Below are 72089 nucleotides of genomic sequence, written 5' to 3' on the forward strand. Positions count from 1 at the left end.
ATTGGTGTTGGTTTCTTATAGTTGCACATATCCCATTGCTTTGGCCTATATCTGAAATAATAGGCATCGTTTTGAATTTGTTAGTTCACATATTATGTGGTTCATTTTATTTTTTCATGCCTCTACAGAGGATGTATAGGTCACCGAATTCAGTTCTCAACAAGGCTAGGACCCAGCTGCTTAACAAGCAGCGAATGTTATCTGAGGTGGTTTTTTCCTTTATGAAAAATACGTAAATGCTTCCTTACACACCTGCAACTAGTATTCTGAGAACTTGGTTTGGTTGGGTTTTGTAGTACACATTATATTTTTTTATCTCATCTAAGATAGGATGTGTTGATGTACTTGATTTTCACCATATTCAGCCTTTAAAACATGGTTAGGATTTGTAGTTCTAGTTACCATTTATATTTGTCCTTTTACTTCTTTCCTCTTTCCTTCTTTCTATTCATCTCGTGGAGGTGCAGGGCCTGCACGGGGGGTGGGGGAGCTCGTGCCAGCTTTTGATTTGGATTGCTGAATTTGCCTGGACAAGTTGCATTCCCTGGAAATCCTAGCTTGAATCAAGTCTATGGATAACTGAGGGCTTTTAAAGTTGGTCATATATTAGTGGAATTTAAAGTCCAATATATCCAATTGATAGAAATTTGAGGCAGAATCTAAATGGACTTGATTTGGATTGGTGTTATTATCTGTTTCAGTACTGAAGGAGGACTAATGTTTAAGGTATGGATATCTATATATTAAAAAAAATGCTCTCAACCAGTTCGCATATGATTAATCAAGTACAACCTACCGCATTCAGAGAGCACATCCTTATTTTTATTTTTTTTTTAGAATTGGATGATGACAAAATCTGTGTGTTTGAGCATGATGAATCTGTGTATGTCACATTAGCCCGCGTGCATGGCGAACCTGAAACGAGTTGTTCAATTTCCATGGAAAGGATTTATTATATTTAAGATTTGCCATCTCATTTGTCATATTGTTTAAGATTGCAAGCCCGGTTTGTGATGGTAAGAAGTATATACAGCAGGTGTTGGCATGTTTACTCACACTGCAACCGAATATGCTCATAATTTATGATCTTAATGCCTTGTTCATTAATCTCATTTTCTGGCGTACGTACAGGGTAGAAATCTTGGCCACTTTGCAGTCAACGTGGGTGATGAAGAGGTTTAAAAGGCAAAGATGTTGCAACATTAATTTTATTACTTGATTTAATCCTAAATCACATGGATGCTACATCCCAACAGAAATTTGTGTACGCGGTGGAACTAAATTCATCAGATTTGTATACTGTAAGCTTGTACAATAGTTTTCGAACATTATTCTTTTGAGGCACTAATTGAGATCTCATACATAAAGCAACATGTTATTTGGGGATTATGAAAAGAATAATGATAGGGTTACTATTCTATTATTATTCATTTACTACTCTTTTTATATTTGATTTTTTTTTTAATTTTTAATTGTACTTAATTAGTAAGGAAGTGATTATTAGTAAAATTATATATTTTTTTTAATTTTTTCTTAGTGATTAGGAATGTTAAAAAAATACTTAAAAATGATAAAAAAAAAATACTTAAAATACATTTGAGTACTAGATGGATAGTAATAGAATAGTAAGCGTATTACTATCCCTATGAAAAAGCTTTGGTGGTTTGAGCTGGTTGAATATATTAGGCCTGGATTGAATGGCAAAAGCCTCATAAGGTATCCTCTCCTCTCAATATTCAAATAACATAAATATAAATATTTTTTTAATTTTTAATTTTCATTCCTTTAATCTAGTCATTACAATTTTTTCAATCTTTTAAACAAAACACATAAAATAATTTAATTTTATAAAATTTTAAAACAAAAATTATATTTAGATAATATTTGAACTTTTTATTTTTTTTATTTAAAATTTTCTCTCTTCTTTTTAAATTTTTTATAAAAAATATTAATTCAAACTATTTTATCATTCACAAATTATTTTATTAAGATTCCACACTATCAACAAGGCCTTATTCTTTATATGGGTTGCATGTGGTGTACGTAGCTAGCTAATTGGGTCCATTAAAGTAAATAGACTAGAAATTTGTTTCCGCATTGAAATTAGAGTACCATTGCATATAGTCAAATATTGGGCAATTATTTTTTAAAAAAATGAGATTTATTATTAAAAAATTAATTTTTTTTCATGTTATCTCTATATTTACTCACTTTTTTTAAAGAGATTATACGGCATTTGTGTACTCCACGAGTATAAATCTCATTTTTCTTGAAATTAATTGGTATACAAATAATGTGAAATTTTGTTTCCCATATCTGGACTATTAATTATTCTTTACATAAACACTTCCGAGAAATAATAGATCCCTATCGCTATACAAACAATATTTCTCTATGCATCAAATTATCACTACGTAAGTAAAAAATAATAAAATACAATTTTTAATTATTTGATGTCAAATCGGAAACGATGTAAGTACCGAAAGAAAAATATTTCTCAAAATTAAAAATTAGGACTAGCCGATTATAGTACGTATCTGCACATTTCATTCATTTTATAAGGTTCGTGTAGGCCATGCATTATTGTGTGACAGAATAATTGGGAATGGGGAGTAGCTGGGATTTTTCATTCTTCACTTTAAACTATTCAAGAAGTCCTTGTGCCGGTCGTTATAACAGGTGCTTGTTACGAACTACTCTTTTTATGGTATCAAAACGCATTCAATTTAAGAGACATATACGCTGGAATTGGACTAAAGAAGTTGAGGGTACCAGATCCTCCTGTGAAGGGTAGGTGGGGTCCTGGGGCTGTTCTCTTGTGAGGCACACTGCCCGGTAGGTTTTGGGAGTGGCAAGTTTGAGCGAAGAGCAGTCAAACTCAAAGCATTGGGAATCCAAACCTGAAACCCCTAATGGCTAATGCTCTCCTGAATTGCTTTGGAATACAACGCAAGAATCAAGATTAATTGGCAGGCACTTTTGTTGATCGAATGAGATATGGCATGGGAGTTAAGTGTGTGTAGCCTGTAGGTGGTATGTTTGTTAGGTATAACCCTTTAATTTGTCAGTAATTTTTTAAGGCACCAAGGTCAAGCATGCATGTTAATTGGTTACCCTCCACCTTTATGTTCTCTTCCAGGCATCATTATATCGGTTTAATTTCTTACTTTCCAGTTTCAGAATTCTATAACTTCAGTTTAATTTCAGAATTCCAGGTTCACCCAACTCCAGATCGTGTATGTTTAGTATTTGAGTTTTTTTCCCATTTTCTCATGCAAGTTTTATTGGTGGGCGCGAGACAATATATATAAACAAATACATATATATATATATATATATATATATTTACAAGCTTATTTATTGACACATCAAACACAGCTAGCCAAGGTAATCTGCTTAATTTAGGAAGCCCTTTAATGGTTTTGATCTACTAAGCAGGCCTAATTAATACACTGGTTAGATTGGTGGTGTTCAAATGGTGGATCAAGGAAAAATTTGTAGAGGGTGAGACGTACTCGTGTCATATTGAGGGGAACCATAAAACATGAACCACAATGCAGATAGCAATTCTATTACGAATTAATGCACCAATTAGATAGCATTAATTGAATTCAAATTGTGGTTTTGGATTTGGAAAAACACCCTTGATCGAAGCAACTATTATTATATATACACCTGATCAAGAATTCTAGTCATGAATTTGTATACTGATACCATGCATGCATGCATGCTTTCATTGCTTTGAACCCCAATAATATTATACGTACGTACGTACAGTGATCGTAGTATTTAAGAGAGGCTATAATATATCCAAGTGAGAGGCTACATACAGCAGCAAAGAATTTAGGGCAATCCGGGGTAACTATTTGCAGACTTTATTGTACCGGCCACGCTAGCTGCTACGTACGTTCGTGCAGCACATGTTATCAATGGGGGCACCTAATCTTGAATGTTTGGAATAAATGCGAGTTCCAGATCATTGTATTATGGGGAGGGAACAACAACATGCATAGACCATATATAATTCCACCTTTTTCTTCTGATTCTTGGATTAAATCTCTCGCAGAGAGTTGAGGATAATAATCATGTGGTGGTGGGCGCAGACGCGCGTATCCAGCTAGAACTTCTGTGCAGTCCAGGAGTTGCATGGGGCTAGCTTGCATTAAAATAATATTAACTACGAATGCTCAATTTTAACTATTTCCCATGCATGCATTAACAAGATCCTGATCATGGCTGGTGTGGATGGACCATGTCACGTTAAATGCATGCACTATTGAAATTTCAGCATGTGCAATTAATTTCTCTATTTCTGGTCCGCACTACTAACTTGATCGGTGCAAACATGACCAGCATGTACTCGCTAAGTAATTGGGTACTTCGTGTAAGTACTGTAACGTGTTAATGAATTAGAATCTCATCAACATGATTAATTTTAACTGTAAGAGTTAATTAGCAGGAAAACAAAATGGTAAACAAATGGCCGAGGGGTAGAAAAAAGCTGTGGAATTATTGGCAGATTTGATCTGGGCGGGCCAACTGATCATCATGATATCTGCATTGCTGCATGCACTTGGAGTACTCATCCTCATTAGCATTTAATAGATCTTGAGCAATACAGATGTTTGTGAAAAGGTTTCAATGAAAACCGTGTTTTGAATATATTGATTTTCGAATACAATGACCTCTGTACAGTAATGAATATTTATAGATAGACTTCATAACAGAATACAATGCCTTGACCATTCATCACATGACATGTAGTAGCCTAGTCACCATTTTTCATAACAAGAAGATTCTGTAGAAATATTCTCCAAGCTTCTGGAATGTGCCTCTGGTTTACGGTGTTCCTCTGGTTTGCAGAGTGGTGATGCTACTGCCTTGATATCCCCCCGCGATTCAACCAGCACCGTTGTGAGAGTGAGGCTTGATCGAAGAAGATTAAACCGAGCAGCAGATAGAGGTTTTGTCAGGATGTCCGCAATTTGATCTTTACTTGAAACAAATGAAACTTGGAGAGATTTTGTTGCAACTCTTTCACGTACAAAGTGGTAATCTAGCTCAACATGTTTTGTCCTGGAATGCATGGTTGGATTCATGGATAGGTATGTAGCACCTATGTTGTCGCACCAAAGTGTGGGAGGCTCAGAAAGCATAATGCCGAGTTCTCTCAAAAGTGACTGCAACCAAAGAACCTCACAAGCAGTGTTAGCAACAGATTTATACTCAGCTTCCGTAGAAGATCGAGCAATTGTGGGTTATTTCTTGGAACCCCATGAAACTAAATGATTTCCAAAATAGATACAGAAACCTCCAGTGAATCTCCTATCATCAGGGCACCCGGCCCAGTCAGCATCAGTAAAAGCAGTCAATTTAGAGGAAGAAGTAGGAGAAAAGCATAAACCAAGATGAGGAGTGTGATTAAGATAAAGATTCGTTTAACAGCAGTCCAGTGAGGAAGACGTGGACAGTGCATGTATTGACAGACACGATTCACAGCAAAGGAAATATCTGGACGAGTAAATGTAAGGTACTGAAGACTACCTACAACACTCCGATACCACTGAGGATCTTCAAAGGTACAACCATCTAAGGTTGTAAGCTTCTCTAAACAGGACATAGGCGTAGATACTGACTTAGAGTTGGACATATTTGTCCTTTTTAATAAGTCAGTAATATATTTGGATTGAGACAGAAAAATACTAGTAGATGTTCTGTGAACTTGAATGCCAAGAAAGTAATGTAAAAGACCAAGATTTTTAATAGGAAAGTAAGCACCCAGAGCAATGATAAACTCATAAATAAGCATTGAATTAGACCCAGTTACAATGATATCATCGACATATATCAAGATATAAATGTAATCAGACTTGTTACGCATGATAAACAAAGATGAATCTGCACTAGAACACTGAAAACCCAGAGAAAGCAATCTATCACTAAGTTTAGCAAACCAAGCTCTAGGAGCTTGTTTTAAACCATAAATAGACTTTCTCAACTTACGGACATGAAGAGGAAAATCAGAGTTCACAAATCCGGGCGGTTGTTTCATATATACCGCTTCTTCAAGATCCCCGTGGAGGAAGGCATTCTGTATATCCAGTTGGTGAAGAGCCTAGTTCGACGAGACTGCCAAAGAGAGGAGAAGCCGAATAGTAGTGGGTTTTACTACTGGACTAAACGTTTCAGAGTAATCTATACCCTATTGTTGATAAAACCCTTGAGCCACAAGCCATGCCTTACGCCTCTCAATGGTCCCATCAGCACAACGTTTAGTCTTTAAGACCCATTTTGAACCGAGAAGATTATAGGAGGATGATGGTGGTACAAGATCCCAAGTTTGGTTGAGAAGAAGAGCATGTATTTCGGAGGCCATGCAGAACGCCATTCTTGATGTTTGGAAGCTTCTGTATATGAGGAAAGTTCCTTAGGAACAGAAACACACAAGAGCTTAGAAGACGAAGGGAGAGAAGTGTGAAAGGCAGTCAGTTTGGAAGGAGGTCAGGGAATGGTCTCATCCGTGCGCTGTCTTGGACAGAGGATATTTTTCTGAGCTCGTGTGACCATAGTGTGTGTGCGAAGAGGTGATGAAGAAGATGAAAAATTACCTGGAGAAAGGTGTTCCTCTGGTTGTGTAGTGAAGGTGGCAACAGGAAGAGAACTTTCGAGAGATGAGGTAGAGGATGGGGTATCTGTTTTTGTGGAATGAGAGGACCGAACCCTAGATGATGTGTGTATGGGGCTCGTGTGTGGGCTTGGAGGAGAAGAGAATGAGATGAGGCTCGTATGTGGGCTTTGAGAAGAAGGAGATGAGATGAGGCTCGTATGTGGGCATTGAGAAGAAGGAGATATGTCTAAAGTGTAGCCAGGGGTGGGAATGGGCTGACTTAATGTGGAAATAAATTGTGGTAAGTGATTTGAAAGAGAAGGCTGAACCGTAGGCAGTATGTGTGAGAAGGGAAACTTAGACTCATCAAAGATGACGTCTCTGGAGATAAAATTCCAGGCCGATGGAATATGATAACAAATATACCCTTTGTGATCGGGGCTGTAGCCCATGAATACACATTCCTTAGATCGATAGTCCAATTTGTGATGATTAAAGGGCCTTAAATTTGGCCAGCATGAACATCCAAAGACTTTTAGAAATGTGTAATCAGGAACATGACCCATTAAGAGTTCATAAGGGGATTTGTTTTGAAGAACTAGAGTAGGCATACGATTAATTAAGTAAGTAGCGGTTTGAAAAGCTTCGGCCCAATAAATGTGAGGAACTGAAGCATGAGAGAGTAAAGACAAACCCGTCTCAATAATGTGACGGTGATGGTGTTCCACACTCTCATTTTGTTGATGAGAATATGGACAAGTGAGTCTGTGAGAGATGCTAAGAGAACGAAAAATGGGTTGGAGAGGTCTAAATTCACCTCCTCCATCAGTTTGAATGGAAACAATATTTTTGGAGAAAGTATTGTGCACAAGTTGAAGAAAAGCAAGAACCAAGGTGGTGACATTTGATTTTAATTGCATAGGAAATAACCATATGAATTTAGAGTAATCATCTACGATTGAAAGATAATAACGAGATCCTTTTGTAGATAGTATTCAAGCTGGACCCCATACATAAAAAAAAAAAAAAAAAAAAAAAAGTAATTGAAAAGATGAAGATGATCGGGTTGGAGAGGGAGGGTGAGGTTGAGTGTGAGCCTTGGCAGAGGAACAAGTTGGACAGTGCTGAATCACAGTAGATGAGCTGAGTGGTAGATTGTGCTGTCGAAGTATGAGGGAGGTAGTGCGGGGAGAGGGATGTCCTAACCGAGAATGCCAGAGTTGTGCTGATGTTCTAAGACCAAGAAAAGCATGTGGAAAAGCTGTGGAAGACTTGGAACTGGGCTCTGCATCCGTCCGAAAAACATATAAACCATCCTCAACGTGGCCCTGAAAAAGAACCTCCCAGGTGCATGAATCCTTCACAAAGAACAGAGAAGAGTGAAATTCAAAAAAGACTCTATTATCATGACAGAATTGACGCACTGAAAGGAGATTGCATGAAATAGCTAGAACATGTAAAAGATTTTTTAAGAGAAAATTTTCATTCCAATGTTGTGTATGGGTAAAGAAGAACCATCACCAACGTTCACTTGCTCAAGGCCCTGATAAGTAGTCGTATCCAGATTAAGATTCTGAAAATCAGATGTAAAATGGTGAGAAGCAGCTGAGTCAGGAAACCATGTGTTTGGCTGTAAGGCAGCGGATTGGAGAGAGGTATTGTTCGCAGTAAAAGAAACTGGTGGTGGTGTTTGGTAAGCTTGATCAAAACGATGATAACAAGTGGCTGATGTGTGACCAGCTTTAAGACAAACTTGGCAGACGGCTTTGGGAGTGAAAGATGGATGTGAAGATCTCGGAGCAGGAAGTAAACCCCTACCATTGTTTCGAGCATGACCACGACCTCGTGAGGGATTGTAACGCCCACGACTAGGAAATGGCGAGTTCATGAGCTTGGTGGTATTGTTGGCAGAAAGAAGAGTACCAGATAATAGCGATTGGGTTTGATGTGCAAGCCGAGATTCATAGTTTAAGAGGTAGCTAAAAATCTGGTGAGGGGAGAGATCATCTGGTCGAGTGGTAAGAGAGGTCACAAGAGATTCATACTCAGTACCAAGACCGGCAAGAACGTAAATAGCAGGTTCAGAGTCATTCAAAGGGTATCCTGCGGCACTTAAGGTGGAGGCTAGAGATCTGATTTTGTTGTAATAATCAGTCACAGATTCGGGTCCTTTCTTAATAGTGGCTAATTGAAACTTGGTGTGGATGAGATGAGCGGAAGACTTGGCAGCAAATAGATTTTACAGAGTCGTCCAAACCTCACATGAGGTAGAACAATCTAGCACCTGAGCCAACACCGAATCGGAGAGAGGAATTAATGGTGGAGACAATTAATTTGTCTTGAAGCCGCCACTTATCATGAGCAGGATTCAACTTGTCATTTACGGTAGCAGGAGGTTGAGGAAAGGAGCCATCAACATAGGGAAAGAGTTGATGTCCTTCTAGGAAGGGAACAAGTTGGGCTTTCCATAAAAGAAAGTTTTCAATAGTAAGTTTAATATTAATGAAATGTGAAGCTGAGTTGAGGGGATTGATAGAAGTATCTGTAGAAGGAGCCATGGATAGCAGGAAAAAAAAAAAGGAGGAAAGTTCGGATGTTGGTCCTTCGCGGCTCTCTGATACCATAATAGATCTTGAGCAATACAGATGTTTGTGAAAAGGTTTCAATGAAAATCGTGTTTTGAATATACTGATTTTTGAATACAATGACTTCTGTACAGTAATGAATATTTATAGACAACTTCATAACAGAATACAATACCTTGACCATTCATCACATGACACGTAGTAGCCTAGTCACCCTTTTTCATAACAAGAAGATTCTGTAGAAATATTCTCCAAGCTTCTAGAATGTGCCTCTGGTTTACGGTGTTCCTCTGGTTTGCAAAGTGGTGATGCTACTGCCTTGATAGAATTGACTGATCATCAAGAATGAAATCGATAAAAATAAAACATGTTGGGGCCACCGGTGAGAAAAATTCTAGGCGACCCTAACCACAGTTTCCTCGATCTCATGATTATTTGTCCTTGAATGATTGCATGAAGAACAATTTGTCCTAACCACATGCAATTTCCTAACCAACAGTTGCATGTATTTAATTTGTTTCAGTCATTTGACGAGAAAACATCATTTTTGGGATCTGGCAAATGTAATTAGCAGAAAAAGGAGAAAAAAAAAAAACCCAACATTTTACATACATCATCTCAAATGGGATGATCAACATATATATATATATATATATATAATTGCCATATCTTTATAACCATGAGAACTTTGATTCATTCTGCCTGCATTTTTTATCTGTTTTCTTCTAAGAAAACTTTAGTAGGGGTATGCATGCATCATGAATGGGTAATCATGCATATTGTACATTGGCAATGGACTAATTTAATTTGTTTAATTATCATTTTGTGATGAATGTAAGTAGTTTTATTTTATAGTTTATGCAGATGCTTACAAGAAGAGATCGAGTAATGTTATAGACATGCAAATTCGACTGTTGCAGCATAATGTACAATATTGATCAACGTCCTTTCCAACAATAATATTGTCTAGCTTGTCCCACCGCGCACAGCTCAAGCTAGGTAGAAGACATAATGAACGTTGACAAACATGAGTAGCTAGCTGACGAGGGATAAAGGGAATTATAAGTGATCATCTAACAAACTTCGATATATCCTTAAACTTCGATCATCTAACAAAATTTCTGCATTCATGTCTTGGTTAATGTTTAAACTACCAAGACATGATGAATGCAGAAACTTTTTTCAAAAACAAAAAACAAGTGAAAATTAATGGAGAAGATTATATATATATAATTACATATATAAAAACCGTTGGATTTGGATATGCTTTCAGACACTCACAGTCATACATATATACATATATATATCAATATATATATATATATATATATATATATAGACAGACTTCTCGTTAACGGGACCAGAAAATTATATAAGTACGAAGATAATAGAGACATACATATATAGCTAGGTTAGGTAGCTGGTATATGATCAGTTCAATTCGGTTTTAACGTAAAATTAGAAGACCTAAAGATTATTGTCGGTACTTTGACGATCAGTAGCATAAAATTACAAGAAATATATTTGCAATCGTAGAGTGCATAAGTCTTATACAATTAATCTTTTAAAAAAAAATAAATAAATTATACAAAATTTACATGAAAAGAAAAATTTTTATTAATAATAGACCTAACTTTTTTTTAAAAACGATTACACAACATGAGTACTTATGCAATGATCTACAACTATTTATAGCATTATTCTAAAATTATATACACACAGCGGATGGTCATTCCAAACTCCAGTAGTACTACTGATAAATGAGTCGTGCAGCACTGCATGGCTTATAACTAATCGATCGATCGACACGTACGTCATTTGGTTGGGAGTGCCCCTAGCTGGCCCCCAACGATCTTGATCTCTCATGATCTAAAGTACTCCAAGTTGTTCACATGACTTTTGACGGTCGATTATCAATAGGAATTTATGAAAACATTTAATTAATATCTTAATAATGAAATTTATTTCATTTCAGAATAATATATAACCAATCAGTCAGAGCTTTTCATGAACAAAATTTGAAAAAAAATAAATCAATTATTAAACTAAAATGTTGCTCAGTATATACTTCATGTCAAGTTCGAACTCGATCGAGTGCTAGTACTGCTCCTCATATTTGAATATAAATTAAACAGCAAATTTTGAACTAGCTACTTAATTAATTTTGATACTCAATTCTACTTAAATAACGATTATATATGGTCCTACCTTCATCTATTAATATAATATAATATAGTTATAACAATTATATTATAAGCATATGAATAATAATACTAATTAATTTACAAGATCAGCTTCACACATATATCTTATTTGTTGACTCGTTGATGGGTAGATAACATATATAGACCACCTTGTAATATCCCTAGCTAGACGTTGAGGGGGAAAATATATAGGAAATTAATTATATGGATCCCCCAGCGAGGATCCCGCTCATTGTCCCCGCTCACGTTTTTTTATTTTTTTTAGTTTTATTTTTTATTTTTATTTTACTTAATTATTAAGAAAATATTGTTTAATAATATTATGAATTTTTTTTCTTTTTTAAAAAATATTTAAAAGTGTTAAAAAAATGATGTGAAAAAAATGGGAGTGAGACAATGAGCGGGATCCCTAGCATTATCCAAATATATATAGTTGTGTTAAAATTCAGATTAATTGCACGACTTACTAATTGGCAAATCTTTCTACATATATATATATATATTTATGAAAAATGCTTCACGCAATTGCCTTGGGGAACCCCCGCGGCATCGTGTCCAATGTGGCAAAGCAACGACATCGTTTGCACTCTGTCTTCATTCCCATTTTGCCCCCATCCCCACGAATGATACTCTTCACTCTACCTTCGTTTCTTCTTCTTTTACATCTACACGAAGCCCCATCGTCTTCCACGAAGTCGCCGCCCCATGAAGTCGAAGCCCGACGCAGTCCAATCTTCGTCTTCTCCACAATCAGTCATCATGTTCTCCATGAACCCATGAACCCAAGGACCCATGGAACCCACACGAACACTCGAAGTCACTGTCTTTGTCTTCTCCACCACTTCTCTTGTTCCTGTGTCTCCAGTCTTTTATTTCTCTTTTTTTAGTCCTTTTTTTTGTTGGGTGGAATCTTTTGTAATTGTTAGGGTAAATCAAGAGGTCAATGTCTATTAATATTTATGTAGTGTAAATTTTCTACCCTACCTCCCAAAGAAATGCTCCCTTCGTCTTTTCACAGAAGAATACCAATGACCTTAGTTCAAGATTAAGAATCAGCAAATGAAGAAACTCCTCAAAAAAAATGAAGAAACCCCATTAAAAAAAAAAATTAGGACCTGCACTTACAAGATGGTTTACGATGTGAAAAATGATGCTTAGGAGGAGATGCCAGAAGGCATGCAAGCAGGATGGAGAGGACCAGTGGCAGCCATGGATGAGGAGGTGATGTACACTTTGGATGAGGCCAAAGGTGCTCTGAGAAAGTACATTCCAGAGAGGGACGTGTGAGACAACATATGGGAGTCCAAGAGTTTTTTATTTTTTTGGTGAATTTTGGACTCAAGCAACGAGTTTCAATTGGTTTCAGTCGACTTTTCAATTTTTTTTTTAATTTTTGACAGATGCTGACATCATGGTTACACAACGATTCCACACACTGGTTGCACGTAGCAATGTTTTATATATATATATATATATATATATATGATAATGAAGTTTATGGAACAGTACCACACATCATGTCCTGGATCTCCTATTATGTATCAGTACCGATGGAGAAAATAATTAAGACTTACATCGTTATTAATCTTCATAGATCGGGAAAAACTTATATTTTAAATATTTGGAGTAACTTGAATTAATGGTGCTATTAAGTTGGAGCAGCCCAAAACTTGGATCGAGGATAAACAGACTCATGATCACTACTACTTGTGAGGTCAATATGTGATGTACGTCAATAGAATTGGATAATAATAAAATTAATAATGATGAGGTTTGTAGGCAGCTTGTAGTTGTACGTAGCAATAGATAGCATTACTTCATTTATTTCATGATAGGTAACAAGTTGGTTTAAACAAATAATGAAGTTAAGAGTAATACAATATACTACACTTTCATCTTATTTTGATCGTACTAAATAGTATATGGCACATTTATCATTATTAAATGATAAAAAAATATGCAATAAATGATCATTTAATGATGATAAATATGTCACATCATACTTAATGAGATGAAAGTAAAATAGTAGTATAGTGTCTAGAATTTTCTTAAAGTTAATCAGGATAAGGCATGATGATCACAGATCAATATATATGACAAGAGAATTACAAGTGTTAAATAGATAAATCTCGTATAAATTCTTTTATAAAAAAAAATAATTTTATTTCATCTCATCTAATCATTATAATTTTTTTAAATTTTTACAAAAAATAAAATAAATAATTTAATTTTTTTAAATTTTAAAATAAAAGACAATATTAAAAAATATATTTTAATAATATTTTATTTAATTTTTAACTTTCATCTATCTAATTTCACCTCGCATTGTAAAACCAAACGACGTTATTGCATGTGGGTTGGATTTTGGATCTTTTGATGTACGCTGTCTAATGCATGTGCGATTGATCTAAAAAGCTGTTGTCCTACAACTTCCTTTTACTACTTTTGGACTAACGCTAGCGGTTAAAGTAAGGACATTCAATTGGATTCATTATTTTTATCTTTAAAATTTAATCAAAAGTACATATCTTTTATAAATTCAAAACTTCTCTATTTATAACCCTATATTAGATTAGTTATTAGATTCATCAAAATAATAATATAATATTATTTTGTTAATAATAATATTTTTTATTTATTTTTTTCATATTTTACAATTACACTAACTATATATTAATTAATAATTTAATTTTATACTTAAATTATTATTTTCCAACTTAAATATATTGTGACTCAAAATTGAGAAATAATAATTTAAGTAAATAAAATAATAGTTATAGAGTGTGAATAGTGAGTCTTCAAATTTGAAGATAAAGAAAAATGTACTGTAGCTAAAAGCTTGACATTTGAGCATATAGTGAATTCAATACCAAGATTTTAAAGCTAAAATTATCAAATTTTAAAGATTGGATTCATTTGATGAGTCCAATACTAGTGCTCTAAACAAGCGTTTCATAGTTGGTACACTTTTTTAATAGGTGTATAAAGTATTTTTTATATATATAAATGAGTAATGATACACATATAACTATTTTTATAATTTTTTTACAATCATGTTTTAAAATGATAGTATTTGTATAAAATAATGTTATTTTTATAATTTATTTTATTAAAATACTTCTCATTTAAGACATAATTATAAAAAAATTATAAAAAATAGTTATACATATATAATTTTCCAGTATAAATCTCGTCTGTCAATTCCTTGTTATTTTTTAGATGGACAATACTAGAGCTACTGCTTGGGGCTCTGATGGCACTAATATGTGTTTTTTAATGTGTTTTTTTTAAACACTTTTAAATATTTAAAAAAAATAAATTTAAAACATTATTAAAAAACATTTTCTTAATAAAAAAGTAAAAAAAAATTATTAAAAAATACTTCATTAATCACGAAGTAAAATAAAAAAATTACTTCGTGATTAATGAAGTATTTTTTTTAATGATATTATAAATTTTATTTTATTTTTTTAAAATATTTAAAATTTTTAAAAAAATCTATATAAAAAAAAACTTAAAAAAAACACATAAAAAACATCACATGCTAGAGCATTATTCTTTTCTTCTTTTCGTGATTATCTTAAAAAGAAAACACTAGTATGTTACCTAAACTTGACTGTTCTTTTTGATCACTTGACAAAATTTTTTTTTTTTTTTTACTTAGTGATTAAAGAAGTGTTTTTAAGTATATTAATATAATTTTTTTATTTTTTAAAAATATTTAAATGTATTAAAAAATATAAAATAAAAAAAATAATAATAAAAAAAAAAAAAAAGAAGAGAAAAGATACTGGACGGCACGCCCAACAGTAAATATTAAGCAGAATAGCATTGCTTTATCTTAAAATTTGACGCCACCGTCTGGATCGTACCTCACTAAATTCCCAACTCTCTCCAATCACATGAGACCAAGTTACACCTCACGCCTCATGGGTACGACCCCATGTACGGCGTTCACCTGACACTAACAATGACAAAACGTCTTCCAATTGGACCGTGTCAACACGCTCCAAGTACTCGCGTATTACCTGCCGCTCCCCTAACAGTTCGGGCCCTGAAAACAAAAGCAATCAGTCAAACATTATAATCTTCCAGATAATTTATAAAGTTATTCATACCTTAGAACTAATTTATTATTATTTTATTATTTAATTATTTTTTTCTCTTTGAATCTGTATTAAAATTTTCAAAACATCACGTTGTTGCATAAAATAAAAGAAAACAAATTAAATTAATTAAAGCAATCATATAATTTAATTAAATAAAACTTAATTTTATAAAAATTGAAATTTTTTCTCTTTAAGTTAATTTTTATAAAATTAAATTTATTTTAAATTAATTTACATAATTATATTGATTGATTAAATTTATTTTTTTAAAATTATACAAAATTATCATATTCTTAAATTTTTAATATAGCTTAATTAAGAAAAGAAAAACAAAATAATAAAATAATAATAAATGTATCATTACCCATTTATATATAAACGCGCTCTCTCGACCACATCGAACCCCAAAACAAAAAACTCCTACAGTCTCGCCACATCAAAAGACAACGCAGAATCAATATCTAAAACCGCTAAAAATTCTCACATCTTTTGCTAAATTATAGCTCCCCGTCTCCATTTCCACTTCTCCCTCTACTTCTTCCTTTTGGTCATGGCGGTAAACAGCGTGTTCTCTCTCCAAATCATGGATTTAGCAGTTTTATGGATCTCTCCTATGTCTTAGGTTTTCTGTTTGACGTAGAGAGAGAGAGAGAGGAAATGAGGGAGTTAAAAGTGGATGATGATTCCATCTCTGGCCTCCTTTGTCAAGAAAGTGAGACTTGTTTGGATGACGAGCTGGTAGAGGACACGTTCATTAACTTTACAACTTACGATGACTGTGAAGATGAGTACATGGACACGTTGTTTGAAAGAGAAATCTGTTATGGGTTCAAAAGAAATGAATCCTTGGTTTTTGGAAACTGGATCAAACGTGCTCGCTTGGAAACTATCACATGGATTCTCAAAGTTAGTCTCACCTCCATTTCCTTTGTATTTTCATTTCGCTAGATTAAACTTTAACAGTACCATTGTAATTCGGGTTGATTTGTCTGTCTTTATACGCGGATCCAGATCAGAGCAGCATTCGGATTTAGTTTCCAAACAGTTCATATGTCTATGACATACTTCGATAGATTCCTTTCAAGGCGGTCCATCTCTGTAAGTTTTATTTTCTTTTTCGATACAGTGGACGGACTGCGTTTTGTTTCAACGCAATCCATATATCAATAATGAATTTTTAATCTTTTTCAGAGTGAAAAATTGTGGGCTATTAGATTACTTTCAGTGGCGTGTCTTTCTTTGGCTGCGAAGATGGAGGAGGTAAAAGTTCCAGTGTTATCAGAGTATCTGTTAGAGGATTATAACTTTGACAGCAAAGTCATTCAGAGAATGGAGCTTCTGGTATTGAGCACATTGGAATGGCGGATGTGCTCAATCACTCCTTTTGCTTTTCTTTATTTCTTCCTCACGAAGTTGTGCGATATTGAGTCTCCACCAAGCAATATGGTGTCTAGAACTGTGGAGATCATGTTAGCTCTAATGAGAGGTACATCATGAACATTTATATATGCTAGAATTCATATTATTGTTCTAATTTTGTTATATGATTATATATAAATCATGTAGTATTGATATAAGTTCTTCAATCTAGAGGTCAATTTAACGGGTCATCGACCATCTGCAATAGCTGCTGCATCCGCCTTGTTGGCTTTGGATGATAGATTAACAAGAAGAGCATTGGAGATGAAGATGAATTCCATTTCCCATCGTAGATTTCTTGAAATTGTGAGTCCCTTGTACGGATATCTGTATCTATATTTTATTTTAGAACTTATTTTTCTCATATAGTTTAATAAAAAAAAAATGAGGAAGTAGATTCCTGTTAATGGGTTTTGGACTTTGTGTTGGCCTTTTCTGTCACAGGATGAGGTGTATTCATGCTATGATATGATGCGAAGATTAGATATGGAGAATCTTAAAATTCCAAAGGTTGTAAATTCGCCTAATCTTTCGCCGACGACCCAATTGAGGCCTATTGGCCGTGTTGTAGAAAATTCTTCGGTTACTACCAATAAAAGAAGAAGGCTTACATTCAGTGCCTGTGATCAAAGTTGCGGCATACCTGATCATGATCAACTCTGCTAGAGAAATTTGACTGTTAGAGGTTTCCAAACATTTATAATTTTGGTTTTTTTAATGATGATCATTGGTCTTCTGAACTTTCTTTAATCATTACTTGATGCCCATGATTTGGGATTTTGCCTGAATCTCCCTTACGAACAAGGGAAGAGAGAAACAGTGTAGAAAAAGAGAGAGCAAAAAGCAAAGCTCTGGGCTACATATAAAAGCTGATCCACTGTGTAAGAGGGGGGGGGGGGGGGGGGGGGGGGGGGGGGGGGGGGGGGGGGGGGGGGGGGGGGGGGGGGTTGTGGGTGGAGGGGGGGAACTGGGGGAATGTGTGTGGGGGGGGCAGGCTGCGTGTAAAACACTAGAGTGTTAATTCATTTTTGTTCATCTTTTCTTTTTTGTTTCTGATCAATTCTCTCTTGGTTCTTCTTTGTGGGTCTGCAATGCCTGTTGCGAGCGGCCTTTTGGTGGGATGCTTTGTTGGTGTTTTGAAAAGGCTGAAAGCAAGGTAGACTGAGGGAGAAAGAGGGTCAAGGAGCTGTTTAGGCTGTGTTTGGGCAGTGGATTCTACTATTTAGTATTTTTTCATTATTTTTTATTACTATTTCATATTTCATCGTTACTTTTTTATTATTTTTTTATTAATATTTACAAATCATCCGACTTCACTGCACAAACAAATATGAAGAATGTGATTAGATTTGTTTGAATGTTTGGGGCACCGCTCTTTTTTCTGGTTAAGATCATCTGGGTTGAGGGGACGTGAAACTCGAGACATTGTTTGTGGAATCAATAGAAAATTAGAAATGCCTCTCTTCGTTGATTAAACTCGGGACACTGTCGGCTAAATTTTTCGCAGCCAGCTGAGTGTCGATATTATTAGCTCTGCTCTTACATCATAAAAAAAATAAATTCTTATAATCTTTTTTCTTTGGAGAGAGTGACTACTAACCAGATTAATGTTGTGTTTAATTGTTAAACACTCAACTTATCTCAAATAAATTATTGATTAGATCTATTAATTTTTCAATTTTTCATAAAAAAAATTAAACGCATCTCAACTTATTTCATGTATTTCAAATTAAACTCATCTCAATAGAATTAAAATATTATTATTTATAATTTGTAATACTCCATATGATATGAATAAGGGTAGGTAATTTATGGGATCTCACACTGTTTGGGAAAAAAAAGTTCTTGCTCTTTATAAGATTCTAATGAGATTCCAATTGTATCATTCACTAATCCTTTTAGAGTATAGGCCATATAGTTTGGACCTTCCATCAGGACGTTACAAATGATATTAGAGCTTATCTCAACCAGAAATGTGAGACTTGAGTCATATCACCTACAATGGACAAGCTCGACGAAGACGTCGGGAATTTAATGGAGGTAGATTGTGTGATATGAATAAGGATAGGTAGTGTATGAGATTCCACATTGCTTGAGAATGAGAAGTTATTGCTCTTTATAAAGTTCTAATGAGGTTCCAATTATATCATTAACTAGATCTTTTAGAATATAGGTCATGTGGTTTGGGTCTTCTATTGGGACGTTACACAATTCATCTCAACATTCAAATGAAACTATTCTCATCTCAAACATCTAAAAAGTTAAAGCCGCTCGGTTAGAAAAAATGATAGTTGTAGTCGTGAGTACACAAGCGTTACGCAATTATTTTGAAAAAAAGTTAATAAATACATGATCCACATAAAAAAAATTAATTTTTTTAATAGTAGTTTTCTTTTTTTTAAAATGACTACACACGACATTTACACACTATAACTGCATGTACCGTTACTCCACGGTTAGACCCCAAAGAAATGCATTCATTATATGTTTTAACGAACAATGTTGAGAAATTTGGTTTCTGCTATGAAGATAAAGCTTGCATATGCACCGAAGAAAAAGATAGGATGCGGAGGAACACAAATTTATAGAAAATAAGATAGGATGGAATGATGGAATATGCAGCATTGTATGAAGTAAAAATGAATAGCAAAACAGAGAAGGAGAACGACAAAAAACAAAAAGAAAAAAAAAAAAAAGTTCTTTTCTCTGGTATGATCTTTGGCTGAAACCCAAAGATGTGGGCAGATCAGGTTGACGTTCGGAGGGATAGTTTAAGGGCGAGACAAGATCGATACTGTTCGGTCAAAACTGGAAAAAAGTACTTGGTGCTTTGGCTGACATTGTTATCTGCACCAGCTGTGCATTCTTTGCTGGCAAGAAAATGGCATCTTGACTAGTGCTAAAAATTAAACTCAAAATCATACGGTCTAGATCTCTGCCCTATATATCATAAGCTTTTGCCCTATCTCTGTTTTCTATCTGACGAGACGTGGCTGGTACAGAGTAAGGTGTTCGTGATTGCATTGATGCCATTGACATGATGAACCATCGCTCTGCTCCTTGCATGTGTAGCGGTTGAAGTACGACATTAATACCCACGCTATATTTACCATTGGTCGTTGTCAAGTGAAGTTCCTAATCCTAATGCCAACTTAATGAAATACGTTCATAAATCTTGCTGGGGAAGTTGTTTTACATCAACATCCAACCTAAGAGCACCAGCATTGCTTGTCAAATTTTGCCTCATTTTTATTAAAATGGTCTATATTAGAGTAGTTAAAATTTCAATACTTTATTTGTGAACTACAATAAAATCAAACTATTCTTTAAATTTGGAGTTCTACTGTTCATCTCTAAAATATTTTTTTAGTCTAAAACTATTCTCCAAGTTTTACTGTTCTATAGTTTCTACAGTTCTACTATTCAGTTCCCATTTTTCTTTTTATTTTTCTCTTTCTTTAGTTGGAGTGTATTTATTAAATAATTAGATTGAGAAAAAAAATAGTTGAAAAATAATAATTTTAAATAAAAATTAAATTATTAATTAATATTTAAAATGTATTTGTAAAATATAAAAAAAAATTATTATTATTAAAATATATATATTATATTATTATTTTGATTTTAGAATGAATAATCTAATATAGATTAATATCTTCAATAATTTTGATTTTAGTTAAAATCTCAATTTTTATTCAAATTTTAGACTTAGGGCAAGTTTGGGGGGTAAGATGAGAATTTTGTGTTTTGTTTGAGAATTTAAAATATTGTGTTTTAATATTATATTGTATTAAGATTTGAAAAAGGTGAATTGAAATTTGAAAAAATTGAATTGTTTATTATATTTTGTATGAGAATTTGAAAAATATGTAATGATGAGATGAAAATTTTGTACCTCATCCCATCTCCAAACCTGCCTACATTGGCAAAAAAAAAAATATTATGCCAAATTTTAATAAACTAAGTAATTCGGCGCATAGGAGATATTATATCAAGTCATATCAACGTTAAAAATAATAATAATAAAACTGGCCGATAATAAACTACACACCGACCCTACATAATACATATGGCTGCCTTGCTTTGCGTTTCTACTCGGAACAGGTACACGCATGCAGCTGGACTCTGAGACTTTTTTGACACTGCACTCTCCAATCCTGTCCACGACATAAATAAGGTTCCCAACCGAGAGAGAGAAATTAATTTCTTGCATTGAATCGAGAACTATATATAGATGAGTATTAGATGGTTAAATTTATCCTCGTTGTCGGTTTGTTTTAATTTGTCTTTATGTATTTATTACCTAGGACGTTCTCATCTCAGTTTGCTTTATACATTGTAACTTTTAAAATTTTAGGACCCCTTTGATAGTAAGATTAGGGGTGATCTCGGTCTGGTCTTGAGTCATTTTGTAAACTGGACCGGACCTATTCGGTTTATGAATTATTCATCCTAGACCAGACTGAGTCACGTATAGGACTGATCCTGTCCAGTCCAGGATCCATCCAGTCGGTCTGGACATGTCTAAAATGGGTCATTCAGCTCATCTAAATCTTTTTTTTTTTTTTTTGCTCAATTTCAATTATTTTCAACCCACTTCAAATTTTGTACAATTTTTTTAGCTAAAACTACTAAAAAAAACTTGATCTTGAAAAATACAATGATAAAAAAACACTAATCTATATAAAAAACTAAAAAAACCAAAAAAAATAATAATAATACAAAAGATTACAAATTACAAATTATAATCCAAAACTTAACAACTTAAGTACTCAACATATAAAGGGTATTTTACAGAGTTGTGAAAGACCAAAATATTATAACAAAGTTGAAAGTTCGCATCAACAAAACTGGTTAGTGATATTCTAGCAAGTTCTTAAAGAGGACTAGAGGAGTGACGTTTATATCTGCTTAACTACTGGAACTCAAGTTCCCATGTAAGAAATTTCTGCAACTAAATTTATGTAATAAAGCAAAAGTACCAAGGACCCAAAATTAAAAGTCCCAAAAATCAAATTGAAATTATCTCATATGCTTTGGTTTGATTATGTAATAACAGAATAAAATCTTGTCAATAAAATCTTCATTTCCACCTCTTTCTACTTCTTTCATCGTATGCATCTACTTATAATATAACATATATATTTGACCACAGAGACTAGAGAGAAGAAATTAAATTAGTCCTAATTAACATATATAGTCCGATTGATCATTTATCCAAATAAATTAGTCCTTAGCATGGTAGGCTAGAATCTAGATGCATATATAGATACAAAACTGGTTAGTGATATGAGAGCCTAGCTTACCAACAATCTTCTCACCTCTTTATTCTTTAATCAACATTAGATGTAGGACCAGTAGGCATTGAATTTGACGTTTCCACAAAATCAGCAAAGTTTGGGTCCCCAACAAGTTATATCCATAAAAATTTAAAACAAAACAAGTTAAATAAAATTACATAACATGGAAGATAAAACAAAATAAACCACAAAAGATATCAAAGGTAATTTTATTACATACCCATATCCAGCTGTTTCTCAAATTCCTCCACTTTATCCATTAAAGTCCTAAGGCTTATTGAAGTAGAAGAAGGACGAAGCCAGTTTTGTGCACATATGAGACCCTCAACACTCATTGGATTTAAACTACTTCGGAAAAGGTCAAGTACACGACCCACAGTGCTAAATGTAGATTCAGAACAATGTTTTGAATACCGTACCAGATGACGTACAGGTTAAGACACTGGAACGAAATATTTCGGTACCAGTATCGTTTCGTGTACCATTTCAAGATAGTCGATATATGAATAAATTATATATATAAATATATATAAATTATATTCCAAAATAATAGTTTATATATGAATAAATTATATATAAATACATATATATATATAAATTACAGTGCTAAATGTAGATTCAGAACAATGTTTTGAATACCGTACCAGATGACGTACAGGTTAAGACACTGGAACGAAATATTTCGGTACCAGTATCGTTTCGTGTACCATTTCAAGATAGTCGATATATGAATAAATTATATATATAAATATATATAAATTATATTCCAAAATAATAGTTTATATATGAATAAATTATATATAAATACATATATATATATAAATTATAAATAGCCTATATCACATTTTGTAGCGAGGATTAAGAAGAACACTAACATATAACAACATATTCTGATTTTTCAAGTTCTCTCAATACTTGTCAAACTTTATCTTCATATTTGTGGTTATTAATCCCACCACGGGGTTTCGTTCTTCACACTCCATAATAATGGTATCTTTAATAATAACCAACTCCGGGTAAAAAATATTACAAGTTACATATTCACCCCCTGAGAATTTGAAAGTTGCATCATGAAATAATGCAATGAACCTCACAAACAACTGCACCTTCGCCTAATCGGATGCATTGAGAGGCCCTAACTTCTTTGACTTTCTCGTATTCACCACATGGTCTATATTTTCATCATCGACATCGTCATCATTGTCATCTCTAATACTACTAAGGAAGCACAAATCTTCTTCCTCCAAACGATCAAAAGCCTTTTTAAATTTTAAATCCCTCTCCAACATAAGATAGGTAGAGTTTCACCTAGTCGATACATCTAGGTAAACTTGGCTTCTAGATTGAATCTCTTACAACTCCACACATTTCTGAAATGCACTCCACCTTTAAGGGGAGGATTTAACATACTTCACAACACTCCTCACCTTCGCAATAGACTCATCATACTCTTTTAACCCCTCACAAACGATTAAGTTCAAAATGTGGGCACAACATCGAACATGCAAGAATTCATCTTCCAAGATCGTGTCTCTCCTATACTTTGTTTTTTTTTTTCAAATAAGAAACAACTCCATTATTAGAACTTGCATTATCAAGTGTGAGTGCAAATATTTTTGGTCACCCCTAATCATGCAAACACATCTTTATGCCCTTACCAAGGGTATCACCCTCGTGATTTTCAACCAAACAAAAGGAAAGAATCTTCTTGTGTAACTTCCAGTCATCATCAATAAAGTGTGTTGTAGACATATATAGTTTAGGTTTTGCACGGATGTCCATGTATCCGTAGTGAGAGAAACTCGCTGCCCTCGAAGAGCATTTCTCAACTTTTATTTTTCTTTCAAAAACAAATTAAAGCAATCATTGGCAACCGTCATACGGGATGGAATCCCTACTCACTTAGGGCAAACCACAAGCATAAACTTCCTGAAACCCTCCCCGTCAACATGCCTAAATGGCAACTCATCAAGAATAATCATCTCTACTAAGGCTTGTCGGCAAGCCTCAACACTAAATGCAATAGGCACAAGTCCCCCACTACCATTACCACTTCCTCCCTCCACCTTCCAACCTAGAGTCGTCTGGGATTTATCCGTCTTCTTAAATAGACATTTCTTACATTGGTGCTCAATGTGATACTTCATGTTTTTCGTACCATTGGTCTTCATATCACATGCATACAAAGCACCACAATAATTACATGCAGCCCTAGGTTTACTTGGATCACTTTTTGGTATTTTTGTAAAGTGATCCCAAACAAAAGACCTAACTCTACCTCTTTGCAACCCACCAACTGATAGATCACTTACATTGGATGGGGGTGGGGGTGGAGGCATGTTTGGTGTTGACTCTTGCACATCATTTGTAGAAGACTCCATCTATAAAAAAAAAAGTCAGGACAAACAAGATAAAAGGACAAAAAAATTAGAAAACAAACATTAATATGTCTCAAATCAAGCTGATTGCGTTCTTACTATAAAATATTGCATTCCCATCGAAACATTATATTAATTAATTAGCACACACAAGGGTAATTAATTCACTAACATTTAAAAAAAAACAGGCCTTGACAGATCATTCTCAAAACCCCAAAAATCCCAAATGTCAAGATTTCCAAAAGGGCATGTCAAACCGACAAGCATATAACATTCTCAACAATGTCAACAAGAACTTGTTATTGCTATAAACAAATGCATCTTTTCAGAATCTAGAATGATATTAAAAACACTCCCAAATGATATTAATGGAAGGAACCTGAAAGGTTCACACAAATTAATAAATGATAATATATATTTCATAAATGAGTTTGATTTTAAAAAATTTATTGTAAATAAATATGATACAACTAAACATGTGATCTAGGATTCATCATTTGCACATTTACACTTACCCCCAAAAAAATCATTTGCACATTCACAGCAAGATCATAATGACTGGACAAATTAATCTGGGATTCTTTCATTTTTCTACAAATTAATGCATCTCAACTATATATATATATGAGTATATATATGTATGTGTATATATATATATGAGTTATATTTTCTGTGTGTAAAAAAATACACTGTGTATAAAAAATTAATGCATTGATTCTCAATACAACGTCACAGAATTACACTGGGCCACATCCCAATTCCAAAATACATTAGAAACCAATAACCACAAACTGAGAAAAGGACCAACAATGGCAACAAACAACAGCGAAAAAAAACCAAAATCAATACCATAAAAATTCAAAAGATTAAAAACGAGAGAGAGAGAGTACCAATCGATGAAAAGACGCGACAGAGGAAGGTGTCCGAGGGGCTGGAGGAGAGGGGGATGCGACAGAGAGGGGCTACGGTTTTTGCAAAATCACCTTTCGGAAAAGAGGGGGGCGAACTGGGAAAGTAAGGGGGAGAAGGGAACTAAAACTAATGTTGAAACAGCGCTGTTTGGATTGAAATTGGACCCAAACGGCGCCGTTTCAACAAACAGTTTATTTAAAAAAAAAAAAACTGAGTTGCGTGAATGACATTGTTTCACGCAACTCAGTTTCAAAATTCTCTCCCTCCTGGACTTAAACGGCGCCGTTTAAGTCCTGTTTTATACTAAACGGTGCCGTTTTGGCTTCTTGGCAAATGAGGTATTTCCCCCTCCCCTCCTGAACTTAAACGGGACTGCTTATTGTTTAGTATTGTTTTATAATTTATTATTTTATACTAAATTTGCTTTATACTAAATATTTGCTTAATTTGCTTTATACTAAATAACTATAGATTATACCAATATTAATAATGATACTAATACTATATATTATATAATAATACATTAATACTAATTATACTATAGAATTATAGTGATTAGTTATTATGAATCATGATTAATATAACTATATAATAGACTAATAATATTAGTATTAGACTATTAGTAATATAGTATAGCTATATATTAGTAATATACCAATGTTAGTTATGGTGATTTAGTATAAGTTATAACTATATTAGTATAAGTATAACTATTAACTATAGTCTTAGTCTATATTGGACTATTAGTATTATTATTTTTTTATATCATATTAAAGTCTAGACTATTAATATAATATTTGTATTAGTATAAATATTAGTATTACTATAAAATTATAAATATTACTATTAGTATAAAATTATAAATATTAGTATTAGTTAATAATTACTTAATGGTGAGTTAATGATAAGATTAGGTTAATTGGTTAAATAAAAATTATATAATTAATATATATAAATTATATATATTTTTTTTTAATTCAGTCCGGTCCGGTCCGAAAAACCACTGGACCGGACCGAATTCATTCGGTCCTATGAAATTCAGACTGGACCGAACCGCTCCCGGTTCGGTCCGGTCGGTTTTTCCAGTACGGACCACCTGATTCTCACCCCTAAGTAAAATAAGATCAGATGAGATAATTTTAGATAAATTAAATAAAATATTATTTTTTAAAATTATTATTATTTTAATATTTGAAAAAATTGAATTATTTATTATATTTTATATGAAAATTTAAAAAAGTTATAATGATGAGATAAGATAAGATAAGAGTTTCTGTATCCAAACGGGACCTAATAATTACCATTTTTTTTTTCTTAGCTATACCTACCAACTTCATTTCCTTCTCAGACTTGCATCTACTTAATTGGTGATGTTTTCTCATCACAGGGTCAACTGGGTTGACTAACTTCTCCCAGTAATCAAGGTAATCAATTGCCTCAATAAGACAATTACTTTGCAAAAGTGGAATTGCTTTAAGCACTTCCTTTTACCTGTTCAAGAGGCAAGAGTAAACTATAATCATCCGCTTTGTGCCCCTTCGACATGGCTATGTTATAGGATCTCCTTTCTTTGGCCATCATAAATTCCTTGATTCAAAAAGGCCAAGCAATGTAGACAGATAGGGAATGAGATCATCTCCATTTCACTTGAAATAAATAGCATCCATTTAGTGCAAAACATGGGCTATCATCTGTCAGCCAAGATTATAAGAGATGAATCGTCAATATAATTGCTGATGACATTGTAATACAACTGCATCATGATCGGGCAAATGCTTTGAGTTATATCACAAAATTCGGAGGTTAAGAAGTCTAACGTGTAATAGAAACTCTCCCCCAAAATGTTGAAACGGCCATCTTGAGTCGTGGGTTTGTTGTAATTTTTCCTATGCCTTTCAAATTTCACAGTTCGAAAACCCAGATCAGTTTTGAATTATACCAAAGATGTATAATGGTGTAGTAACCAAATTATGTATCCAGTTTGCTGATCTCAATTTGATCCCACAGGAATCATCTTTAGGGCGGCCGCTATTGGCATCCCAAGGAATCCGAGGAAAACACTAATGAACCACTGCCACAGGCTGAGAGGAGTTGTGTTCGCAAATGCACCGAGGAACTCGATGATGATGATTTGAAAGATGACAGTGAAAGTAAGCACAGCCACAAAGACATAGTTCTCCATTATACCTTTGAAGACGTTTACTTTTTCCATCTCCCTAGAGCTGATCTCATTGAAAACCTGAAGAAGACATCAGCATTCCAGGCTAAGTTCCATAGTCCAAGTAAGTTCAAGATTGCAGCTCTCACGAGTAGGGATAAAAGAGTGGTATTAGTTTAAGTCATACTTATAATCATGGCAGCCAACTATTAATTAGATCAATGTTGCAACCAGACATTTATATAAACTAGACAAGTCCATCACTATCAAATCACATTAGAAGTTTCATACATAAATTAAATTCAGTCTTCCATTAGATTAAGTATCTGCCTAAAAAAAATTATAGATGAAGAATCTATCACAATGGCATGTATGGAGGGAATACTGAGTCACCAACAGTATGCTCTTATTATTATTTGCTATAATAGTAGTAAGTATCATGCATTAATAATGAACCTAGTAAATAAACTTACCTCACAAATATTAGCAACAATCTAATGTTTATATATGTATGTATTTATCTTGACATGTATTCACATACAGCTCTAGATGTCAAAGCAAAAAATTTCTAAATCAGATTAGAGTGATCCTTCCGATGAATTCAAAATTACCTGACAAAAGACGAACGAGTTGAAAATGATCGTATTCAATACTAAATCTGAATATGGGCCATCAAGATTAAAAGCTGCTTTTCCTCTGGTCTGAAGAAACCAAATTATGACAAACTGATACAGAGACTGCCCTAAGATATTCCTCCACATCACATTACTGATAAAGTTTCCTTTCCTGCCAACTGGTGCTCTTTTCATCAAGTCATCATTTGGGGGCTCTGTGGCTAATGCAAGTGCTCCAAGGGTGTCCATGATCATGTTGACCCATAGAAGCTGCACAGCCGTCAGGGGAGTGTTTCCTGAGAGCACATGCCACGAGGAGAAAGAGTGAATGTGAGAGAATATTACAGGAAGTGGCTTATTGTAAAGTGGTAATGGTACGGGAAAGAGAATATGAGGATCTGCTCACCGGTCAAACAGGCAGAAGAAAAGTTGACAATTAGGGCAACAACATTAACTGTTAGCTGAAACTGAACAAATTTTTGAATGTTTATGTACACAGAACGTCCCCATTTTGCCACAGTAACAATTGTGGAGAAGTTGTCATCCAAGATGATGACATCAGCACTCTCTTTAGCCACCTGAGAATTTGCATACAATTTTCATGACATAAGTTTTCAAGTAAGCAGATTTGAAAATGCCAAGTTACTAGTCCACAAGATACAGAACAAACTACAATCTCAACTATTAAGGGCACCTAATCAGCAGACAATTAGTCCATACGAAAATTTCCTATAGGTTCTAAAGGTGAAAGATGAGGCATCTAGGCCTCCAAATACAGAAGGAGAAGCCTCATGGTCTGAGTTTTAAGCCTCAAATCCTCCATGCTTAAAATGTTAAAATGAAAGGTAGTATAACAGCCAACCATTATCCTAATCTCTTGTACATGGTTTATTTTTTAAAATATGACAGCTTATCATGCCAAAAGTTACAAGAAAGAATTCACAACATTATTAAGCACAATAAGAAAGTGTAATTAAGATTCAACATTCTAATGTTCATATGAAATCCCACCTACAACTTGATGCCTTGGACTCAAGGTCTTCTTTAAAAACATATATAGAGCAGCCCATGAAAAATATGCTCCAAGTCTTGTAGTGCACCAGAAAATAATGACTTCGACATCCCCAATCTCCCTTCCCCCCCCCCCCCCCCCCCCCCCCCCCCGCCCCCCCAAAAAAAAAAAAAAAAAGCATAGACAAACCTTGTGTCTAAACATGATTAGCAGTGATAAACATGTACAATCCTATCCGTTTTTCTCCTTTTTATTTTTTGCATGGAAGAATTTAATTCCCTTTCTATTCCCTAGCATACAAGGAAGAAATGAGCAAAGTTGGCACAATTATAATTCAACAGTTGAAAATTTAAGAAAAAGTTATATCTCAGGTAAAACTAAAGAAGTTGGACATAATTTTTTGAAGTCGAGTCTCGCATCACAGCTATGAGGGGTGGGAGAATATATATTTTCAGGCAAGACTACAGTAACAGTGTTTAGGCAACACCTCAGTTCCAGCAATGCCCATTGCTAGTCCAATATCTGCTTCATGGAGAGCTGGGGCATCATTGGTACCATCACCAGTCACTGCAACAACTTCTTCAAAAGTTGTTCGTAAGTGTTTTACAAGGGTATGCTTATCAAGTGGTGAAGATCGAGCCATGACCTGCATGCAAAGAAAAATTAGATTTTCTGTAGCAGACAACTTTCTGCTTACTGTAAAGAGCTAGATTTCAGCTCAAGAGCACTCCATATATTGACAAAACAATGTCATTAAGCACATAAATCACCTGAAGTTTTGGAATAATCTCGTGCAATTCCTCTTCACTTTTCTCACGGAATTCTGGGCCTTCAATTGCTATACCCTCACTGGTTAAAATTCCACATTCTCGAGCAATTGCCTTTGCAGTGTGTATGTTGTCTCCGGTAACCATCCGAACAATTATACCAGCTGATCTACAAATTGCAACAGACTCTCTGACACCTGGGCGAACTGGATCTTTAATTCCAACAATTCCTATGCATGTGTACCCTTTTATTGGTATAGGACTTTCAACAGAAATTTCATTTCCAATTTCCATATAAGCAAGGCATAGAGTTCGAAGAGCTTCACTAGCAAATCGCTCAATTGTATCCTTTAAATGATTAATGGATGCCTCATTAAGTGGAACAACTTCACCATTCGAGTCTATGACTTTGTCACATGCGGCTAGAATTATCTCAGAAGCGCCTTTACAGTGCACCCGGAAACCACCATTTGGGAGTTCTAGTACTACTCCCATTCGCTTCTTAACAGAATTGAAAGGCTCAACTTTCACAATGTTCAATGTGTGACGTTCTGATTGAAAATCCCCACCAAGCAATAGCCCAAATTCCAAAAGAGCAGTGTCAGTTGGCGTTCCCAGTATCTCAATTTTTTCGTTTTCATTTTTAACAATTTCTCCTCCAGTGTTGTTAAATATTGATTGAAGTAGAATACTCAAAGCAGAACCAGGAATTTCAGAGCCAAAACTAAAAGTCTCCTTAGAGCGCCCTACTTCCTTGATTTTCCCACAAATACAAGCTTTCACAACAGTCATATGGTTAGTAGTTAGAGTCCCAGTCTTGTCACTACAGATACATGTAGCAGATCCCATTGTCTCGCAAGCAGCTAAATGACGGACAAGTGCCTTATCTTTCATCATTTTCTTCATGGCAAAAGCAAGACTTAGCGTCACAGCCAAAGGCAGTCCTTCAGGAACAGCAACCACCACGATTGTAACAGCAATTGCAAAGGATTCCAAAATTTTCATTGCATCATCTCCAGACCAGATCCAGTGGGACCCTTCTTGCAGCTTGTGGCTGATCAGGTCTTGCATCATAACAGAAAACGTAACAACAGCAAAAAATAGGCCTATTTTACCAATAATGGTTGCTACACCATTAAGTTTGACCTGCAATGGGGTCTCATCATCTCCTCCTTCACAGAGAGTAGCCATCAGTTTACCCCACTGAGTTCTCATTCCAACAGTAGTCACGAGCATCTTGCATGATCCATCCTGAACTTTAGTTCCTGACATGAGAAAAGGATTACCAGAATGGACATTAACTGGTTCACTCTCTCCTGTTAAACTGGATTCATTTATTAACACTGAGAACCCAGAAACAAAAAGTCCATCTGCCGGGACCAGATCTCCAATGGCAAGATGAACAATATCACCGGGAAGAAGATCATATATTGATATCTTTTGTCTTAATCCATTTCTGGTAACCTGAACTGCGATTTTTTTCTTCTCCCTGTCCAAATCCTTGAACTGCAGGGATTGTTTATAATCACTTGTGGCGGTGACAAGTACAACAAGCAAAATGCTGGCAACAATTCCAAGGCCATCATGGGCACCCCTCGGCCATCCTTCCATAATTATGCCAACAAGAAGAGAGACAAAAGCACAAACAACAAGAATCAAAAGGGTTGTATCTTGAAGGGCTTCCCACACAAAGATCCAAAAACCTCGTGGTGGGCTTTCATTAAATTTATTAATTCCATAAATCTCTTTTCTTTGATTCAGCAATTGCTCAGAAGTTGGAATGCCAATGTTGACTGAAGTTGCAAGCTTGTTTGCAATACCCTCAACCTCACCATGTAGTTTTAGTTTTTTCACATCGCGGCCTTCGGCAATGGATGCCAATTCATCAGCACATATTTTGAAGCCTGCAGTTTTTACTTCCTCTGGCACAGTGTATTCACTGGACAAAGTTAGACCTACAGGAATTGACGTTGGAGTCAACATGATGAAGTATAACCATAATACAAGTTTTAACTTGAGCAGCTTAAGATTCTTACCATTGATAAATTGAAGAGCAGCTTGTGAAACCAAAACTGCAACTCTGAACTTCTCCTACAATGTTCAACACCAAGGGAAGAGATGTAAAGTTAGAAAAGATATATCATGAAAGCCAGAATGTGTAAGGAAATTATTAGTTGAGTAGGCTACAATTTAGTTACTTTAAGAAAATTCAATTTCGTTATCATTATCCAGCAATTGAACCAGAATCACATTAATATCGAACCAGAATCCACTTCTCCCTCGGTATGCTCCTCAACAAATCCGATTAATGCATCGCCAATGTTCAATCCAGCAGAATATATGGATCTACATGAATATTTTCATGACAGTGTAGACAGGTTCCCATTAAAAAGAACCGTCCAAGTAAAATTATGAAAAGCCCAGGTTCGGAGGCACCTAGGTGGTCAAAGCTCGTCGGTTTTCCATACAGATCCTCAACACAGCAGAATTTGGAGTCTAAGCAACTAGTATCAAAATTAGTGGCAAATCTTTACGTTATATGACTAGAATATCCAGTTCGAAAAACTCCACAGAACAGGGATTGCAACCTGATTGGAGCGACGGATGGCCTCAGCCTCGAAGCGCTTGGAGAGATTAGCAGTGAATCGGAACCTCCGTTTAGGATTCTTCACAAGCCAGCAGAGCTTCCTCCATCTCTGAAGCGCCTCCTCCGACGAGTTCTTGGGCTTCACATCGCCAAAGTTCTCGTTCAAGTAGTTCTCCATCTCGGATCCTCCTCCCTTCAGCAAGCAAAAGCAAGAAAGGATGTATATGCAGAAACCCTAGCTTTTATCTAACTAATTCTAGCCAGTTGAAAGAAAAGGACGCTTCGGGAAGAATAAGGAATAGCGTCGGTATCAGACAAAAAGGAATTGTATTCCAAGATAAAAGTATTCGGCATCACTCTCTGCCATGACCACAAGGTTTTGATTTGAAATTTCAAAGTATTCTCTGCTGAAATACTGTATATGAGAGCTTGTCCACACGAAGGTCAAACTATATGATAAAGTGACGATTTTTTTTTATTTTTTTATTTTTTGAAAACTCAAGATCGTGCAAACCAAATAAAAATCAGTGTGTATGGGTTAAGATCTGATTTTAAAAAGAAATCAAATTAGTTTCAACTCGAAGACGATGATGCAAATCGTTTTACACGAAGTTTGTGAAGGCAATTTCATTAGAACAAATCATAGCACCAATATCTCCATGGTCAGGGGCTTCATTTCCTATCCAAATATCCATCTACCCTAGAAAAGAAAGAGACACAGCAATGAAAGAAACGATGAGCCAGTTGCCAAAGTTGAAGTCCCAAGAGAATTGGAGTAAAGAAATAATATAGTAACAGATCTCTATCTGTTACGTTACGTTGTGAGATAATTTTTATCGTAAAATAGATTTATTTTATTACATGAAATTTCATTAATTTATAAATTTATTTTTATAATATTTTTGTTTAGATAAATCACTTTATTTCTCAAAAATGCTTACCGGGATTTTAGTGTATGATCGGTGAAAGAACAATGTGGATGAATGTAGTAGCATCGTTCCATATTTAAAAGTCAACTCCAATTCAAAAAAAAGTCAACTACAGTTTGCAACATGTCAGAACAGTGGCGCATATAAAAACAAAAACAGTACCGAGATCCACTCGGTGCACTTCAAAGACCATTATAAAGGATCACATGGGATGAACTGGCACCATCGTGTTTACTGTTGCATATATAATGCAAATGGGTGCGGCTACTATGCCGCCCATCTTCACCGCTGAGTTTAAAAGTTTTTTTTTTATTTTATATTTTTTTAATATATTTAAATATTTTAAAAAAATAAAAAACAATACATTAATATATTTAAAATCACTTCCTTAATCACTAAATAAAAAATAAAAAATTTAACTAGCAGTCTAATAGAATAGATAAAATGGAGAGGTAAAGTAATTTTTTCATAATGCAAATTACTTTTCACCCTCGGGTTTTGCTGACCAAATTAGTTTGTGTCCAAAAGTTCAGGTATCTTCGATCAAATTTCCGAATTAGGTATAAAGGTTGGTTAAATTATTATTATTTTTTTATTTTTCATCCCACGTTGAAGATGACCTTTGAGGAAAAAAAAAAAAAAAAAAAAGAGAGAAACTAACAATTAAAAATGTTTTTCCGAAAGCTATATTTCCTTTTATATTTACGAGAAATTATATATATAAACCTCAAATGTCAAATGCCCATCAGATTATAAATAAATTGTCGTTTCGCGCAAGTCTTTTATAAAAAAAAAAATGGATTCATTATGGAAAAATGTGAAAAACTCACTTTCCTGATACCGTATATATTTTTACAAAAAGATTTATACAAAATTTATACATTTAGAATTTATAACTAGTATTACTCTATATTTATTGAACAAGCGTAACAAAAGTGGATCTTGAATGAGGTTAGTACTTTTATACTGCACTGGCATCATTTTGCCAATGCTCTTATTTGGAATAATATTGGTAAAATAAAAAATAGATTTAATAGAGCAAAAGAATGTGCCGGCTTATAATTTCGTTTATCCATCGTTAAAATAGCCATTAATAAGAAAAATAAAGCTATTATTACATTTTGATATTTCTTTTATCCATCATTAATAAGTATTTTTCTTCTATCGCACAATTTTGTATATAATTATTTAATAAACTATATTATAAATCCCTTTGACTTTTATTTTAACTTGGATGTCTTTGATTTATTAAAAAAAAATACTATTTTACTATGATATTGTGAACTAGTTATAATTCTATGAATTCTTGAGAGTTTCAACCAATCACTCTTAGCAAAACAGTGCTGGATGATCCTTTCTAATCATTCTTTGTTGGCAGCTAGAGTTTTAAAGGAGAAGTATTTCAAGACATCTGACTTCTTGTTGTCAAAGTTGGGTTCTAGACCGTCACTTATTTGGAGAAGTTTATGAGGTTCCCTTGAGCTATTAAATGAGGGCTTGATTTGGAGAGTGGGCAATGGACAATGTATTAGCATATGGGGGGATAGTAGGATTCCAAAGGCCTCTACTTTTTGCATTCAATCTCCAGTGCAGAAACTGAATAGATCCTCAAAAGTGATGGAGCTTATAGATGAGGAGAATAAATGTTGAAAGGAAGTTCTAGTTAGGAAGATCTTTGTTAAAGAAGAGGCTGAGATAATTTGCTCCATTCCCATTAATTTTATTGGTCTCCAAGATAAAAGGATTTGGGCTCACACCTAGAATGGACTCTTCTCAATCAAAAGCGCTTATCATCTAGAGATGGCAAGGAAGCAGAGACATAAAGGGGAGTCATCAAGAGCCTTTGAGAAGGATGAAGCATAGAAGATGCTCTGGAGATTGAAGATTCCGGGTGTAGTGAAAACTTTCCTATGGAAGGCTATTAATGACAGCCTTCCCAACAAAGAAAAATCTGTTCCAAATGAGAATTGGGGAGTCTAATCTATGTCCTATATGCTGTTTGGAGGTGGAAACGGTGAGCTATGTCCTATAGAGTTGTGGGGCAGCCTCGGATGTGTGGCCTGAATTTGCAGGGTCCATTCATAAATAGTCCTACAAAGATGAGGAGTTTGCATATACTTGGGAGAACCTATTAAATTCTATTCCAGTTGAGGAGTTGGAAGCTGTTGCAGTTACTTTGAGGAGCTTGTGGATGTGCATAAACAAATTTATTTTTGAGCACTCATTTGCTAGTCCAAAAATGCTGGTGTAATCTGCAAGAAGGATGGTAGAGGAATTTAAGGAAGCTCAATGCAAGCCATTAAGAGCAGAGGAGTCTAGGAGGGAAAAGAGAGACCAAACCAGATGACGGGCTCCAGGAGACAGTTGTGTGAAGTTGAACTGGGATGCTGCTATGGACCTGAAAGAAAATCGAATGGGAGCTGGTTTGATAGTCAGAGATTCCAAAGGGGATGTGCAAGTTGCTCTCCGCATGAGTAGATGAGCAGTTTCTCATCCAGTGATAGCAAAAATTATGACTTTGTGGAGAGCGGTGGAGCTTTACTTGGAGCTAAGTATTTCAAATGTGATTTTTGAAGGGGATGCCCATGTAGTGACAAAGGCAGTGAGTAGTGGGGAGGAGGATTGTTCGTGGTATGGAAGGTTAGTAAAAGATGTCAGAAGCTGTTTCAAAACAAGGAATGGGTGGAAGATTCAGCATGTCTTTAGAGAGGGGAACAAAGTGGCTCATGGTTTGGCGAAACTCTTTCCAAGGTAGATGAATTTGTTTGGATTGAGGAATGTCCAATGGAAGTATATAGAGAATGCTTATACGATAAACTCTGTAAAGATATTTATACTTGATGAATGAGAATATACAACACATTTTAGAGTAAAAAAAAAATTATATGAGTTCTGCTATACATAAGTCGGTGTGTTAGCACTTAGCATACCATTTATAGCGAGATCTATTATAATTTTAAATCAAATTAAAACGCCAATAATTTTTTAGCATAATTGATATGAAAATTTTCAATGTGCTAGGTGCGTAAAACATAAAGCTTCTAAATATATTTTCTTTAATTCTATTATTATTTCTCTTATAGAGGTCATAAAAGCACGCATAATAGCCCGGAATAGTTTTCTTTTCTTGAAAAGATTAATCCGAAATTATTGGAGAGAGAAAAGGTTGGTTGAAAAATAAATAAGATTTCATTTTCACCCCATACCATGTGTGTCGGTGACTCCGACTATAAAACGGGCGGTCTGAGCTGCTGTTGGTTATGCAAATTGAAATACTTTGGGTCTCGAATGGTTTTTTTTTTTTTACTTAGTGATTAAGAAAATATTATTTTTAATGATGTTATGAATTTTTTATTTTTTAAATGTTTATGATGATTAAAAAAATACATAAAAAAAGTGAAATACACTATTCAAGACACTTTTTCGATGGTTGTAGCAAGATTCAATTTGCAATCGCTAGCAACTACTATCGATGGCCACACTTAGTTTCATTTATTTTCACAAATCATCTGATCTCATTATTATAATTTTTTTAAATTTTCATATAAAATAATATTTAATAATATTTTATTTATCTATTAACTTTAATCTAATCCTCTCTCATTTGTATAAATAAACGAGGCTTGAAAAAGCCACGTCCTGGGCCAGTTCAATTTGTTTTAAGGCTACCAGCCCAAATTATCCTCCTAATATAAAACTGGCCACATTAACATCACAATGCCAAAAAACCAATGCCTTTGTCGTTACAGCCAGCCTGAAAAAGCTCGCTTCTAGGATCCATTTTTATTCAAAAATTAATACGAGACATGATGCCGTAAATCTGTATAGCACGAAATGGACTTCTTACGTCGTCAGATCCCGTGTCTAGTCGCGGCCCATTTGAAATTCACGAAACCGGAAGGAGCCCGGAGATCCTATTAGGATTAGGTGGATGGGCCAGTCTTATTTGTTTTATGTATCACACGATCCAGGTTGTAAAGTAGACCCATCTTAATTGTATAGGTTCACGTTTAGGTTCCGTTTAAATATAGTATCTCATCTCATCTCATAATTATAATTTTTTAAAATTTTTACATAAAATATAATAAATAATTCAATTTTTTCAAATCTCAAAACAATAATAATAATAATAAATAATATTCTAACAATATTTTATTCAATTCTCAACTTTCATCTAAACCACATGACCTTAGTGTATATTTTGGTAGCGACAACAAGTTGAGCATGAAAGGAACTCAAAACATTCGTTTCTTTTAAGACAAGTAAATTACCCTTTTTTTAATGGTCAACTTATGTGCAATGCAAGCGTTGGCAAAAAGAAAAAGGAAAAAATGATAAACACACAATATTCTTTGTAATATTTTTCACAATCATATTTTAAAATGAAGAGTATTATTATAAAATATTGTATAAAAATAACATCATTTTATATAATATATTATGAAAATTATTGTGAAGAGTATTGTGTGTCTATCCTTGTTCAAGAGAAAAGGGGAAAAATGATGACAAAACAAAGGATTAAAAAGTTTTCAACGATAACTATGACAGAAATCAAAAGATTGGAATGACAGGGTTCTATATATATATATGAACAGATGCTTAAAAGAGTGCATCCGGATTGCCAGCAAGTGGTTGATCATGGTATTGATGGGGGGAAAACCCCACCACCATCGGAGAAAATATGGGGGACATTACGTTAATGCACGCGTGCAGGCGCAGTCTAATCACATCCATATGCCTTTGCAATTTACTTGATTGACTCTCTGTCCTGTCTTCTTATCCTTCTGCGTGTCTTTCTTTTTTTTACTCATTTCAGCTCCTTTTCGCGAATCACACAGTACAATCTGTGTTGGGAGTTTACTAAAAAAAAATATAAAGTCTTATTTTCCCCCCAAATAAGTTACGTGTAACGTTCAACTGAGAGGACGCACTCGCTGTAGTGTGTACCCCAGTAGGAGGAGTATGGTGGATAACTTCGTCATGCAAGGTCCCCTGCCATGTGTGATTGCTTCACAACAATCACGGCCTGGCTATCACTGGACGGGACAGTTTCAACTGTAGTTAAATTGTGGGTTTTGAAAACAAAACCTTATCTTCATCACCTTATTCTCTCCTCTTTATTACTTTGAAATCAAGTACCACACATGGACATGTTTTATGTCTTGATCAAAGCAATCGCCCATCGACAAAGTCTCTTTTTTCTTTTTTTTTAAACAAAACTTTATTAAACATAATAAAGTAATAGACAAAAGTCCAAATATACGAGACATATATAAAAGCACGATCTATAGATGTTAGTTTAGCAATACAACGAAGTCGTGAAAAGATGATCATAAAATTCAAATCAACAACTTAATTGAGATTTTTTGCTAAAACTATATATTGCACTTTCCATACTATCATTAATCACTCTACAAAAAACCCTTGATAAATTACAATCCCAAACTTCTAGAAACATGTTATATACGTTCTTATACGTTCAAGAATTGACTACTAAAAATGTATCTATATCACGTCACCAATTTTCCCAGTCAGATTTCTAAGTGGGAATGTATATTAATATAGATCATATTTTATGATTTAAGGATGCAATTTATTAATGTTGATAGTTTTGGGTGCATATCTTACATGCAAGAAAAATTGATAATTTGATTATCTGAGTAAAAATAAAATGTGCATTTGAAAAAACAAAAGAAAGAAAAAAAAAATGTCAAAATACATGCATGAGACCCCAACACGGCCACGCTGAAGTGGGAGGTGCAGTTTCTAGGCGCATGCATATGAAAGGAGAACCTAGCTAGATAGCTAGGCTGACTTTTCTCATTTATTTATTTATAGTGCATTGGATTGGATGTACTACTCTTTTGAAAATCTCCCACGCCCATCATTTGAGATCACATCGTCTAATCTAATGTTTGTCTTAGCACACGAGACATGACCATGCATCCAGTCTGACAATCTATAAAACATTTTTCGACACACGTGCACTTGCTAGCTCGCCCTCGGGCAAAACTAAAGTTCTAATCCTAATTATAATAAAATTTCCCTAAAGATCTTTTCTTGGTAAACAAGTAAAGTATATCATGATTAATCATATCATGTTTCCTAATGGCCCACGCATTGAGGGGAAAACCTCGATCAAAAGTTAGAAATTGAAATTAATAGGTTGAATTAATCTGCATTGTATCTGTCAAAGTTTACTAATGTATCAACGAACTCAAACCCTGCTCAATGGATATTACTTGTTGGAGTTACCAATATGATACAGTTGATCTCACGCCAACATCCGACCGTCAATCGTGACATGCAGAAATGAGATTACTTGGATCATGTCCGACAGGCTACAGCTTGCCGACAAGAGTCAGTGCAGGAGAGTGCTGATGCCTGAGGCAGCTGGGTCATATACGTGTCAAATTAATACTTCTACGCGCACTATCCTTTTACGAGCGGCCAGCAAGAGGCTAGGGAGAGATACTTGCCGTCATGCCGTGGATCGATGGCCTTAATAGGCATGCATGTGAGCCTCCGATCGAGCTAGGTGATCTGGCCCTAATCTGGATGATAGTTTCCATCACTGTTACCAACTTACCACAGCGCTCCCTTAATTGCGTCGTTTACCTTTCATCGATCGAGCCTCAAAGCGGTTTTAAGTGATCTTTTTGCCGCTTTGATCATCTGTCTATGCATAAAACCCTAATTAGGTTTTATAATTTGTTTGTATTGATAGCTTTTTTCTTTTATTAATCGGTATATATGTCCTGCCATGTCCCATAATTTTCATTTTGCCAAGCATGACCCCTAATAATGTTACAGATCAGTTTGTTGCTTTCAGCTTTGTTAGATTGCTTGTTTTACCAGCTGGGGTCAATGTTCAGATCATTGATATATATATATATATATATATATATGTCCAAAGCAATCATATAATTAATCACTTTAATTAAGAGAGAATTATATGTATTAGAGTAATTTATTTTCTGTATGCATGAATATCTATTCGTGTTAAAAAAAAAAAAAAAAAAAACACAAAGAAGTGGGCTTAGTTTTTAGTCTCTGTCTCAACTAATATTCGAAAAGTTAGGATATGCTTGCCAGTTTAAAAGTTTTCTAAAGAATGATGAGCACAATTAATAATAATAATGACTCATAAAACCAATTACAACTCTATGTAATATGTACAGGTCGATCTCCACAAGGTAATTGTACGAATCGTATGTAAATTAGCTTTGTAGAAGACTCTCTCTCTCTCTCTCTCTCTCTCTCTCTCTCTCTCTCTCTCTCTAATGTTTTCAGAATGATCAATATGCCAGTAGTACTACTGCTGGGCAGAGGCCAGGCGTGGCGCTAATTATGACAGCTTATCGGCAAACTGTGAAGATCCCATGCATCTTCTTCACACGCTTTTTTAATTTTCACTCGTTAATGGAACCTAAACAAAGTTGGGTACGGCCGTTTGGTTTGATCATTTTCACGCTGTTTAATTTGATGATACTTATTCTATGGCCAGTCTAGTTATATTGGTCTGTACAAGCTGTGCTTTAAACATTAATTTCCTAGGCTTTCACCATAAATATTGTCTGGAAACAATTCGAAGGAGCCGATTATAAAGTCATTCTTCAATATATAAAGTCATGAGATCATCAGCTCGAAGGCCATGATTGTCAACATAGTATGCATAAAGAAGTGGTGCAAGTACTAGGGTTTATGCGCGTGTATACTTTATATGATCATAATTCCTTTATAAGGTCAATTTTGTAAACTGATCGAAAGATAATTAGGAGCAGATCGAAAATATGATATATATTATAAGTGTGACATACATGCATGCATAATTGTCGTATATCTAATTAATGAGGTTAATTTTCACTAGATTTTTTTATTTGTGTATGGTACTTGCAGATCATATCTATAATTTGTACGTGCCATACATAAAAACTTGCAAGCTGGCAATTACCTGCATCATTGATCCTCCTATTCATAATTAAAACGGTCACTTGAGAATGAAATTTACATAATTCATGTCCTAATATTAGAAAGAACATTTAGGGCATGATTGAGTAATGAGATGATATGAAAATTCTTTAAATAGTAGTGAAATGGTTTGAGTTAGAATGTTTAATTTGGTTTTGCGAAAACAGAAAAAATGTTGAATACAAATAGAGTAATGCTAGATACAATTTTAAGATATGCAAGTGTTGCATACGATTCGTTTGAAAAAGTTAAAATTTGAAATTGTAAAGTATTTATATTTGACTTATGTTTAGGAAAGAAATTATGAAATTTTTTAGATGAGATTCATCTAAGTGCCCAAATATAGTCTTAGACGTCGTTTGAGGAATGAGATGAGATGAGAAATCTGTTAATAATAGTGACATAGTTTGTGAATAATAGTAAAATTGTTTGAGTTAAGATGTCTTACTCGGTTTTGAAAAATGGGAAAAAAAAGTTGAATAAAGATATTATAATATAAAAATATTGTTATGATATAATTTTTTAATTAATTAATTTTTGTTTTGAAATTTGAAAAAATTGAATTGTTTTTTTATGTTTTGTTTGGAAGTTTGAGAAAGTTATAATAATTATTTATGTACTAATGATTAGATGAAAAAGTTAAACATTTGAAATTGAAAAATATTTTTATGTTTGAGTGATATTTGGAAAGGCATGCACAAAGATGATATTAACAAAAAAAAAAAAAAAAAAAGAACAAAATACTAATACTTTCGACTAGATCATGGATTGTTCTATTCAAGTGATCAAATAGAGTTTATACTCCACAAAAGCCTTTTGTATAAGTTCTGTTGTTTCGTACGTAGCCTCATTTTAAAAAAAAGGAAAAATTAAGAAAGAAAGACACTGATCAAGATCAAAGCATATATATACATGTATACCCTATGCACTTCGTAATACTGATTAATAAAAACATAAATAACGCTACTCCTGAACTTAAGCATGCATTCATTTGTTCTAGTGCCTTTAACAAAAATTAAAGGTAAAAGCTAGCTATGGACTAGAGAGAGAGAGAGAGAGAGAGAGAGAGAGAGAGAGAGAGAGAGAGAGAGAGGCAGGCATGGCCAATCTTTGTCAAAGATGGGGGGGAACTTAATTCCAAAAGAGATGATCAGGAGCGATGTCGGGGATGTCAATCCTGTGGCCAATGATTTGGATGCGACAACAAGAAAAAGATGGGCCATGCAAATATATTTTTTTGAGCTGAAGGCTACCCCCCAATATTTGAACCTGATTCTTCTCCTGACCCTACTCACTACTGCTCAATCAGATCATGGGGATTCCATATTATATATATATGTGTGTGTGTGTGTGGAATGTTAACACCGAGCCACAGTCTCGAGCATCGCCAACAGCAACATGATGATCATCGACTGCTTGAATAGAATATCAGCATGATTTCTTGCCTTTGAACCTGAGATATTGCATGGCGCCGATCCTTGGATCCCTGATCTTAAGATTCTTGCGATTATCATTTGTGTTACATGCTGCATGTGATATGTGATTCATGGATCATCATCTTCTGCGTCAGCTTTGCTATTATATTATAGCCAAAGCTGGGTTAGCACCATCATCCGGCCACTGCATGGCCTCCTTTTCTTTTTTATCTTTTTGGACAAGACGAATCATCCACTTCATACTAGCTTATCAAATAATTAATCAACTTTCTTTTTGTTTTCGAAGAGAAATAGCATGATGAGTACTTATATATCATGCCTTAGGCATACTTTTATGGTGTTTTCAACGTCATTAGTTTCTTTATTAATTATATTGAATATTCGTTCACACTTCACATATCTAGCATGGTAGTAGTACTGTCTACTGAGCTTCCAAAATAAACAATACAAATCGAGAAGTATATACAACTCTTTTCGTAACCGATGATCTTGAAAAATAGAGTATAGATTTTTAAAAAAATATCTCAAGACAACAAATTGCAGTGCACCTACAACTTACACCGCCTCCAACGATAATTTACTTAAAAACCATTTTTTAAGATGGTGCACTCTTTGTAGGGCATAGGTGGGGACTAAGAAATTAGTCTCAAAACCAATTTTATTTGCCTTATTTTCATCACTTTTGCATTGTGATTATTGTACTGGAGTGTTTGTTAGGAAACCACACCCCCTCTCATGTATCATATTTTCTTTTTTTAATGAAATTTACTTGCTTTGAAGAAAAAAAGTGAGAGAAGTATATATATATATATATATATGATGCAAAGTAGTCTTAGCTCTTATTTAATTATAAGCACGCCACAATGATATATATATATATATATAGCAAATTTAATATTTATGTGCTGCTAAATATATAGCTAGGTTCATGATTATATATTTTAGTTTTTTCCTAGAAAGTAATTCAGGTTATACCTTTTGGCAACTACCAAAAAGGAAAAGGGAAAAAGAAAAGAGAAAAGAAAACTAATTATTCCTCTGTTTTAAAGGAGCGTTCAAGTAGTACAAGAAATAATGCATGCAATCGCAATCTGCAGGGATATGACACTTAAGCCTATGTAATAAGCCTGTAATGATTTTTGCTGAAAAAGAAAAATAATAAGAAGATAGAAGAATATTATGCTTTCCCTCAGGTAGGAGTCAGGACGCAAGGAGGTGGCCTGGCAAGTGGCGATACAGATACTTCTCTCAATTCTGTGTTGCTAAAAGATTATATATATATATATATATATATATATATATAGTACTGTATAATATTTTTAATAAAATAAGAAAAAATGTTTTGACTATAAATTGACAGAATTTGATATATGATATGTCAGATTGTAAAATTATTAATAGAGATAAAAGATGTATATTTTACATAAAAACTACAGTAACTCTCCATACTTATGGTTACTCTTGTACTTCCAATTGAATATTTTTTTTTTAATTTTATCTCTCCTCATTCAAAACTCTCGTTCAATGTGGATATATGCCTAATATAGAGAAATTAAAAAATATATATTTTATTAGTATAAAAAGTGAAATGCCTAATTCAACGTGAGATTAAAGTTTTCATGAATAGATAGATTAAAAAAAAAAAGAAAAAATGTGATATTTTATCTAAATTTTTGGCTACACCAATATGAATGCTGTTAACGTGCATAGGTTACATTGTCGTCATAGGTACTGTACATTTGGTAATGGTACCTACTGCATTGATAAGCGCAGATGAATTAGCTTTGGATAAGTACCGTACAATGTTGTAAATTCGTAGTGTGTATGTAGCACACGTACGCCTGCATGTCTTGATCAGGTTTCTACTTGAACATGTTTTTATTATTTTATTTTTTATTATAATTACATGAATCCAGATCGTCCATCGTTGTGGTATCCTCATCATCACCCGCCCACAGTTGTTGCTTCACGACACACACGACACGACAGTGACATGCCAAGACGATAAATGTGCCTATATACATATATATGAATTATTATAAAACGTAGTGTTACATTTTTTTAAAAGCATATATGCAATTAATTAGATCAATCTCATTGTGATTTACACAAATTAACCCTGCTTGGCTTGCTTTAGCAGACGTATTGTATAAATTTTTCACTTGTCGACTTATGTAACGTTTGTATTAAGAGATGAGATGAGATAAGATGAGCTGAAATGCTTTATGAATAATAATAAAATTTATGAGTTAAATTTTGTGAATAATAATAAGATAAACTCACCTTTCAATCTAAACCGGCCTAAGCTTTTCTTCCTAACTATTACATTATATATATATATATATGCGCACCCCACATTATTTAATATTGTACATAATGTTTAATTAGTATTAGTCCTTGTCCCGTGTAACCTATAATGATGTGTTGTTAATGTTACTGTTTTCAAGTTTTCAACTATCTATAAATTAGTCCCTCTTGACTCCATTTTTTTTTTTTTTTATACGAATGACTTGTTGTGGACATACTATTCACTTTATTGCTGATTTTGGATGGGGTTGCAAAAAATAATTCGGTCGGAAGGAACGTAATTAATATAAAGAAACTATTCAAAATGATAGTGTCCAAATAATGCTGTAGAGACCCGGACAAACGAATACACACCCTTGTAGCAATATAAATAGAAAAATTTATTATTTTTCATAATATTTTATACAATAGTATTTTAAAAAAATAATTTTGTAAAATATCTTATAAAAATAACGTTATTTTTTTAAATTTATATTATTAAAAATATTGTAAAATATATTATCGGTATAAATAAGACCCAGGAGAAGCTACGACTTGTACTTGGGAAACAAAAAAGTACGATTTTTAAAGAGGAGGTAAGATCATGAACTAATATATAAAGAAAAATTTTATTCATTATTTTTATCATTACACATTATATATAATTTTTTATTTTTATTTATTAAATATATAATATATAGATGATAAATAAAAAAATTTAATTAATTTGAAAAGAATAAAATCAAAAAATAAATATAAATATAATACGTGGCATGACGACTAGCAAGCTCTATAAAGAAAGCAAAACCCACGACACCCACCCACCTAGTTTGCTACCTTTTACCAAAATCGGTCAAAAAACAGAACACCAACCTCAAACCTCATCCATCTTCCCTGTTTCAGAAACACTCTGCTCTGTACATCATGGGCAACTCCATAGTAGAAGCCCTCAACGTCCGTATGGAAGGGTCTGGGCAGAAGTTCCTGGTCCTTGCCCATGGCTTCGGTACCGACCAGTCTGTCTGGAAAGGCATTCTCCCCTCCTTCACCCCTTACTACCGTGTCATTCTCTATGACCTCGTCTGCGCCGGCAGTGTCAACCCCGATTACTTCGATTTTCAACGCTACACCACTCTCGATTCCTATGTTGACGACTTGCTCAATATCCTCGACGCTCTCGGAGTCGATCGCTGTGCCTACGTCGGCCATTCCGTCTCCGCCATGATCGGAATCTTAGCTTCCATTCGTCGCCCAGAGCTCTTCACCAAGCTCATCCTCGTCGGTGCTTCTCCAAGGTAAAACCAATAACTAAGAAATCAGCTTGATATACACATGCGATCCTGCGTGATTATCTCCGCTATTGCGTCGATTGCAGACTACAAAAAAAATCTAAATTGGTGCTTAAATTTTGTGCGTTTTTTAAGATTCTTGAACGACGTAGATTACCACGGAGGATTCGAGCGGGGGAGATCGAGAAAGTGTTGTACGCAATGGAGGTTAACTACGACGCATGGGTGCACGGTTTCGCACCGTTGGCGGTGGGAGCCGATGTCCCGGACGCTGTTCGAGAATTCAGCCGGACCCTATTCAACATGAGGCCAGACATATCCTTATTCGTTTCCCGCTCCATTTTCAACAGCGATCTGAGGGGAGTCCTGGGCCTAGTCAAGGTACCCTGCTGCATATTTCAGACCACAAAGGACGTTTCGGTCCCGAACTCCGTAGCCACCTATCTGCGGGACCATCTGGGTGGGTGCAACACGGTGGAGCCGCTCGACACCGAGGGTCATTTGCCCCATTTGAGCGCTCCGGCACTCATGGCGGTCAAACTCCACCGAGCACTTTCACGCTGAGTCTGCACTGTGTCACTGGCTACTAACTTTCTAGACAGCCAAGCAAAACCCAGCATTAAGGTACCGATGGAGTGGGGTCCTGAGAAATGAAATATAATAAGGTGGAGTTCTTGACACCTGGCTAGTAATATGTGGACATTAGGACCTGGAACTTCGGATTATGAGGATGTTACAGGGGATAAGAATCTACACGTGGTAATCACGTGATGATGTTATTCTTTGTTTTTTTTTTTTTTTTCGTCATTTTAATTTGGAGTGTTCTTCTTAATCTTTAGTTGGGTTTTTTTTTTTTTTTTTTTTTTGATAAACAACGATTTCATTCAAACACCAAACAAATTGTCCTTACAATATATTATTTCTATCAAGTCAAACAGTTTGAGATACAAAAGAAGAATACTCATCCCAACACATTTCAATATCATTAACTCTCCAAACATGTCTTGCTAAGATATGAGTAGCCGAGTTGCCCAATATGTTAACATAAGAAATCTAAACATCTTGGAAACAAGCTATCATCCTTCGAATATCTTGAATCAGGTAATCAAAAGCAGTAAGATAAGCTGAATTATCTTGTAGTGCTTTAATAAGAACTAAACAGTTAGTCTCTAGCAATAGCTTCGGTACCCCCCACTGAGCACACAATTGCAATCATTTTAACATGGTTGTAGCTTCAATAAATTCTAAAGATAGAACTTTCATTTCCACTTTACTGTAAGCCACAACTACATTCCCTTGAACATCTCTGAGAATAAGGCGAATACCAGTCGTCTGTTAATAAAAAAAAAGTAGCAGCATCAAAATTCATCTTTAGATAATCAGTTGGAGGAGGAACCCAACAAACCACTCTCTTAATATCCTGACTACAGACATCAAAAGCTCGGATCAACTTAAACTCAAATTGCACAGACAAAGAATGACAAATCACAGATTTAATATCAAGCAATTTATGCTCATAGATAAATTGGTTTCTTCTATGCCATAACCCCGAAGCAATAGAAATAAACTTAACTAAATCTTCTTTTGATTCCTACTCCTTAACAAACTCTGCCAATTCCCAAAAAGACAAATCAGATTCCATATTTTCCAATATTGATAAATAATGAAACTAAGAATTAAACACATCTGAACAAGAGAACAAGACATGAGCTGCATCCTCCCTAGCCCTACTACAAAAAACACATTTATCATGCAACACAACTTTCCTCTTCTTCAAGTTATGATAAGTTGGAAGATTCTCAAGACATACTTTCCAAGTAAAAATTTTCATCTTCTTTGAAATCTGTAAATGCCATAGACACTTCCAAAAATAATGAACTGATCTCTCCCTTGAACTTTCCCTCACAAACTGCCCATCTAACTGCAAAAACAGCTTATAGGCACTTTTTACAATAAAATGCCAACTTTTTTTTGGAAGCCAAAACAAAGCATCTTTAACATTTAAATACACATTCAGTTTCAAAACCTGAGCCACAGTTCCTGGATTAAAGAGAGCTCTCAACACCTCAACATTCCACCACCCTGAATCAACATCTAGCAAATCACTAACCTTTATATTCTCATACACCCCTTGAGCAATCACTTGAGAATCTTGCGCATTAACATCTGGAATCCATGGATCCTAAAACACTCATCCCCCTGCCATTTCCCACACGCCAATTATATCATCTCCTCAAATACTTCAATGCCTTAAAAATCTATTTCCAAATATAAGAAGAATTAATACCCACTTTTGCCTAAAACAAAGAAGTTTTAGGAAAATATTTACTTTAAACATCCTATACAACAAAGACCCATCATATTTCAAAAGCCTCCAACATTGTTTAGCAATAAGAGCCAAGTTAAAAATTTGAAGGTTCTTAAAACCCGTACTATCTCTAAACTTCGAATCACACGGTCTTTCTCAACTAACCCAATGTATCTTCCTCTCTTCAGCTTGATTCCCCCACCAAAAGTTTGCCATCATCATTTCTAACTCATGACACAAAGAAGTAGGAAGTAAAAATAACTAATAGCATATGTAGGAATGGACATAGCTACAACTTTAAGAAGAACTTCCCCACCTCATTGAGATAACAGGTTACTCTTCCAAAACTGCAATTTCTGCCACAATTTCTGTTTAATACTAGCAAAATCTATATGTTTTGACCTACCTACTATAGGTGGTAAATCCAAATATTTTTCATACTGTTGAGTATGACTCCCTCTCCCCCCCCCCCCCCCAAAAAAAAAGAGCTGCATAATTTCTGCTCTTCCGACCTCATTAACATTTTTACTAAAGATCATAGAAGTCTTATCCTTATTAATGCATTGACCCGATGCTTTCTCATACGTATTCAGAAGAGCATGGATCTTATCATTTGTACTCATATTAGCCTTACAAAATATCACACTGTCATCCACAAACAACAAATGATTTATTTTAAGAGCTCCCTTACAAATCCTAATACCTTCCACCCCACCTTGGCAGTCACTTCTCTTTAACAAACTAATGAGTCATTCCGCACATAAAAGAAAAAGGTAAAGAGATAATGGATCTCCTTGCCTTAAGCCTCTACTAGGTAAAATATGACATTTTGGACTCCCATTCACAAGCACTGAAAAAGACACAGTACTTACACATTTGGTGATTAATTTGATGAAAACATAATCAAACCCCTAAGCACCCATCATCCTCTCCAAAAACCCCAATACAACCCTATCACATGCCTTACTCATATCCAATTTGAGAGACATAAAATCATTCTTCCTATTCCTCTTGTTTCTAAGATAATGTAATAATTCATAGGCAATTAAAATATTATCAGTAATTTGTCTACCAGAGACAAAAGCACATTGTGACTCAGAAATAACCCCAGGTAAGACCTGCTTAAGTTTATTAGCAATGACTTTAGAAATAATTTTATAAAGCACATTGCATAGACTAATAGATTTAAAATCTGCTACTTTAACAAGATCAGACTTTTTAGGAATTAAAGTAATAAACGTATGATTTAACTCCCTAGGAAATTCCCCACTGTTTAAAGCAGATAACACAGAATCAGTCAGATTTACCTAGCACTCTCCAATGCTTTTGATAAAATGCTGGAGGCATCCCATCTAGTCCAAGAGCCTTAGAGAGATGCATTTTTTTGATAGCTACCTCAACCTCTTCAGCAACAAAGGGCTTGATTAAACTAACATTCATCTAGTCATTTACTTTTACCTCAACCCCAGACAAGAAAGACTTCCTACATATCAACATGATCTGCAGCAGTAAACAAGGATTTGAAAAATTCTATGATCATATGCTCCATCTGCACTCCCTGTTTTCAATTTCCAAATTCATGCTTAAGCTGCAAAATTTTGTTTTTTCTGCTTCTTCCAGATGCCTTAGAGTGAAAATACTTAAGAGTTGCAATCACCCTCTCTCAACCACATAACCCTTAACCTCTGTTTCCACATAACTTCATCTCTCTCCAACCACTTCTGAACCTCTTCACAAGCCTGTTTATGAACTAAAATATTCTGACAAGTTGGACCATCTTCTTGAACCCTTTGCAATTTCAACTCAGTAGAAGACAACTCCTTTTGCACAATTCCCAAAAGAACTCTGGTTCCAACTTTTTAAATCAGCTACACAATTTGTATTACAACCCATCAACTTTGTAATTGAATTTGACCCAATCATTCTACTCCAGTTTCTCTCTACAATATTAGCACACTCATAATTCCCTAACCACATAGCCTCAAATCTGAACACCTTCCCACCACCTCTTCTAACAAGAGCCCCAAGAGTATCCATCCACAAAGGTATATGATCTGAATAGGAGGCCACCCCATGTTGTACCCTCAAACTTTCAAAAGCATCACACCAAGTTGAACTTACCAAAAAACGATCCAGTCTTTCACAAATATTCTCATTCCCTTCTCTCCTATTATTCCAAGTAAATGGAACCCCTGAAAACTAATGAAAAGAAATGAAGATGTTTTTTTGCTTTTGGATGAGTTATATTTGAAGAAAAAAACGAATTGCCTAATTTGTATATTTCCTGGCTGGGACTTGTGGTAATGTCTGATATAGCTAATATCCAAAATATGAGTGTCATGATTATCATAGACAACAAAAAAAAAAAAGAAAATATGGGTGTGTTACTCAGCATTTCATAGGTTTTGGGAAGTGAAACAAGACATACATGCATTAGGTCAAGAGCGAAAAACTCAATCCTCAAATGTTACAATTTAGCTTTGATATCAATAAGTTTGTAATTTTGGAAGAGCAAAGTAACACAAATGAGACCGATTCCATTTGGTCAGGGGACAGGTCATACTTACCACTAGGCCTGTTGGAAGCTTCCGAGTCCCAATCGAATAAAATTTCATACCTCAATCGTTTGCAACTTTACTTTCAATAGATTTTTGTGTCCACTTTGGAACTGTTCTCTTGGGATGCTACCAATTAACGAAAATATAAAGGTTGTGGTGAATTGAAGTTTACAATATTGCTCTGTAAGAGACCTCATACTAACTACATGTAGATGGATGCTAAATACATTGATCAAATTTAGTTGAACGGCTTTTTGATTATGGTTAGCTTGAAATATACTATTTATTATTATTATTATTATTATTATTATTATTATTATTATTATTATATATCTTAGAATTTAATTTCATTATTCAAATGTAGATTGCTTTGATGTAGTCCTATGAAATCCTAAAAATGCCTCAATTCATTTTTCCTTGATTAAATTGTTATTACTTATTGTGCAAGAACTCAAATTTTATCGAGACTTATAATACAAAATGACTAGTCAATATTAGAGTTGAAGTCCATCAAAATTATAATAATTGGTAAAAAGTTCTTGCTCAAATCATGTGGAATATTTTTCAATTCTCACTTAGGGATGCAACCACCTTTCTATAGTTAATATATTTTCTTTCAAGTTTGAAAAAAAAAAAAAAAACTATTGTAATTAGGTGGTGGCACTGCAACCACTTAGGTGGTAGCCCAGTTGGTATGAGCTGATATTTCATGATTTCGAAGTCAGGAGTTCAAGTCAGGATGTAAGCTGAAACCACTTATGGTAGTAAAGCCTAACCTTTGGGCCATGAGATGGACTTGGACCGGCTGGATACTTTGGTGGTGTTGTGGTAACAGGCTTGCCTTTGAGGAAGTAGCTATGGCTCAAATTGGACATTCTGTAGCAGGAATAGGCTCTCATGGTCATGCCCATAGAGGGTTGCTATGCTGTTCGCCCCCGCTTCCCCTTTTACAACAACAACAATAACAAAAAAGTGGGGGTACTACAGCCAAGTCAGATTTTGGTCATCAATTGAGAATTAGAGGTAACAAGCCCTCTAATTTCTTTGTGACGCGATCAGTATTTAACCTCATCAGGTTCTCTTTTTTATAAAATAAAAAATGAATATTACATGTAGAATTGCGCACATAGAGGTCCCACTAATTTATTTTAATAAATTATATAAAAAAAAATATTTACAACTATGCTTATTGACAAAAACACCTATACAATCGCGAGTTATTTTTCATGAGACTCATACAAGCAATGAAAATTTCATATCAAATAACATAAAAACTATAAGTTTTAATTATTTCGATATATACCATAATAAATAATATATCTACACTTGTAAGTAGATAATCTGTTTTAAACTTTTCATCTATTACTTCTCTGCCTCCACTCTCGACTAATGTAGTTGGGCTTCACATCCTAAGTCATAGCCCATTTCCAGCCTGCAAAAAGATTTTCTTTAAAAAAATGTACGGTCATGCTTGCAAGATGGGCATAACAATCAATGGAAGCGGAGGCCCAGCTCTTGCATAAGAATTAAAATAAGAATAAGAATAAGAATTACAAAGTTCGTTAAATATGTTTGAATTTTAGAAATTAACATTTATAGTTTTAAAAACTAAAATATTTGTTATTGAATTCGGAGTTTAAAGGGCTTAAATACTGATCGGATAAAATTGATATAAGTTTTTTTACAAAATCCACTTTATACATTACCTAAAGAATATATCTAATCGACAGTCGATTTCATTTTTCCTTCACCGCATACCGTGACGTGGCGAATCAAATCTAAAAGTAATGTATTCTCATTTTTATTTAATACTATCTCAGCAAGAAGTTTACTGACTATGAGACAAGGTATACGGTTCTACAAGGTGTACAGTATAGGCAGCTGTATAACAAGACTCTATCCTAAAACCTCTAAAAAAAACACGCCCTTAAATTTCCGTTTATTTCAACAGAAAATAACTTGTAGTCAGTACCCCTCAAAACTGTTAATTTATATAATTACCCACAAACAATTAAAAAATTGTCATGTATCCCTTATAAAATACCGACACAAATACTCTTCATTGAGAATTAAAAAACGAAAAATAATCTCCACCACATACGTTGTACTGTTGTAGTGGGTATTGTCGACCATAGCAGCGGCTGTTGAGTTGTGACTTGTGAGTCCTGTATTCCATGTATCTCTCTTTTATTTTATTTTTATAATTTTCTAATTTAGAAATTGCTTTTTAAAAATGTTAGGGGTAATTTAAGATTTTTAAGGGGAAAATGGTGAATTGTAAGCTTTTAATATTTTAAAAGCAATAGTCAAAATTGATAATTTAGAATGAATGTAAAGAATAAATCTTCACAATCTCTTCACACTCTACACTCTATTTTTTTTTAATTTTTATTATTTTTTTCTTTTATCAAATATTTATTATATGAATAATGAATAGAAAATTTTAAATAATTAAAAAAGAATAAACTCAAAAAAAATTTTAAAATTTTAAAAAATATAAAGTGTGGAGTGTGGAGTGTGGTAGAGGTTACAAAACTCAAATATAAATATTTACCAGAAGTCGTGCGTACCACTCCATATCGAGGGAAATGACATAATCTATTTGCATTTGAATTTTTATTTTAAGGAAATAAATAAAGATACAAAAGTGATAAAAGTAATACATTTTATATAATAATAAAAAAATGTAATGTGTATGATTATTATTTATTTTTTGCTTTATTATGTATGATTATTCAAAATGGAAAAATGGTGATAATTTGGCATGGAGGAGGACTTTTAGGTGGGTTGGTCTAGTAGTCAAGTTCAATAGAGGATTGTCTATTCGTCGCGTTATCCAAAACAATTAACCCATTTATGCGAATTGAGCAGACACGAGATGCCTGTGTGAACACCATGCAGAATGAAAAAAAGATTGGATTTGCGTGTGTGGACCGTTTACAGGTCGTGGCCAATCAGGGCTTTAGATCTTTCTTTGAGCAAATTTCATGTTGGTGGGCCTTGGCAGTTGATGACCATACCAACCTACCTCGAACTATGCTTCTCAATATTAATTAGGTCGTGCAGGAGTTTTTTTTTTCCACCTTTTTTAAATACAATTATAATCTTTATTCCATGCCGACACATTGTCATGATAAACGATCAATGATTTTGAAAATAGGAAATGACTTGTATAGTTTTTAGAATGCGTAAATTTTATATATATTTTTATATTATTGTGGATAGGCAATTTGACAGATTTTTATTTTACTTTATTTTTATTTATTTGTGATTCGAGAATCGTCAGATAGAAAGTTTGCTATGTTTACCTGACAGATCGCTCGAGTGAACATCAAATAGAGAGTTCGCTCAATACTCACCCGAGCAAATAACTCATGAATTGTGAAATTAAGGTTTTCGCTGTATAATTCAATATATATGTTTATTATAAACAGTATGATCTTCTGGATTAGTATGTTTTCGTATCAAGGTATATTTTATCATTCATCAAGATAATAAAATCTTCTGTAGCTATGTAAACGTAGACACATTGCCGAGCCACGTAACTCTTTGTGTCATGTAATTGAATTCTTGTTTTACTTCACTTTTCTTGCATCATTTTTCACAATATAAGTCTTATTATTTTCAATAAACTTGCACATTTTAAAATTGTATCTCGCATTATTCTTGAAAATAATGCTACATGTATAAGTCATGACATGACATTTTTACGATAAAAATTATAGGTGTGGCATTTTAATGTTAGGTAGAGTCCATAAGATCAATCCAACGTTTTTTTTTTTACCCCTTTCTATTGTTAACAGAAGAAAGGTCTTAAAATCTTAAAGGTGTAAATTGTAAACAGCCTAATACATCAATTAAAAAGTAAAGGAACATACTTGGTGGGGGTAGTTGAGTGCGAAGAAAAATATTCTAAAATTTCAGGAAAATATATATCGCACGAGCATGGAAACACAAATGACATAATCATTACAAGTTTGGAAGAATGTTGGAAACTTTTAGGGTTAGTGGGGGATGCAAAAAAGCTATAAATAAAATAAAAAAAATTAAAAAAAAAAAAGGATAAAAAGAAGATTGTAACGTAAAGTTGGGGAATAATATCTTCTACTACTTTTATTTTCTGAATCGGGTCACAAACATCGACCTTTTCTTCCCAAATTTTGTGCAATTTTTAGTACCCTCGATTATCTGTCCTTGAAAGCGAAACTGAGGATCGAATAGTTAAAATGTTTTATATCATCTCATTTTAATTCATCTCATCATTATAATTTTTAAAATTTTTTATATAAAATATAACAAAATAAAAATAATATTAAAAAATAATATTTTAATAATATTTTATTTTATTTTTAATTTTAATATAAAACCATTCCATCGCCCCTTATCTTACTATTCGAATTGACGTGGAAGCCCAACTACCTCTACGTTATTTCCAAAGTAGGACAACCTTTTTTTGCATTACATTTACGAAATGAATCAATGATACAAGAGTTGCATGGTATACATACTATTTTGCAGCACTACGTCCCATCTCTTTCGAAATAATGACACAATTGACATCTATTTGCGGTCCCCGGGCTGTGTTCTAGCAGCCCCTGTCATAGGGTAACCTTTTTATTGGTCACTCTTAGATACTAATATTCCAAAAAAAATAATATTGAATTAGATTAATTTATAATTTTTTTTATAATTAGTAAATATTTTTCATGAGTAAAATATCCAAAAATCTTTGGGATAGACGATGGAAGATTTAGGTACTTTTAGATTCAGAAAGTATTTCATCTCATTTCATTTTATCTCATCATTATAATTTCAAAAATACTTTGAGACTCGAATTTAGATTTCAAATTTGTGTCCTGAATGAGATTTGTTTTTACATAGTGATTAAAGAAGTTTTTTTAATGATGTTGTAAATTTTTTATTTTTTTAAATATTTATGATGATTAAAAAAATACATGAAAATAAAGAAAATAAAATAAAAAAGTGAAATACACTATTCGGGCCACTTTTTCGGTGGCTGTAGCAAGACTCTTACAATTTTTTCAAATTCTCACATAAAATATAATAAACAATTTAATATTTTCAAATTTCAATTCAACTTTTTTAAATTTTAAATTAATAATAATATTCTAAAAATATTTTTTTTAACTTTTATTTCTCATCTAAAATTATTTTATCTTATTTCTAAATCCAACAGCCCAATTGGCAAAGGACTGTCATTGTCAACCCAATTTGTGGGCATTATTTCACATAAGGAAAATGCTTCTTTGCATTTTTTTTATTTTTTATTTTTTTACTTAATTTTTAAATAATTATTTTATAATGAACATATATTTTTTATTTTCTTAAAATATTTAATGAATTTAAAAAAATGTTAAAAAATCAAAACAATAAAATCTTTTACCTATTCGGTGGTTGTTTCGGTGGACTCCCTCTGTGGGAGTAGCACCGTCCATTTCATAATCAGCCCGGGAATTATTGCACTGTGCAGAAGAATCTCTCTGTTGATGATCCGTTTGAAGCCTCCATTACTGACTTTTACACACGTGCGGTGGGGACTGCTTGTTCTTCGCGCATCCCAAAAAATAGGGGAACACGTGGTTTTGAAAATGATTTGTGGGGGAGGGGGTGGCATAGTGTTTCGATTACATGATTGGATTTTCACTCGATATCTCATTTGTATTCAAAATTTACATCAATTTATTTTAACTTATCTCATTTTATCATTATAATTATTTTAAATTTTCATACAAAATATAATAAACAATTCAACTTTTTCAAATTCTAAAATAACTTTCTTAAATTCTCACACAAAATATAATAAATAATTCAATTTTTATTTTATTATTGACAAACCATCTCAACTCATCTCTAATCCAAACTTCTAAACCATAAACCTCTCTCTCCTTCAAAAATTTCCCAACACACCAAATCATTAGAGGAAAGAAGCTTCTTCTCTCTTTGGTCATTTTATTTCATCTTTATTAAGATTTTGTATGAAAAATACTATTTATATTTATAATTTTATTTATTTAATATTATGAAAATTTTGAAATTCAAAATTAGAATTAAAAGAATGAAAGCTAATAAAATGAAGTGGATACTCGATTGTGGGTAATATTATAGGTACATGTAACACTACTCTTTTAGAGTCACGATCTACGACTTTCAGACCACCATCGAGTCACACACCCCTTGTATAGGGGTCAAATTAGCAACTTGTAAGTTAGTCTCGAGCTAAGGTAAAAAATGAAGTTAAGATATAAAGTCAACAAGAAATATGACAAGTTAACTCAGACTCCTAAGAAAAAAAAAGCTTCACAAGGCAACCACTTCAAAGAAATAGACATCTATATATATGAGGAGATCCCCCACAAAACGGACGAACTCTCAACAAGCTTTCTTCACAGAAGTTCCATACGCCAAACTTCATCTTACATAGCGACTCTAAATGATTTTTCCTAAATTCTTCCATTAAATTGAGCGACTTGTGAGTTATAAAAGAGTCATAAGAGATTGTAAAATTACCCATTATGATAGATTTCGCTCCTAAATAACCCATGAACATAAGCATTATGTCGAACTACATAAATCCTTGTGTCTCTATTTATTTATGTTTATTTATTATTTGTCATATAGATAAATGCGAAGAACACCGTATCGAAACTCGAATCATCTCATTGGTCGGAGATAATTCTTTCCTCCTTTTCGGTCTGTTGTACAAATTAAGACATTAACACCTTGCTAATAGAACCATTGTTGCTCGAGCATTCATACCTGTTAATATAGTAATTGTTGCTCCAACATTCACTCCACAGAATTTGACCTAGTTTTATCGCCACGCTTGGCAACCTCAAACCAACTCATATTGTATTTTTCTTGGTCTCATTTTGACTTATTTTGGAATATCAGCCGATTATCAGCTTGATTTGACACTTTTTTTTGGACAACTTCAAAAATGTTATCGGAAATCTTCGTTAACGGTGGAAGAACAACCAAACTTCTCTGTATTTATAAGAATATATTGAAGAATAAAAAGCAAAATCTTATGCCAACAATCGGCTATTCAAATCTGACTACTAAACAACTATTGTTATATAATTGTTTTTAAAGTAATGATATATATAGTTGTGGAGTGTGTAAATACCGTGCAGTCACTTTAAAAAAGAGTATGATTCACTATTAAAAAATTAATTTTTTTTTATGTGAGTCTTGTATTTATTTATTTTTTCAAAATGATTATACGACGCTTATACACTCACGATTGCGACTTTCATTTATCTTGTTTTTGACACTTCAATGTATACATTTGTTTTCTTTTGGTTGGATGAAAAAACCTCCAACTTGCCGCCTCTCAAACCCAGTCATAGGGTATGTTTGGGTGCATCACTGTTTATATATTATTTTATTATTATTTATAAACAGTTTATTATTATTTTATTATTATTTATAAATGATCTAGATTCTCTTAACAAAATGGGACCGTGAATAAATCAAATCTAATGATAAATCACTCGTTGAAGGGGCGGGGGTAGGGCAACGAACCTACCCCACCCATTCAACAGATACAGGAGAAGGTTGCTCTGCACAACTTTCAAAGGCAACACTTTGATTTTGCCATCTCACAGTAAAGATCGAGTAAAAAGGTAACCATACAACGTCTATTTTTACAAAATAGGACTCGGCCAAACTTTTGACTACAACGTTAACTTTTTAACCTTATGCAAGGTGCTAAAGTTGTGAATTGACTGTTATTTTATCACTTTCTATATTTAAAACGAGAATAATGTCATGTATAAATTTTAAATAAATAATTTTCCTATATTTTTTTAATAAAAAAAGTGATTTTATTAATAAACAATAATATTTTTTATATTTTTTAATATAAAATTTACAATTTTACAAAAAATTACACAAGATTTATCTATTTAAAATTTATATAAATCATGTGGGTCCATAGTTATTCACTTTTTTTAAAGTGATTATACAGCGCTTGTGTACTTACGACTGCAACTATTATTTTTTTTTATCAACCGGCAAATGAACAGAAGTGATTCGTGTTCTCACTCTCTTGCGGGGAAATCGAAATTCAAATGACAAACAAAGCTTGCCTACGACTCTCCTTTTTGGATGATATGAGATGAAATGATTTTAAATAAAAATTAAATGTTAAATAAAATATTATTAAAATATTATTTTTTAATATTATTATTATTTTAAAAATTTAAAAAAATTAAATTGGTTATTATATTTTATGTAAAAATTTAAAAAAATTATAATAATTAAATGAGATAAATTGATAATGCTTACTTATATAGAGATGAATTGAGTTGAATTACGTTATAAAAAGTAATATTTTGTAAATCTTATTAAGATAAATTTTATTTTTTTATATTGAAATGAATTTAACATTTTAAGTTAAAATGTATGAAATAGATTGAGATTAGATTTAATTTTTTTTATAAAAAGTGGAAAAAACAATAAATCTCACAAATAATTTATTTGAAATAAATTAAATTTGATTCCATCTTAAACCCACTCCTGTTGTCTTCCCACGCGATTCTCGCTGGACATCTTCAAATCTAATAATTAATGAGAAAAAATTAAAAGTGGAACCCTCCCTGAGTCCCTCGTCCACCTGCTCTGGCCCTCCCACAGTTATTTTCAATTCAATTCCTCCTCCGAATGATTAACAACAAACCAATCATAACTGACAAGTAGCACTTACCTTTCAATTAGACTTTCTTAGCCACATATCACATCAATATTGAAACTCATACCCATACAGCAATACAAAAACATCGACCACTTTTTTTTATAACAAACTGTACAAACTCCTCCGATGCATACATACATATTTACAATTCAGTTTTTCATTGTATTCTTGCTCTTTTCTCTGTGTGACGACTACATGCGCAAGCGTGGGCGGTGAATACGTAAAATAAGATGCACATACAACTATTTTTATAATCTTTTACATAATCTTATTTAAATTAAAGAGTATTTTATCAAATAATTCCTAAAAGTAAAATCATTTTATGAAAATACCCTCAATTTAAAATATAATTATATAAAAAATTATAAATATATCTTGATGTATATTAATTTATACTAACACCTCTTACGCTTTGGCGCTGATGCTACCGGATCTTGGTCGCCGTAGAAGCTCTATCAGTGTCTCCGCCTGTCCAAATAAGACAACAAACCATACTACACAGTCAGACACAAATTACAATCGATATTGAAATAAAATAAAAGGCTCAAAATGAAAGACTACAATTCATGTAATTTATTTATGTATTCTTTTAGAAAAGGATGAAGACAGTAGTATGCATGAATTGTGTTAAGATTTGAACTACACTGAAATGTTATAATATTATTCTCTATTTTAATTTTTATTTCAGGTCAAGCATGTAGCTTTTCAATAAAAACTTATTTATTATTATTTTTATTATATCGACTCAATATTTTTTTAAAGTGACATCGATTGACCCATAAATAAAATATGTTCCGCTCAATAAATATTGATGATAGAAATGAAAGTTTGGTAGCAATAATTTTTAGATATTTTATAATAACTTTTTATTATAAAATATATAGTAAAAAATAATATTTTTGTAAAAAAAAAATATCCTTAATCACCGGCATTTTTAGACTGAAAAGAAAAGTTCACTGACGAGCCAAACGGTGTTCTCTTCCTGCGTGGAAAGTAGACAGTGACACCGTAGTATTTTCAAAAAAATTTGCCCGCCACGTCAGTCGAAATCCCTGACTACCCGGAGTGTTCGACTTTCTCACCTTTTGCTTGGCGCTATTGGTGCCGGACTGGGACAAGGCCACCAAGGGAGGAATCGCTCCTTCGCGGGCCACCATAGTACGGTACGCCACGCTATCCTCACAAACCTGCAACAAGATGGCCACCGCGATCTCCTTCTGTCTCTGGGACCCCACCTCGATTATCTCCACCAGAACCGGAACACCCCCTTCGTCCACCAACGCTGTCCTCGCTTCCGGTACAGATACCAGTAGGCTCAGCACGTAAGCTGACTTATCCACCATGTTTGAATCGAAATCCGCCATCAATTCCACCAGCGACTTCATGATTCCAGCTTGGACGGCCTTGACCTTGTTCTCCTTCACCGAGCACAGAGAGTACAGTGCAGTCGACGCGTCCTTTTTCCCTCGGGATCCTCCGTTCTCCAAAAGGTTCACCAGGAGGGGAATTGCTCCCGACCGCCCGATTGGAATCTTATTCTCTTCCACTTGCGATAGCCGAAGCAGAGCACAGGCTGCGTTCTCTTTGGCCGTTGAAGTTCCTGTTCTCAGGGCTCGAACCAGAGGCTTAATCGCTCCGGAAGAAGCTAGGAATTCCTTGTTCTCGTCGCACAGCGAGAGATTCAGAATTGCCGTGACGCCGTGTTCCTGAAGATGAGGATCAGCGGAAGAAACCAAAGAAATCAACGGTTTCACAGCACCGGCTTTGGCGACTTTGAGCCTATTTTCCGGTTTATTCTTGGTGAGGAGCCTGATCTCCATGGCTGCTTGCTTTTGCACTTCAATTGAACAGGACTCTAGATCAGAGACGAGTTGACGGATCAGCTTGTCCGAGTTCTCCGAGGAGCAGGCTATGAGGAGTCGCCGGTTCTCGGAAGAAGCCATCGGAAATTCGCCAGATCTATCGCTGTTACAGTCGCTAAAAGCCGAGGAGTGGTCATTGATACTGAGAGAGCTGAAGTCCCTCCCCATGTATGCCTGATTCACCCCATTGTCCCTCTCCATGGTTTCAAATTCCCACTCTTACGGCATCAAATCTCGCCGGATTCATGTGGAAGTGAGACTCGGGAAGTGAGGCGACAGGCCAGAATATATAGGGGCGGTGGGGGAGTGGAGAGACTACTTGGACTCGCTAATGTTTGTTTGGTTTTGAAGTCCTGCTACGTCCACGTGACACGTGTCTCTGCTTGGGCATCAGGAAGGCCATGTGTTCATCATTTTTATTTGTTTTTTTGTTTATTCCGAGAGTGTGCAAGTCTTTATGATATATATATAGGAAAATTCTATACACCATATTATTATTTTATTAAATATAATGTGGTATATTTATTATTATTAAATAATTATTTATTACATATTTTTTTATCATTTAATGATGATAAATATGATACATAATATTTAATATGATCAAAATAGAATGAGAGTGTGGTGTATAACATTACTCATATATTATACATATAATTTTATTATAAGGTCTTGTTCAGGTTTAAAATTCATTTATCTTATTATTATAATTATATTAAATTATTACATAAAATATAATAAATAATTTAATTTTTTTAAATTTCAAAATAATAATAATATTAAAATTAATATTCTAACAATATTTTATTCAACTCATCTAAAATCATTTCAATTTATTTCTCAATTCAAACGGAATTTAAAATGAGGATATTTTTATAATTATATTTTATAGATTATTTTATAAATACATTTCTTATTTAAAATATAATTATATAAATAATAATAAAAATGATCTATATCTATTATTTTTCTTATAAAAAATAGCAAGACACCGTTTAAAAAATGCAATTTTTGCCTACCTCAACGACAGTACAAATCAGTTAGAGATTCAAGAATAGCTGCCTGTCCGAATTGCAGCTTGCCACACCATCGTATAGAGGTCGCGCATTTCGCTTTGAAGCTTTGCCTCACAATCAAATGGACGGGATGGAGTTGAATCTCGAAGGAGTTAAGTATAGGCTCAGCATTGCCGTTCCGGCGTTCGATTATTTCCAGACAAGGCAATGAAGATATTTCAGGAGGCGTTTTACGAATTCGGAAATCGGGGTTTGCGTTTTAAAATGTTTGGACGAGTCTAAGAGTGATTATTAATTTTACAATTTCATCAACCCCTTGTGCTGAATTTTATGCTTAATTTGTTTATGCTTTCTCGATTTCTTTAGTCGTTATTGTCCTCTTAAATATGGTGGCAAGTATAAGTAAGAGCATTGCATTGCTGCCATTGCATATCTGCTCATCTTTAGAAAACCAGTCGGAGTGTCTCTTTCCTGTACTTCTCAGTTCTAATCGAGAGGAACAGAATGAAATTGAATAATCCTTAATAACTCCGATATATACTCTAGTTTGACCATGTCGATCTCGTACAGGTTGTGCTCTTTGAGATTAGTTTCACGACCTGAGTTGCAGACGAGTCCGAATCTCGGTGTGAGAATTTTTATTCAAATAGATCATTTGAACTGTTTCATGAACTAAGCCTTACAGGGAATCTAGCACATGATCGTTAAGAACATAAGTACCAAATCAATTTCCAATAATGTTTACATAACAAATTAAGCTTAACATGAGATGTTGGAATGCACAGCGGAAAAGTACCTCAAGCTCAGCTTAAAGAATTGTTCCACAAGTTTTTCCAGATTGATAAACTCCAAGCGTTTCCTCTTAGTGGCGAAAGTGTACTACGTAGTATGGAACTAGAGTAACACTTAACAAATCCACAGCCTAAGTATTTTATCAAGAGAGAACAAAAAGAGAGAGAGTCTTTTTCTACTTTTCAGATGGTGCCAAAAACACAATTGAGGAGGATTATATATAGTCCTCCTATGCACAGCTGGCCTTAAAGGCCAGCCTTCAATTGAATTGTGAAACGGCAGTAACGCATGGCTTAAAGCCATGCGTTACAAGCAACTGCAGGAGGGGTCAGCCCCACGTGGGCGCCCCTCCATCTAACATCTCCCACTCGCACACAGTGGGCATGACCCCAGGTCAGCATCTCTCTAATGTTCTCAATCCTGTTCATATAAATAAATAGCCGTGCGACCACCAAGCACATCTGTAGAAAGGAGGGAGTACATACACCAAATCTCTCCCTGAGAAGACCAGCATAGTAACATCCCTAAAGTGTCTGGTCATGTCCTAAACTTATTCGATCGCATCAAGATTAAGCATTTTCGAACCCTCTTGAGTTTAAAAAAACTCATAACAATGCTTGACTACCTCCAAATATTTCAATGTGTTCACAACCTTTAGCCGCTACCAAGATGTAGCGTCATTTGTATGACGTCAGCAAACACTATCGAAGATACGATATCGAATAGTCTTCCCTCTACACTCATATCACTCAATTTTGGTCGAACTGCTTTCCCAACAATGCCTCTTTAGACCGTATCAATCATGGCCATAGACAGCATGCCAAAGTAGCAAACATCACAACTTCCATCTCGTGACATAGTCAAAAGTAAAGGACATTTTTTAAGAAATGAGACTCACACAGTGAGAAAGAGTGAAACATTTTACTCACTTACTCATATGGTCGTATAAGCAAATATAGTATGAAACACATGCTACGGTGGATTTCTCTTTCTTAAAGAGCATATGTCTATATCAATACCGTACAGATCTTAGTCTAGCCGCTCCTTAAGCGTCTAACCCGAATTCCTTTATTTGCACGTCTCCAAGGCGTCAAAAAGGAACTCGCATCTGGCTTACTACAGGTTACATGGATGGTGGGGTAACCCATGCATAGTCCTATCAATGGACCTCATCTTAGCTCCCACTAAGGCGACATAACTTTGTGTCAACCAACTTATCCCTTTGGACAAGTACCTAGGGACACAATGTCTCATCTCTACTCGCTACTTAAGCGCTAGAGGCGATCGCTTGTGTGAGTGAGTTGATCTAAGCCTGTTGACATATTTTGTGTGTGTGTATTAAAAACAATACGATAAAAATAAAAACTGAATCATATTGTATTAATATCCCAAAGGAAAGGTTACATCTCAGTGTTATTTGAAACACAAATTACATTTACAGTCTACGCAGTCCTAGATTCCTAACATGAGCCTCAAAGACATCTCTTGCAATAGGCTTCGTTAAGGGATCAGCAACCATGCGACTCGTAGAAAGGTGTTTCAGAACCACTTCCTTTTGCGCTACCATGTCTCTGATGTAGTGATATCTGATATCTATGTGTTTGGTTCTTCCATGATACTTTGAGTCTTTAGCATATGCGAAAGCTGCCATGTTATCGCAGAATATCGTCACTGGATCTGAAGTATCCGTGCCAATGTCTAAATGCTTGAGGAACCTCCGTAACCAAACAGCTTCTTGAACTGCTGCAGAACAAGCTATATATTCTGCCTCCATAGTGGATAAAGCTATACAGGGTTGTTTCTTGCTGCTCCATGTAATGGCGCCTTTATTGAACAGAAAGACATACCCAGTGGTTGATTTGCGCTCATCTAGGTCACTGCCCCAATCGGCATCACTATAACCTCTTAGATGCAAATCTGAACCCTGATAGCACAACACATAGTCTGCAGTTCCCTTGAGATATCGCATAATCCTTTTGACCGCTATCCAGTGAGCCAGTCCGGGGTTGGATTGAAATCTACTCACTAAGCCAACTGCATAGCATATGTCAGGCCGAGTACACATCATTGCGTACATCAGACGACCCACAGCATTAGCATAAGGGACACGAGTCATCTTTTCCTTTTCTTTTTGAGTCTTAGGACACAACACTTTAGACAAGTTCTCGCTTCTTGCAACAGGGGTGTCAATGGGTTTACATTCATTCATTAGGAAGCGCTCGAGGACTTTCTTTATGTAAGTCTGTTGTGACAAACACAAAAGTCTCTTTGAGCGATCTCTATAGATTTTAACTCCCAGAATGTATTCTACCTCACCCATATCCTTCATCTCAAAATTGAAGGATAACCACTCTTTTGTGGCGACTATCATCCCTTTATCATTTCCAGCTAGTAGTATGTCGTCAACATACAATGACAACATAATGAAACTCTTCTTGGACCTTTTGACATAGACACAATGGTCCTCTATGATCATCGTAAACCCATTCGAGAGAATGGCTCGATGAAATCTAAGGTACCATTGTCTAGATGATTGCTTTAGGCCATATATAGATCGTTTGAGATTGCACACTTTGCGCTCTTGACTTTTGACCACAAAACCCGTTGGTTGATCCATATAGATCTCCTCATCTAGTTCTCCATTGAGAAATGCTGTCTTAACGTCCATTTGGTAGAGTTCCAAATCCATATTTGCTACTATAGCTAGAATCAGGCGAATTGAGGCAAACCTCACCACTGGTGAAAAAGTTTCCTCATAGTCTATACCCTCATGTTGGGTATATCCTTTCGCCACTAAACGAGCTTTGTACTTATCTATTGATCCATCCGACTTGCGTTTGACCTTAAGAACCCATTTGTTCCCAATAGTTTTACGCCCTGTCGGTAGATCAACCAGATCCCAGACCTGGTTTGTCTTCATAGACTCAATCTCATCATTAAGAGCTTTCATCCACTCATCTTTAGTAGAAGATGAGAGAGCTTCATGAATCGTCCTAGGCTCATCATCATCATGCGGAGCTACCATAAAAGCTTCCAATTCAATCTCAAAACGACGACAGGGAATCCTTTCACGTGTGCTTCTACGCGGCTGAGGTTGTTGTGATTGATTGACAAGTGATGTGCTCCCACTCGGATTCAAATCCTTTTTATAATTTGTAGGAGCTTGAAGAATTTCTTCCTCATTCTCAACTAAATTCCTTTGAGCACTTTCCTCTTGTTCCACAATCTCATGAAGTTCTAAACTCCTATCAACCTCACCTCTACTTAGAAACTCATCTTCAATGAAATCCACATCTCGTGACTCAATCTCAGTCACACACCCATCAGATTGTTCACCTATTAACACATACCCTTTAGAGTGTTCTGAGTACCTTATAAAGATACACTTCTTCCCTCTAGGGCCTAACTTCCCATACTTATGAGAAAGATCGTGAACAAAACCCGTTGAACCCCATGGCCGCAAGTTACTCAAATTGGGTTTCTCGCCGGTCCATAGTTCATATGGGGTGGAAGTTACTGATTTGGAAGGCACTCGATTAAGAATGTAGGCAGCAGTCAAAAGTGCATCCCCCAAAAAGAAATTGGTAGGTTTGCTTGCGCCATCATTGACCTAACCATCTCAAGCAGTGTTCGATTTCTCCTTTCCGCCACGCCATTTTGCTGCGGCGTACTTGGCATCGTCAACTGTCTTTTGATTCCTTTTTCATCACAGAGCCTTTTAAATTGCTCAGAGAGATATTCTCGTCCTCGGTCAGTTCTTAGACCTTTTAAACTCTTGTCTAACTGATTCTCAACCATTCTTAAATATCGCCTAAAGCATTCCAATGCTTAAGACTTGTGGGAGATTAAGTAGACATGACCGTAACGTGAAAAATCATCTATAAATGTGATGAAGTAGACACCTCCGTGTCTTGCCCTCACACTCATTGGACCACAGATGTCAGAGTGGACTAATTGCAGTGGAAAAGATGCCCTAGTGGCTTTTCCAAACGATTTTCTCTTAGCTTTTCCCATTAGACAATGTTCACATGTGGGCAAGATGACCTTAGCGAGATTGCCTATAAGGCCTTCTCTTGCTAACCTAGTCATTCTATCTTGCCCTATATGGTCAAGCCTAGTATGCCATTTATATGAATCCAAATTATCAGATGTAGAAAGAAAAGCAATAGACTCATTTATATTTGAATAATCTAAATTCAATATCATAAAACCGTCTTGTAGAAAAGCATTACCATAAAACACATGGCCCAAATAAAAGGAAACATAATTGTTTTCAAATACAATACGAAAACTAAGTCTTAATAGATTGACTACAAAAAGTAAGTTTCGTCGGATCTCGGGAGCGTATAACACATTGTGAAGGAAAAGAGTGCGGCCACCCCGCAAGTCCAGCTTGTAGGTACCAAGTTCCAGTACCTCCACGCTAGCTCCATTCCCCACCTTGATATCACGGCTCCCAGCTGGAATCCGGCGATACTCCACAAATCCGACTCTATCTCGCGCTATGTGTTCGGTCGCTCCTGAATCAACGGTCCACACAGGATAGGAGTGAGCAACCATCACATGGCTAGTTACAAAAACAATGCAAGAAAAGTCAGAGTGTACCTTCTTCGGCTCAGTGCAGTCACGAGCGAAGTGGCCATTCTTTCCACAGTTGAAGCACTCTAATTTTGACTTGTTCTTCCCGCGCTTGCCCCTCTTGCTGCGCTGAGAAGTTCCTGACACCTTCTTAATTTGTCTAGCAGTTACGCCATTCTTGGACTTCTTGCGTTTAGGCCTTGGTGCCTTACGCGAACCAGAATCAGCCACATAGGCCGTATGATTGGGCATAGCAACCTCTAGGCACTCAGCCTCCAATTCCAAGTGACGCGAGACATCATCAAAGTCTTTGATATTCTCGTTATGCGTCAGGTTCTGGCTCATATTCTCCTAAGAATTCGGCAGTGATCTAATCACTGCCTGGACTTGCTGTTCATCAGTCAGGTTGTTTCCTGCCGACTTAAGTTCGCGGATCATGGTTGACATAGCCCTAAGATGCTGCTTCATCGTGTGGTCAGAGCGCATCTTATAGGAGTCAAACCTCATGGTTAACCCACGCAACCTAGTGGCTGAAGTTCCACCAAACTTCAACTTCAAAGCCTCCCACATGTTTTGGGCAGTGTCATAGATCTCGAACTCACACTTTAGATCATTGTGCATGCTGCTTAACATTATTATGCGCGGGTACCGACTTTTCTTAGCCCATTGAGAATAGACTAGTTGATCTATTTTGTGTTGTTCCGAGGTCCCTTCCCCGGGCGCAGTAAGGGAGTGAGATAAGGCCTCCAAGACCTCTTGCTCATCTAAGACATATTGTATCTTGCGATGCCAAATGTCGTAGTTCTCCCCATCCAATTTCTTCCCTTTGTTTAAATCGGCAACTATACTCTTAGATGTCATTTCACTACAATACGCAAAGAAATGATATTACACACACACCTAAGAAATCTGCCGCGTCCATCCAAGCTAGAAAAAGAATAATTTAGACATGTCCCAAGATCGAAAAATCGCTAGACTTCAGAATCATCTCTTGCGCCACAATATCCAATTATTAAATTTTTAACCTAATTCCCGCGCAAATTTAAAAAAAATATGGGAGAATTAATCATCATAAATCTCAACCATACTCCCACTATCTTAAGTAGTCATCTAGTCCTAGTCACATGTAAAGACATAACCTACTAAAATCGCAGTAACCTTTTGGGGCAGTCTACAAGGACAGCTACTCCAACCACAGTAACCTGTTGGGCCAGTCTACAAAGATGGTTCATATAAGACCATTACAATCCATTTTTCTTGTTCCATCAGTGCATTTACAGTTCTTACTGGAGTCACTGTGGTCTTTTGGCTATACAGTGCATTTACAGTTCTTACTAGGGTCACTGCAATTTTTTTTTCAGTCTATCATTTACACTGACAATTCTAAGTAAGACTACTTAGTGAAAATTTTTCTATTTTATCAATAAAGACTAATGTATAAACATTCAAGCCTAACATTCATAGATGATAAAATAATCACATATCCACATGTTCAATTCACATATACATGTTATCACATTTAATATAACAAATTAAATAAAAGATCACATGTATTATAACATAATGGAATAAAAAAAATATAGCATGAATATAACTATATATTCACATGTGATCACAATTAATCTAAAACATTAAATAAAAATCACATGTAATATAACAATATATCTTAGCATATATTAAGTCATGCTAAATTTTTTTTTTAATAGAAACAAAATAAATGCATAATAAATACATTAAAAAAAACCCCACCTAAACCAAAGGGAAGTCGAAACCCAGTGGTGCATGCAGCCTTTGACCGGTGGTCCTGGGTTCGAGTCCCAGAGATGCCAATTTTTATCCCCTTCATTTTATTTTCTGTAAAAAAAACAAGGTTGGGCCCTTTTTTTTTTTTTCGAAAAACACTGAAGGGCCGAATGGCCCAAAAAAAAAAAAACAGTGGGCCAAGCCCAGCCCGAGTCACCTTCAACCTTCAGAATCGGTACTGTTCATGTGAACAGTACCGAGAAAAACACAGTGGCTTGAAGCCACCGTGACAATGCGCCACCGTCCTTGGGCTGGACGGCAGAGCACTCACCGGAGTGCTCTGAACGCCGTGGGCTGCTCCACATGGTGCGCGCGGCACCATGCGGTGCGCGCTGCATCACGCATTGCGCGCGGCACCGCTGGGTGCAAGCCATACCCGCCGGGTGCGCGCGGCACCCCCCAGGTGTGCGCGGCACCTCCGTGGTGTGCGCTGCACCGCGGTGGTGCGCGCAGCACCTCGCTTGTGAGCGCTGCACCACGGTGGTGCGCGCAGCACCACAGCGTTGCTGCTCGCAGTGCCTTGGGCTGCTCCACCTGGGCTGCTCCACCTGGTGCGCAATTTTTTTTTTTTTTAAACATAAAAAAAGAGAGAGGATAAAAAAAAAAAACATCATACAAATCTCAAACATATGCGAAAAAAAAATATAAACTGGAAGCAATTCATAAAATGGCTCTGATACCAATGTTGGAATGCACAGCGGAAAAGTACCTCAAGCTCAGCTTAAAGAATTGTTCTACAAGTTTTTCCAGATTGATAAACTCTAAGCGTTTCCTCTTAGTGGCGAAAGTGTACTACGTAGTATGGAACTAGAGTAACACTTAACAAATCCACAGCCTAAGTATTTTATCAAGAGAGAACAAAAAGAGAGAGTCTTTTTCTATTTTTCAGATGGTGCCAAAAACACAATTGAGGAGTAGTCCTCCTCTGCACGGCTAGCCTTAAAGGCCAGCCTTCAATTGAATTGTGAAACGGCAGTAACGCATGACTTTAAGCCATGCGTTACAAGCAACTGCAGGAGGGGTCTGCCCCACGTGAGCGCCCCTCCATCTAACATGAGAAATGTTTAGGAATCTCAGGGTTCGAAAATTTACATTATGTTTTATTCCATAGGATGAGTATGGTCAACCATAGATTCAATTCAAACTTTAAAGTCTTCATTAATTCATGACATAAGATGCCGGCAAAAACCTTCAGCTGGGGCAGGAGATGCTAAATTGTTTGCTTGGATTTAGCGATTCAGTGATGAACTTACTTTTCTCATTAATAACTAAACATGGCCTGCTGTCCAGCAAGGATCTTGATTGAAGTCTGATTACGAGGTTACTTGGGACAAAGGTAGTTTTTACTTGAATTGTTGCTGCTTGAGCTTTGCCAACCTTCTCTTCCCTCGTCAAAATATTTTTGGTTCACAGGCTAAAATGAACTAGAGCCTGGTCTTGATGCTGCTTCAGACATTCATTTAGCAAACTCATCCATGTATTCTGGTGCTACACTGAATAGTAAAATGGTATTTGCCATTTTGTTGATGGTGCTACCCTGAATTTGTTTGTCATTTTGTTTATTAGATCAAGAGGAAATTACTAGTTCCAATGGCGGCGTTAAATTACAAGAAAGAGTAGTTCTATTGGGGTTTTTCACGTTCGGCTATATGTGGAAGCGGATTGAGTTTTTCTTTTAAACATAGCTAGTTGTGGCCCAAAACGCTCTCAAATAAATAGAGTTGGACTCAAACTACAACAGTCAATTAGGTAATGGTTTCCTTTTAAGTACCAATAGAACGTTCCAAATCAAAGAAAATTTTGGTTCCCAATTGTCCGATGTTTCAAGTGTTCGAATGAAACATTGGTCGATATCTAATTGATATATGCTATATATGTATGTGTGGGTAAGCC

General features: G+C 34.8%; 4 protein-coding genes and 1 pseudogene across 4 annotated transcripts; 3 read left to right on the forward strand and 2 right to left on the reverse strand.

Moving 5' to 3' along the window:
* LOC121262949 overlaps positions 1-1384 on the forward strand; it is a 6562-nt pseudogene extending 5178 nt beyond the window's left edge.
* A 14530-nt stretch (positions 1385-15914) lies between these two features.
* LOC121263019 (cyclin-D5-1-like) lies at positions 15915-17675 on the forward strand. Its single transcript, XM_041165782.1, has 5 exons — positions 15915-16411; positions 16517-16603; positions 16697-16991; positions 17097-17230; positions 17369-17675. The coding sequence occupies exons 1-5, from the start codon at positions 16106-16108 to the stop codon at positions 17588-17590; spliced, it is 1044 nt and encodes a 347-aa protein (XP_041021716.1). The 5' UTR covers positions 15915-16105; the 3' UTR covers positions 17591-17675.
* Positions 17676-27132: 9457 nt separating this feature from the next.
* Positions 27133-32948, reverse strand: LOC121262814 (calcium-transporting ATPase 1-like). The gene is made up of 7 exons (XM_041165425.1): positions 32654-32948; positions 32102-32156; positions 30069-32020; positions 29786-29944; positions 28693-28864; positions 28284-28582; positions 27133-27753 (listed from the first exon to the last, which is right to left on the reverse strand). Exons 1-7 carry the CDS (start codon positions 32828-32830, stop codon positions 27505-27507), a joined length of 3063 nt encoding a protein of 1020 aa, XP_041021359.1. The 5' UTR covers positions 32831-32948; the 3' UTR covers positions 27133-27504.
* A 13126-nt stretch (positions 32949-46074) lies between these two features.
* LOC121263082 (probable strigolactone esterase DAD2) lies at positions 46075-47401 on the forward strand. Its single transcript, XM_041165872.1, is given in 3 exon segments — positions 46075-46569; positions 46699-46733; positions 46736-47401. Coding segments are annotated over 3 exon segments (798 nt in total). The 5' UTR covers positions 46075-46198; the 3' UTR covers positions 47128-47401.
* Positions 47402-60153: 12752 nt separating this feature from the next.
* LOC121263018 (U-box domain-containing protein 4-like) lies at positions 60154-62328 on the reverse strand. The gene is made up of 3 exons (XM_041165781.1): positions 61228-62328; positions 60474-60613; positions 60154-60442 (listed from the first exon to the last, which is right to left on the reverse strand). The coding sequence occupies exons 1-2, from the start codon at positions 62206-62208 to the stop codon at positions 60551-60553; spliced, it is 1044 nt and encodes a 347-aa protein (XP_041021715.1). The 5' UTR covers positions 62209-62328; the 3' UTR covers positions 60154-60442; positions 60474-60550.
* Between the last annotated feature and the right edge of the window lie 9761 nt (positions 62329-72089).

This window comes from Juglans microcarpa x Juglans regia, chromosome 4S (assembly GCF_004785595.1).
Source record: "Juglans microcarpa x Juglans regia isolate MS1-56 chromosome 4S, Jm3101_v1.0, whole genome shotgun sequence".
Classification (NCBI taxonomy): Eukaryota; Viridiplantae; Streptophyta; class Magnoliopsida; order Fagales; family Juglandaceae; genus Juglans; species Juglans microcarpa x Juglans regia.

Excerpts from the sequence above, each read along its gene's own strand:
- LOC121263019 (XM_041165782.1), top strand. The coding sequence starts at position 16,106 with ATGGATCTCTCCTATGTCTTAGGTTTTCTGTTTGACGTAGAGAGAGAG. Across the intron at positions 16,604-16,696 it reads TTTCAAGGCGGTCCATCTCT|AGTGAAAAATTGTGGGCTAT; the intron begins GTAAGTTTTATT and ends AATCTTTTTCAG. Across the intron at positions 16,992-17,096 it reads CATGTTAGCTCTAATGAGAG|AGGTCAATTTAACGGGTCAT; the intron begins GTACATCATGAA and ends TCTTCAATCTAG.
- LOC121262814 (XM_041165425.1), bottom strand. The coding sequence starts at position 32,830 with ATGGAGAACTACTTGAACGAGAACTTTGGCGATGTGAAGCCCAAGAAC. Across the intron at positions 32,157-32,653 it reads CCATCCGTCGCTCCAATCAG|GAGAAGTTCAGAGTTGCAGT; the intron begins GTTGCAATCCCT and ends TGAACATTGTAG. Across the intron at positions 29,945-30,068 it reads AGATTATTCCAAAACTTCAG|GTCATGGCTCGATCTTCACC; the intron begins GTGATTTATGTG and ends CTTTGCATGCAG.
- LOC121263018 (XM_041165781.1), bottom strand. The coding sequence starts at position 62,208 with ATGGAGAGGGACAATGGGGTGAATCAGGCATACATGGGGAGGGACTTC. Across the intron at positions 60,614-61,227 it reads CCAATAGCGCCAAGCAAAAG|GCGGAGACACTGATAGAGCT; the intron begins GTGAGAAAGTCG and ends TTATTTGGACAG.